Consider the following 72089-nt stretch of genomic DNA (forward strand, 5'->3'; position numbering starts at 1 on the left):
GATTGCCACTTAGCCTTTTAACCTTTTGCTCAACCTTGATACGAAAAAAGAAGGCGGTCCCGACAATATTCCTATTGAGTTTTTAAAAGGATATGCTGAATGGATGAATATTGACTCATCCATTCACCATACCTTTTAAAAACTATATGTAATATTGTAAAGGTTTGTCCTACGACTGATCGACGTTCTTTCGTTTTCTGATTCGCTCGAGAGCCCGCTTCCTTGCTTTTCTTCTTCTTGTCTTGCTTACTGCTACACTCGCCCTCCCCGTCCCCTTGTGAACTGACGGTATTGTCACGGGTCGATCTCTTGTGTCTAAAATTCCGATGAACGAGGAATGTATACTGTGCTTAAGGTGGCTACGATGCACCGGGAATGTGGCCTTTGTAAGGTTAGAACTGCGACTGCACTCTTGTACACAAAATGTCACAGGACCCAGTTGCTGAAGAACTTTACAAGACCCTATAAAGCGTGGTAAAAACTTCTCTGCGCGACCTTTCTTTCTAAGCGGTCGGCGCACCAAAACCCAGTCTCCAGACTGTATACGAGTTGGTGGTGAGGCTGGGACAGTGCGTTCTTGAGTTCGATGCTGAGCCCGCAACAATACGTCTCGGGCTTGCCTTCTCGCGTCTCGCAAACGGTGCTCAGAGCTGCTCGAGAATTCTTCGGCTCTCAGTCGCCAAGCAGCATTGGAACCAGCTTCGCCTGGAAGAACTGGCGTGCGTCCGTACAGAATTTTAAAAGGAGTGAACGCGGTCGTTGACTGCTCCGCAGTGTTCATGGCAAAGGCAGCGTAAGGCACAAGTTGGTCCCAATTATTGTGTTGGTTGTTGACGTAGCTTGCAAGTATGCCGCTGATAGTACGGTTGGCACTTTCAACGAGACCATTTGTTTGCAGATGATACGGAGCTGCCCGAGCGTGATGGATACCGTGCAGTTCTGTTTCCTTCAAAAATTGACGAGAAAGGAAACACGAGGCGCGGTCGCTTACGAGGAACCGAGGGACTCCGTGTCGAAGAATAACTTGTCGCAGGAATGGAACAACATGGTCGACCGCGGTATTTGGAACTGGTCGTAACTCTACCCATTTCCTAAGGTAGTCAATGGCGACCAGAACGTATTTGTTGCCATCTGGCGTACAAGGAAATGGGCCGAGGTGGTCAATGCCAATAATCTCGAATGGTGTTTCGGAAAGTGGGACAGGCTGGACGCCACAGTTGATGTTGGGGTTCGTAGTTTTTTTGAGACTGACATTTGACGCAGGACGAGGTGTACTCGGCGACGTCCGTCCGACCTCCTGGCCACCAGTAACGCGCTAAGATCTTCTCAGCAGTTTTATCTCTTCCAAGGTGTCCTGCAGTCAGGTCGTCCTGACAGAGATGAAGTACAGCGGGACGTAATTTCACGGGTAGAAAGGGCACCCAACCTTGAGATCCACGATGGCAGAGTAGGTACGATAGGCACGGCGTAGTCGTCGCTCTGGTGTATGCGATGGAGGAGACTTAAGTCGCGACACAATGCCTTAAACTTCTGAGACCTTCTTTGGCTTTCGGTAAGGTTAAACACAGGAGTGAAAAAATTGAACATCTTCTTTGTTTAACTCTTCGGCCGGGGCTACTGGGTTACGAGAGAGGAAATCGGCATCTGTGCGGTCCTTCCCGCTGCGGTAACGGATTTCGAACTGATATTCTTCAAGTAGTAGAGCCCAGCGAGCGAGTTTAGGAGTAAGGTCACGTTTCGTTTGAAGCCACAGTAACGCTGAATTGTCTGTAATGGCCGTGAAATGATAATCATATAAATAAAGCCGAAAGTATTGGACAGCCCAGATGAGAGCAAAGCATTCCAGTTCTGACGAATGATACCGTTGTTCCGTATCTGTTAGACAACGACTGGCGTGCGCGATGACTCGCTGAGTTGTTGTCGAGGGGTGCTCTTGAAGTAGCACAGCTCCCAGACCATTTCCGCTTGCGTCGGTATGCAGGAAAGATGGTAATTCCGGATCAAAATGGGCCAAGATTGGTGCCTAAAGAAGACTTTCTTTAAGATCGTTGAAAGCTCGTTCCTCGCTTATGGTCCATTGCCAAGGGCTATTTTTACGAAGAAGACGTGTAAGGGGTATTGCGCGACTGGCGAATTCTGGAATGAACCGCCGAAAGTAAGACGCAAAGCCGAGGAGGCTTTTTACTTCGGAGAGGCGGGTCGGCGTTGGGTACTTTGATACCACTTCTAGCTGCGCGGGGTCGGGTTTGATGCCGTCTTTGCTGATTACGTGACCAAGGCAAACAACCTCTTCAGATCCAAAAAAAAAAAAAAAAACACTTTTGAGGTTTGATCCGCAAGTTCGCTTGATGGAGTGCGTCGAGAACAAAATCAAGCCTCCGGTTGTGTTCTTCGAACGTTCTACCATAGACAATAATGTCGTCAAGGTAAATTAGTGCCATGGTCCATTTGAGGTGACCCAAAACCTTATCCATAAGCCGTTGGAATGTAGCCGGAGCGTTACAAAGGCCGAATGGCGATCGTGTGAATTGAAAAAGTCCAGCGGAACTTACAAATACAGATTTTTTAGCATCCTCTGGGTTCAATGGAACTTGCCAGAACCCGGATAACAGGTCAAGAGTCGTAAAGTATCTGGCGCCTTGTAATCTGTCGAGCGAATCATCAAGACGGGGTAAAGGGTAGACGTCTTGTTTTGTGATGCTGTTGAACCTTCTATAATCAACACAAAAACAGATAGATCCATCTTTTCTTCGCACCAGGACAACCGGTGACGACCACGGGCTGTTGAATGGTGTGACAACCCCTTGAGTAAGCATATCAGCGACTTGTGTTCGAATACCTTCGTATTCGACGGGAGCCAGTCGGCGTAAGGGCTGGTGAATAGGAGCATGCTCACCTGTGTCAATCTTGTGTTCCCCAATATGCGTGCATCCCAGTTCGTCGGGAGTAAGGGCCACACATGTGCGGTAAGTCGTAATGAGTCTCTTGAGTAGCTCAACCTGATGTTTGTCGAGGGATGACCCAAAATTAAACACCTCCCAAGGTCACTCTGATTTGAAGCTTGTGCTGGTGGTCGTGCTTGATCGACCGTTGCTGTCAAAAACTCTGCCGAATGAAAGAGAAGCGACTCGCCGACGCGGTGTCCTTGTTTGAGCTTGGTAGGGGTACGCCCGAGGTTCAACATCAGGATGCTGAAACAACCATCAGTACACGTAGTCCGAGGTGCTGCTACTTCGCAATCAGGCCTCGAAATCCGCGATGCCTCATAGACAATGTCCCGTTAAGATGAGCTGAGTTTGCTTTCACGTTGACCCATATGGCTGTGTCTGGCTGTATCACCGTCGTAGCAGCAATGCGTACGTCCCAAGTCTTTTTTTCAAGGCCCGAAGTAGATTGTTGAAAGACATGCGGTATGCGTTTTATTCTTTCTACCGCACAAGACGCACATGACCCCCAAACGTTCATGGAGTTGCGACAAAACCGCCTAAGCAGAGAATAAAAAAAGAATGCCCAAAGGCTTATGAAATAATTCCAAAACAAACGAAATGGCGCAAAGCTATGACAGGCACCATGCGCATGCGGTTCCCAAGCCGTAAGTGGGCTCTCCTGAATACCGGCAGAATCGTTTAAAGAAAACAAGCCGGCTTTAGCACACCCATCGTACCCAAGAATCACGGGACCGACACAATTTGGGATTACGACAAACTCTTCAACGGAAGTGCGACCGAATACTGTGATGCTTAATCGAACTTTTCCCGCAGTTGGTATGGTAGTACCAAGGGCCGTGAATAGTGCTGGGCAGTCAGAAGAAAACTCAACGTTTGAAAGAAGTAAAGACTTATGGACAGCATTGACAGCTGCCCCAGTGTCAAAAAGTGCGTCCACAATCACCAAGTGTTCGACCAGTACAGGATGCAAAGGAACTGATGTTAGCTGGCTTGCAACTGATACAAGGGGTCTTTCAGCATTTACATCCGGCCCTGCCCCCGGGGGATCGGGCGTGCCGTTTCCCGACGAGGTAGAGGAAGTAGCGCATTTGAATGCACAATGGCCGCGAAGTCCGCATCGGTAGCACGACCCATTGGCATTTCTTCGTGAATGGGCAGACGCAGCATGCGGGCGTGTCCCTTGTGGGATTGACGATGCTTGTACTTGGACTCCATGGGGAGTTGACGGCTGCGTGCAATTGGTGGCCCACCGAGCAGCGCTCATTTTCATGGCGTGTCCGAGAGCTGCGCGTATTGTGTCCGGTCTTGCCAGGCCAACAAACTTTTGAACCTCAGGGTCACTTATAGCATCCACGAACGCGGCCGTGCCGACACGATTTAAGGTATCGGGCTTTGCTCCCGGAAATGATTTGTAGGTTAGGCGTTCTACACTTGACGCAAGTTGCGTTAAACTTGTAGGTGGTCATCACCAAAACGATCACGTAGGGTTGCGACTAATGCTGTGTACGTGAGCCGGGTGCCTTGAAATGCATGGAGTACGTTGAGTGCGGAACCATCAAGTTGGGTGATGACAGCGAGTGCCTTGTCATCTTCGGTCCAATGGTTTGCATCGGCAATTATGTCGACCTGCTGTAGGTAAAGATCCAAGTGGGTTTCCCCATCGAAAGGCTTCAACTTGAAACGGTGCTGTGCAGATGGGGCACTGACAGTCTGGTTTGGGGAAGGAGTCTGCTCAATAGCGGCGACTGTTGGTTGTGGCGGTTGCCTAAGTGCTTCCAGAGCAGCTACTCTTTGACAGATGTCTGCAATCAAATCGTCTGACCGTTGCTGCGTAGCGGCCATGATTGCTTGCGTTTGTCGCTCCAGTAATCTTTCCAGAACCCCGAGTGTCACCACTGTCGTCTGAGTATCTATTGGTGCCACATTCAACTGCGAACCGGTGTCATCTCGTAGCTGGCTCGAGGGAGACGGCTCACCGGAAAGTCCCCCTGTTTACGGCAGAAGTCCTTGACGTGTTTCAGTCGGCATCCCACCGCTGCGACCAATTTGTAACGGTTTGTTCTGCGACCGATCGACGTTCTTTCTTTTTTTGACTCGCTCGAGAGCCCGCTTCCCTTATCCTCTTCTTTTCTTGCTTACTGCTACAATATTTACTAAATTCTGTATCATCTCAAGGTACCTATCGAATAAAAAAATCCAAAAGATTTTCGCATTCATAAGTCGGGAAACATCAATAATCCCTCGAACTTCAGGCCCATCTCTCTCACATGTACCTACTGCAAACTAGTTGAACACAATATACTAAAACACAAAATAGAATTTCTTGAGGAGCGGCACATCTTATCTCCCCAGCAACATGGTTTCACAAGCGGCTTCTCTACGGTAACCCAACTAGTTGAAAATCTTATGACCGATCTTTCAGTGCCAACAATCGCAAGCAAGTGAACCTACCACTACTCGATCTCCCTAAAGATTTAGACCGCGTCTCGCAGAGAAAATAATTATGACACCAGAACACCTGATCGTCGAGTGGCCCATAGTTAATTGTATGAAAAAATATTAACTTTCTGACTGTTCCCAGTTTAAACAGTATGAGCAGGACGCATCCGAATACAGTCAGAGCCACTTCCGGGGTCCCGCAGGCTCTGTTATTGCGCCAGCCCTCTCCCTACTTTTTATAAACGACATAACTAATAATATGGATGTTGTTAATATTGAATTTTTGGCAGATGACTGCTTCATCTATCAAGAAATAAATTCCCACGAGAAACATATAGCCCAAATACTTCACTCCAGAGAATAAATGACTGGTGCACTGACTGGCAAATAATTTTTAATGTCCATATTGTTATTTTTCTTTTTTGCATGTTTATGTCACAACACAAAAAAACACATTTGAATTTTTTTACGGCTTCCATGGTGTAACACTTTCAAGGGTCAGTCAATGGAATTATTTAGGCTTAATGATCACCTCACACCTAAAGCATAATTCATGTTAAATATGTAACTTCAGAAGCTTTAGAAAAAATAATGTACTTAAAGAAAGCATTTAAACTAGCAACCACAGCCACACAATTTTAGCTTACAAAACTCTTGTTCGGACTACACTCGGACATGCTAACATAGTTTGGTTCACTTACACCAAAAAACTCAAGCTAAACTTGAAAATATACAGCGTAAACCCATAATATTCATCTTCAAAAGATACAGGCGCACGGACCCTCCTACCGAACTTCTAAGAAATTTTGGTCTATTAGCCCTTGCTGACAGAGTTAAACAACTTATACTTAAGTTACTCTAACACCTATTACATTGATTATTTTAAAATTGACAGGTTTAGGTATGTATCATCTTCTGATACTAGTCCGACTATGCATAAACATAGCAAAACATTGGCCAAATATTCTTTTACAAATGACAGTTTCAGGTACTCTTTCTTCCCATAGGCCAGCAGAAAACGCAACCAACTCGACCGTACTATTTATTTATTTATTTATTTACAAATACCCTCATGGCCCCGAGGGGCAATACAGATGGGAGTGGTGAATTAGTGCGAGGCGAAACTGGTGTTATCTGTGATGTTGAGGATGTTATCGGGAAGATCATTCCAGTCCACAATAGTTTTGGGTATAAGAGAATACTGGTGGGCTGTAGGTTTCGCCTTGGTTCCTGCAATCTTGCATGAGTGGTCCAGTCTTGAAGAAACATAGTTCGGTGAGCTACGGAGAGACTGATTTAAAGAGGGAGAGTAATACATTTTATGCAAGAGGCAGTGCTGGTAAATTTAGCGACGCAGAAATGGGTCAGGAAAGGTTAATTGAGATTTCATTTCAGTGACACTGGAAAAACGGGAATAATCGAAAAGAATGAAACGAGCTGGACGGTTTTGGACTGCTTCTTTTGCATTGATGAGAAATGAATCGTGGGGATGCCAGATAGATAAAGAGTATTCTTATTTAGGGCGAACAAGAGTAATATAGAGAAGTTGTTTGAAGGTAGAAGGAGCATACTTGAAAATTACGCCGAATATAACCAAGAGAGCGATTAGCTGGGGATATGTTCTTATCGACATGAATATTGCAGGGCAGATTATTAGTTAAATGAACACTTCGATATTTATAAACGGTAGCGGTCTAAAGAGCGGTGTAATTCAGTGTTAATGTTGTTACGTGGGGAGAGGACGAGAGCGTGAGACATATGAACATGCATTTATTAATATTTAGAGACATTTGCCCAGTACCGCACAAGTCGGTAGCAGCACCACCGTCACTTTATTCCTAAAACAGCTAGATACCCTCTTACATGGCGATCAATAATTTAGCGTGTCTTGGTTGTGCGAATTTTGTTATCCTCGTGTGTTTGTGAAAACTGCTTTATTTTTAGTATGCTTTAATTTGCCTGTCTAATTAGTGCTACACATAAGCATATTTATGGTGATGATCTACTCATAAAGGTCTGCTCAAGATTCATGTGCTGTTTTGTATATGTGTCTGTTTAATCCGGTTAAACTTTCTGGGAATGAGATAAAAAACAAATCTTATACCACTGGGAATTTTTTATTGTTTTTTTGCCCACACAGAAAGTAAATCCGTACAGTGGAATAAATATAGAGCTAACTATTTTATGATACGTTAAAAAAGAAACTAAACAAAGTTCAGCTTTAGTGCGAAATTGGTGGAAAGTTTTCGCATATGTTGCATGAAGCCGTCCGCCATAAAGTGCGCTTCGCCGAGATAGCGACTCACAGAACGTCATTGGACATGGCACGTGTGCACTGCAGGTAAGGTTGACGTTCGCTTCTGCGTAGCAGATTTTTAATTTCAATCGCAACGATCTTAGCCATGCAGTTTGATGAACCGAGAGTGCAAAACACTCTCCGGAGGTACATTTAAAAGTTTGACTGGTAACAAAATCAGAGTCACTAGATCCATATAACTGGTTATAAAATTCCATTCAGACATGCATTTTTTAATTTTTTTTACGTCTAGACTTTATCTTTCCATCATGATTATGTCGTAAAACTGTCAGAACTATCGGTCCTCTATAACCAAACCTTCAAATGCTAAAGCTACGGTGTTGCACAACCTCATCAACGAAGCGTCTAAATCTGCCGTAGTCTAAAGATGCAGTCGGCGGACACTGTGTAAGGCGGGTCTCTCGCTTTTGAATGGTGGTCCTTCACCATTGCTCATAAAAACTATCCAGAGATATGTACGAAGTACACGTATGTATAACACCAAGGTGCTTCGAATGTGCATGAATATGCTCTGTAGCAAACATTCGTGTCTTTTGTATATAGCGTGTGAGGAGTCTGACTGCGGCTCTAAAACAACAGACACACTTTTAATGTCGACCACAGTCATCGATGGTGCTTTGTCTTTGAGAGACGACCTATGGTTTCGCGAGAAGAAACAAGATTGATTCCACGATAGTTTGTGAGCTTATAGACTTGGGCGGCGTTGTATGAACATCAATCGTCAACTTAACAACAAAAGAAAGGTTATTTCGAGTTTTACATTACACAATGTTGAACAAAGTCTTTAGGAAGCCGCACTGAACTCCGCGACACTTTTCTGTTCTCTCGAATCTTTTGTTCTTCAGCATGCACCACTTGGATCTTTGGATTTACAGTTTCACGTTCACCAACAAATTGTGGATAATGCGTTTTTTTTTGTTTTCTTTTTTTGCTTTAGTGTGTTAAAACCACATATCTTCGGTATGGAGCCTGATCTTCGCCCCGGGGCTTTATTTTCGCCATAAAGCCCTATCTTCGCTATAGGGGCTTTATCATAGTTATAATGATATATATTCGATATGAATTATTCTCTTGTATTCGGTATCAAGCTATACTTCTTTGCTAGAAACCCATTTCGTTGTTATAACGTCACATATCTTATCTCTCACGGCAGAGCCGGACGGATGGACAAGGTCTAGGTTTGTCCATCCGTCCCGCGTCCGGCGTCCCTGCTCAGATCGATTGCACTGCCTCCGAAATTGGCCCCCTTAATAAAAAAAAACGTACGCTTGCACGGGGGTTTGAACTCAGGAACGCTTGCTTACGAGGCAGGCGTCTTAACTACTTCGCTACACTCCAACGTTGCATGTAGCCGTTCAACGTCTATACAGCAGGGGGCGCTGCGGTCAAATGCGTATATGATCCCGTTAGACGTTGCATGCATTGGCTTAACGTCTATAGACGAGAGGGCGCTGCGGTCAAATGCTGAAATGCGTATATAACCACGTTCCATACCACACATTCTCTTTCCGACATGGACCGTTGACTTAAGCGGTGGAGATCCGTTCCCACGGCTTCTAGCGGATCCAAGCTGATCCGCTAGAAGGACCACTGGATCTGCATTTCACCGACCATAAAGCAAAAATAATGAAGTCGAAACGCAACCCGGAACTCAGTACTACCTATGAGAAATAAAAGAAATCAGCACCATCAGCATTACCTATGAACAGTAAACCAGTATCATCAGCACCACCAGAGCTTCGCGCCAATCAACAGCATTCACCACGTGGAGATGCGGCCTCTTGTTTTAACGTACCGTCGCATGATTTAGAAAAGTTACACAGAGCAGATGTCAAAGTTTTTGAAATTGCCATTGCATGATTCAGAAAAGTTATCAGTCTGTCGTAAAGCAGAGTCAGTAAGCACATGGAGATGAATACCCAAGGCAGTATGCCATAGAAACTCTTAACTTGGCACAAGTTTTGACACTCTAGACGCAAACAACTTCGGCCTCTATTACGGGTTCTCTCCGAAGCATTAGTTAGTACCAGATTACTTTTTTTGTACGTGTGTGTTTCTATGGGTTTTCTTGGGCTCGCCAGATGATTGCCGAAGTGCCAGACGTTGGTCAAAGACGTGTGAATCGAAGAAATAAAAGTGAAACCTACATACGGCACTTCTTTGTGACCTGAACAGTCACAAAGAGCCTGCCACTGGCATTCGTTTGGTAATTTAGGCCCAAAGATGCGAGATGATTGCTACACTATCAGCAGTGAAGCGTGGCCCTTGTTGTGCAAATTCGGGCCAACATACCCAGGCTCTGGTCAAAGAAAATCAAGTGTGACTTCACCTTGACTCTTTGTTGGGCGAATTCGGGCCACAATACCCAGGCTCTGGACAAAGAAGATCAAGGTTGGCTCCACCTTTAGTTCCCTGACTAAAAGAACACATTTGGGGCAAAGTAGTGCGCCACCTGTCTGTCGTCTGCTATTGTAACGTGCCCCATTCCCTACTTCTGCTGCAGGTGGCTGCTGGCAACGGTCATGTGCTTCGCCGCTACGTCCAACATGGCGGCCTCTCTAGAATTCAGCGTGGCCGAAATAGACGCAGCCACTGAACGCGCCAGGGAGTCCCTTCTCGTGAAGAGGAACGCCGATATCCAGATGTCACACTCAAAGCGGGACGCAGGAGGTGCGTTATTTCTATTATAATTTGTTTTTTTTTACAAATAATGTGTTTTATGAGCCGTATTTTATGCGAAAACCGTCCCAAAGAGCCGTCATAAGAACCTTCATGAAGGACTCAGACACCACGTGACATCATAATGGAACGTGGTGACATCATGAAGTCACGGGGCACCTGGACGTGACGAACTCAAGTGGCACTCCCTGATGACAAGTGACGTCATGATAACATCTGACAATACGACGCCATGTCACGTCACAGTCACGTGACCTCATGAGGGCACGTGACGTCGTCAACACAGACAGCGTGTGCCCAGCTCATTCACAACCCCATTCTCTGCTCCCCGGTCATGGCCAGACTGATACCGGTAGTGTAATTTTTTTTGGGGCTTCCCGCCGTGGTTTTCTACAGTTATTAACTTTGTCACTGTCTCTGACAACATAAAAAAACAGAGAAACAAGTTCTGGACCTCTCCTTGTTTCTGCGCAGAAAGTAAGATGGCAGCATTAGGCAATAAGAACGCCCAAGAACAGATACTCTTGCATTCAGCGTGCTTGCGTTTCCTAAGCTGTCACAGCTTAGGAAACGTAAGCACTATACGGTGTGCAAGATAGTCTGTTCCTTACGCACCTCGTACGTTTGCTTAACCCCACTCCCCCCCTCCTCCCCGCCCTCCCCCCATTCCTCCCCCCATTCCCCCCCCACAACCAAACGTGCTTTTGTTTCCTCCTGACCTCAAGCAATGACGGCTCGCGCTTGGCTGTTGGGTCATCCCGCGTTCCGTGCACATTCCATACGTTACCCGTTGATTGGCAAACTCCTCCTTGCGTTCCGATGCGCCAAGAACGCATTTTGGAACACTTGCCCGCCTAAAAAAAGCTGATGATATGGACAATTACAAGCGTGGCGCCTCACTGGTGCACCATGCGTGCAAGCATCTGCAGCGTGCGCGTGAACGTAGCGTTTGGCCAGTTTCCCATTGTCCGCACTTGCCCGGCAGAGCAGAGACATGGCGGTGGCCAGATACCCTGCTTGCAATCGTCTATAGGGGGTATTCACTGGACGCCATATTTGAGGGCGATGTTCAGAGCGCATGTTCAGAATGAGTTTGCTGTGTGAAATTTTGACCTTGGAAAGTACAATTTTTTTTTTCTCGCAACTTTAACGAACTGTATAGTTTGCCTTTTACTGCACCTTATTTACTGCTTCTGTGTTAAAACTCTGCAAATTTGAAACCGGGTTTGCGTTTTCATTCTTCTTATTTAAGTGTATGAGTTTAAACGTTATTATATGTGTGTGAGTTAAAATGCTATTTATATGTGTACGAGCTTTGAGTCTTGTTGTTTATATGTATAAGAGGTTTTGAGCACATGTAGCTAAGCATTTGTAGCTTACTATGTGTCCGCTAATATCTGATTGTTGTTGTTCATGCTTTTGATCTTGAAAACTGAGACTCCCGCTGTTGTGGTGGACTTTTGGGCGCTGTAGCTAATAAACAAAAATAAATGAAGGAAAAATAAATAAAAGCAAAGAGGGTCATTTTCTCGCCAAGCAATCCGAGCTTAAAATTTACTATTTAGGACTTGATCAAAAAGGTGTATCTGCTATTGGTGATCTGAAAAGCACCTTTGATATAAATTTTCGCTCTAATACCTTGTCTTAATTCTTTTGCGCTGCCTTGGTTTTCGCGGTTAACAAACATTTTGTTTATGCAGTAATAACAAGGTTTTTAAATGAACGCCATTGTTAAGAAGCAAAACTGTGTGTCGAAGTGCCTATATATATATATAGCTTCAGTCCTGAAGTTTGAAGCGTTTTAGGCAGGGCCGTAACCTAAAAATAGCATGTGAAGATAATATTTGCCTTTTATCTCCGAATAACGTTACAAAAACAATTTAAAAAGTGGTTCGATTTAGTAACACTTTAGAAAAAGTGTCATTTAAAAACATTTGATCAAGAATATGTTATATCTCTCCATACGAAAATCACTTTAATGTACCTCGCACTTAGGTCTTACACCATATTCGAGCAAAGTTATAAACAGGCAATAATTTTAACGATGAATTAATTTATTTTTAGACTGTCTCGAATCATGGAAGCGAGCTCCTGCAACAATTCTGTATCAAGCATTTTGTATCATGATCCTCGTTTTTGACGAACAATATATAAGAGCCCCCCTCAGAGGGGGGCTCTTATATATTGTTCGTCAAAAACGATTGATTGGCTCTGATTGGCTCTGACTGAAGGACCTGGAGGTCCTTCAATCAGAGCCAATCAGAGCTCGGTGTTCTGACGTCACCTTAACCTCTGCAAACGAAGCAGGCCAACTTGCACTCTGCATGGCTTCATAAAGACAAGGCCTGCGCATGACGTCATCATTTTGTGTATCCTCGAGCCACTGACGAAGCCCGGCAATATACTAAGTGTTTTTTTACTGTCTCTAGTTCTGCGAAAGCTGAACAGATATATGAGACACCAGACGGCACTGAATTTATTTTAACAGGGGTGTTTAGCAAGTGCTTGTTCACACGACCGGGAACCCGGCTTCGACCGAATGCCCTGCTAGCGATCGAGACGAGTTTAATGTCCCGCATAGCCACATTCCACTACGAGGGGTAGCGTTGTCCCAGAGCGCGATGTAGTCTGCTACTTGCCCTTCGCAGATGTCGACATCTGTCGTTTCATGCGCTGTTCATTGCTCTCCGAACCATATATTCTAGATTTTGTACCGGAACGCAGGTGTTCTGCTGGATAAAAGCAATTGCTACGAAATATATAAACTACATATGTGTTTCTTTTTTTTTTTTTTGTAGCGGTGAAAAGGGTTTTTTTAATTTATCAGTGGCCATGATGGACGTTTCAATGATACCCACTTAAGTGAAAATTAGTTTACGGCGGCACCGAAAAAAATGCAGTTGCTGACTTCGATAGCAACTCGTTATTTCAATGGGCGCAGACTTGTATACGTTATAAAACAAATTTGGAATTAGTCTTATCATTAATAAACCAAGAATTCTATAAATTACAGCTCGAATTGCCATAACACATTTTGGAGCAAGGGAACTTTACAGTAAAACGAAATTACTTTGACACGTTACCGGAGCCACTTTAAACCATTTTTTCCACGCAGTGGTAACACAGGTGCAAATGAGATTTAACAAAAAAGACAGCACAGTAATTTTTTTTGTACCAAGCAAACTCGTACAACGTATGTTACGTTTTTAGGTCGGTAAATCCAGGCGCAATTGTTTTGTCTCGAAGTTATGTTCTGATTTCCACCAAAAATGCCGTCAGTGGTCGCTACGGTCATGTGACATCATACTCCAACCTATTCCTTAAATATCGATGAACTAAAAATATTGTGAAGAAAACGATGTGGCGAAACGACCCGACGATGAAGAAAAAGATGATGTCGGCGGTGCACGCTCTGAAGGAGTAACCCTCATATCTTATTCCCTTCACTGTATAGTAAATATTTTCAGTATTACTGTAACATTTTGGTGGAGGTAGACACCATCCCCGTACCTCTCCGCTGTCCACGCTGGACCTCCGGAGCTGCCAGCTTCCTCCCCCGGAAGCCGAGATCTCTCCTGAGAGTCACCCGCCCGATCGAGCAGCTCCCCGACCACCGGACATCACTACCGACACCTTGTCGACTGCGGACGGTGAACTCCCACAAGACCCTCCCCAGCAAGCTCACATTTCTCTTGGAACGCCGGTCAAACCGCTCAAGCCGCTCCCTTGGTCCTCTGTAAACCGCGTGACCCAGGAAGCTTCACTTGATCCGGTGAACAGGATGATGAAAAATGACTTCTGCTCTACGAGCGAATCAGCCACCATAACCGACGAGATCCAACTATTATGCTTGCCAGCGTTGTCTTTTACCTCAATGACACTGCCGCAGGTGATTTGTCGCACATGAAGAAACAATCTCATCATGGTACGTGTGCAAAGAGAAGGGCGGCTTGTCGCTTTGGTTCGCCAGGCACTGAGCAACGTCTGGAATCAGTTCCGGTGCGCTTTGACACAAAAAGTAGCGCAAATGACGTTGTTAACGCGTGGCTCTCCGGCATCAAACGAGGGTTGTGCTCCCGGCGGGCCTCGCGCGTTTGGTTTTGGTGGTCATAGATTTCCAGAACAAAATGTCGCAATGAATAACTCCAACCGCTTGTTCGATCCAGGATTTTCAAGGACTGGTCTGGCCTCCAACATTGATTGCTTCCATATCCTCAATATTAGCATATGCCCTGAAAAGTCTAATTAAAAGTAATTATTCAATTTTTGTTTTTGGTTATCTTTTATATTCATTTTCTCCTGAACATAATATATGCCTGGCCGTATAACTCACTTGTAGATACCGCATTTCTGTAACGTTTTTTAAAAAATTGTATTCGATAAAAAAAAAAAAACACTTTGTATGGCCATCGAGGACACCACCCTCTGTTATAGACTAAAATCATCACCATCACCAAAGGATAGTAAAAATATTACCCCCTGATTCGTTGGTGCCGTCTTAAACGTCCAGAATTTGAAGCAATCAATTCGTTGCTTTTGAGCCAAGTTTAATCAACACAGCAATTTAGGTTGCGATGCCTGAATATCTTGTCGGCGATCCCGGAAGTTCTCGAAAAAAAGAAATCCCCCTTCTGATATGAAACAAATCATCGAGGTAGTGAAGACTGTATCAGGTAAAGGTTTGCAGAGTTGCGTGAATCCACATATATTGACACTTGTTTGTATATAGCACTACAGGTTTCATAAAAGGCATGTCCGCCCGTACGCAAGTACCCATATGGCCATCAAGATGATGATGGATATGAGAGGACGATGATGGTGGGGCGCATTATCTTCACAGCTCATCAGTTTCTGGCCTCCTGAAGGACGGCGTACCGATTCTAATACTGGCTAAATTGAGCTTGTAAAGAAAACGCATTCCATGCGCGATTGGTTCTGGTGTGGGGATCGGTGGCCGAGTGGTCTAGCGCACAGCTGGAAGCACGTGGAGCGAAAGCTTGTGCAGCAGAACCCAGGGAGCCTCGTTTCAATCCCTACCCGTGCCCATTACGATCAGAATGAGCATCGTAGAGGCGTCCGGTTGTGTATCACCACTGCGTGGTGCGCGTTAACGACCTCAGTCTAGCTGTTGTACTGCACCGTTAATTCGGCCATCTACAGCTTGGAGACAAGTCGCCCGTTAAGGCAGACTAATTTCTAGGCTGTATAAACATACACACACCCAAAATTTTCTTATATTTTTTTTGTTATAATGCCGCAGCTGCTAGTCAACCGGCTGGGTGCCCCTTCGCCTCGCAACGTCATCTGCACAGTCGCAGAGCGACCAAGGAAGCTGCCGAGAACGCAGCAGTGGCGACACTTTTCGAAGAGACCACCAGGGAGCTCCTTCGTAGGTAAATAATAAAAATCCACTTCTCAAAATGCACCTTGATGGGTTTATAACACCAAAACATAAACATGCTCAAATAGTTTATAAACCAACTTGATCTGTTTGCTTGCTTTGCATCAAATTGGACACCGCAAAAACATGCGCTCCTACAATACAACACAGCCGCTTCAAAATCTTCATCACATATTCTATAAAATTATGAGGTAGATCGCATTACCTCCGCTCTAACAACAGCCCTCCTACATGTAAGCGAATGTTTTGCCTGCTGCGAAATAATCTTTTTTTTTTTTTTTTTACAGATGTTATGTTGCAACAATCTATATAGTTTAACCACGTGTAGAAAAGGATTTCACATGAAGGGTACCCTGGAGGACACCGTTCCTCTGCGTTTCTATCCATGCCGCACAATAGTCACCGACAGGGTGAGAACAAACAGAAAGGGTTTCAACTGTCCCACCTCCAGCGCGTGGTTCTCACCTTTCATAACCCTTCGGCTTCTCATGAGTTTCGAGTGTGCACCCGCAGGCGAAGCTTAACAAAGGCAACAACCGCGCCCTGGAGGACTTGAGTTCGAAAGAGTCGACCAGATGTTCTCATTCCGTCAGCGACTTGAGTTGGTCACCAACCCTCTCCTCTCCCCCTTCTCTTTCACCCCGAACTAGCAAAGCACCCATTCAGTCGGGGTCACTCTGCTCATACATAATATAATGGCGAATTCCACTCATCTTTTTGGAGCGCGCCGGGATCGACTTTTCTGGAGCGAGCCTATTTCACTGGGCGATTGGGATCGAGACCGACCTGTTTCACTTGTCGTTTTAGATTAGCTTCCGCTCCAGATCTCGATCTGGGGAACTATGTTGCGCTTTTTGCACTCCCAGGAGACTAGGGAGAAGGAAGTGACGTCAAGAACGCAGCAAATGCAGATTGGATGTTGATTTTGTTTTCTTCTGTCAACATCCAATCTGCGTTTGCTCTAGTCGTTGACGTCACTTCCTTCTTCCAAGTCTCCTGGGAGTGCAAAAAGCGCAACATAGCACTCCTGGATCCGAGAAAAGTCGCTCCCACGATTTCGGCGGATTCAACCGGAAGTCAGCCGGGCCAGCCGCTGGCGCACACACGTGACTTCCTTTCTCGTGGGGAATCTCGCCTGATCTCTCCCATCTCGCCTCAGAAAAAGAAGAAGCACGTCGCGGGCTCGGCTCCTAGATTGTCTCGACCCCAGAAGAATTCGTCATGGCCGCTTACTTACCCCTTGGCTCGACAGCCGGTTCGTTTTCAGGGAAGGAGAAGAGAAGGTATGTGCCGGCGCTACGGGCGTTCCGGCAATCTTTGCATGAAGCGCCTGAGCAATTCCTGCCGCTCGTGCGTCGAATACGTGTTAGCGCCGCGATTGCAAAAACGTCTCCGAAACGACCGCGGCGGCCGCGGAAAGGGAATTCCCGGGCAGTTGAATGACGGGAAGGTATCTGCCGATCCCGGAGCAGTGTTCATGTTCCGCAGGGGGTCCGTAGGCGGCGCGACCCCGTTCGGATCGTGTGCTCCATTCTGGATCTGGTCAACTGATCCCGGCGCGCTCCAAAACGGCCAGTGGAATTCGCCATAAGAAACAGTCTGCAAACACGAGTACCCGCAATATCCGTGGTTCTAATGCCGCGCGTTCAAGTTTCTCTTTGAACTCATTGCCCTGCGGCATTCGAAACACCAATCTCGCGGTGACTCGGTTTCTAATCTGTTTGCAGACTAGACTGTCTTTTGTATGATGTGTAAGTAGCGTGACAGCGGGTTTGTGGCGCTTGAAAACAACTTATATTTAAACACACCTTTCAAATATTCATTTCGAATATTCTTTTCTTTCATGCTTCGACGACAGCGTGCAGAATGCCGGATTTGAGGCGAGAGCAGACGATGTCGATTTCCAGGCCATTAGCGTGGACGGGACTGCCTTGGCCGCCACGTGTCCGCAACCTAACGTCACGTGCGACCCAAACCAATGGTACAGGCAACCCGACGGGACCTGTAACAACCTGAAGAACCCTGAATGGGGCAGCGCTGGATCCTGCATGCAGAGACTTCTCCCTCCCGCCTACCAGGACGGTAAAAGATATTTCGCAGCTTTTTTGAATTCGGTCCAATGCATTCCACTTCGGAGTACGTATAGCGAAAGTTCGCGCTGCAGACCCAGAAGTTCTGGGTACAATCACCACCCTTGACTGTTTAGACCTGGATGAGCCCCGTACCGGGGTGTTGTCGTGTATGACCAGTGCGTGATGCGCGTTAAAGACCCCAAGCTAATAGATGTACAGCACTGGCTAATACCCGTGCCACACGGGCAACTCGAATGTCATTTACAACGAATGTCATTTGAGCGTATGGCCAATCAGCCCGCGACACTCCGGGCGTAGCGCATTGCACGCGCAAGCTCATTCGCCGATCACACAAATGTCATTCGTTGTAAATGGCATTCGAGTTGCCCGTGTGGCACGGGTATAAGTTTCTCCTCTGCGGTGAACTCGTCCACGGGGCTGGTTGATTTCCCGCCGTCTAAACAAAGACAAGACATGGTTGGCTAATGATTTCCTTTTCTTGCTAGATTACTTTATTTGACGGAATCTAAGACAAATAAATGTTTCACTCTGATTCTGCTTTTAGAGGTACACACCCAATATACTCCTCATTGCCACAAGCGGCCATTTAGCTGGAATTACAAGGAATAAAAAAACCACCTTCTATAAGCGCAAATGGTAGTTTAAGAGTGCAGGAAAGTATGGGACAGGGGGGGGGGGGGGGGCGATACCCGTCCCATACGGGTATCGCCCGTATGAGACGGGATAATGCTTATTTTTTAGGAGACATCGACGGGCGATACTTAACAGCCGATCACTCCAACCTCCACCTGTTTTAGCATACTTTCGTCATTAACCTGTTCATCGAAATGCAACGGGTTGTTTGATGAACCGTGCAGGTTCCTATTATTTCTGCCGCTCCTAGTACTACTACTATTACTCACGCTATTTGTGTACATATTTGTGTACATATTATTCTGTTTTGTGCACTCCTAACTGCTTTATTCTCGTTTTTTCACGTCCACACTGCCTTATTTTTGCGAATTTTTATACTGACTCTGTTCTTGGTCGTTTCACAATTGTGTAAATATTTACTACATTTGCATTTGTGTATATATTAGTCATTCTGTCTTGTGCACTCCGAACTGCTTTATGATCGTTTTCTTTCCCGTTCTCTGCTTTATTTGTGCTAATTTTTCACTGACTTTGTTCTTGGACATTCCGCCTCTGTTTCTGTTTTTCTTTTTTTGGGGCGGCGTCACACAAGCAACTGTTGGCTTTGAGTGCCCCCGCACTCCTGTATGAATTTATGAATGTTCCTGAATACAAATTTATTATCGTTATTATTAATATTATATATTTTAACCGTTATTCCTTTCCTGGTATTGCTTTCAGTGCAGAACTGAGGAATCGTTAAACGAACAAAATAATTAATTAGTTCTCTTGAAACCAGGTATCAGCGCGCCCAGAGTTGCCGTAAGCGGAGGACCACTTCCCAATGCGAGACTCATCTCTTCCACGGTCCACTCGGACATGAACAACCCGGCAATAAACTACACGCACATGGTGATGCAGATAGGACAATTTATCGACCATGACTTTGCTCTGGCTCCTCTTATGCCGGACCCGGGAGAAATCGTCAACCTTGGAAGTAAGTTGTCTGACGGATTATAGAGTTGAATAAACACAAAATCTAATTATACATTGGGGTTCAAGTCTCTGCAGAATGTTTAATGATGCTGGGTGGTGCCGTGTACGTGTGCGTTATTCAAGAACGCGATCGATAAAAGTTTGCATTATGCCTTTGTCGAAAAAGCAGCACGACGGTCAGAATAAATTTATAACTGTTCTGATTGCTAAATTTCTTCGAAATCTGATCCGTGGAGAGCTGAAGTAAGTTACAAACCAAGGTTGAGCACCCGAAGACAGATCGTCCGGCATCTTCTTGTGATATCATGCTTTATTATATTAAAGTGATAGGGCGCATAAAAGAAGAGGGAGTAAGTTGCTAAACTTTTCATTGCATTGCCCCGTGCGTAGGTTTCCCTTGTGCCTAAACACATGGTTGCGCTTAGAGCGCTTTTTTTCTCCATTAAACCACCTATGAACCTTGAGACATCACAATTGCACTCTACGCCGCACTCTTAACATATGGCTACATTTCGCCTCTCCGTAAGTGCGGACTCAGCCGACACTCGGAGCTTATGGGACCAAGCAATCAGCGACAACAGCGCAAGTCAGCGGTCCTTCCCTAGAGTATGATTGTCTCAGGGATGATAGAAGGCATACACAAACGTATAGCTCCAATGAAACGAAGTATAGCTGCAAATGCCATATATAAAAATTACAGGTACTAGACTCTAAATGTGCCATTGGCTGTTTAGCGCCCAAAAAATATCTAAAATTGTGTACAGATGCAACAGGGTGCTGTTAGTGATGTAGTTAAAGAAAAAACACACACATTTATTGCAGATCCGAACAACGTCATCGACTGCTGCTCGCCGAGTACCAGAAATATGTCGGAATGCTTTTCCATCGACATTCCTTCTGGCGACCCCTTCTTTGCCCTTTTCAACCAGACGTGCATCAACATGCCACGGTCGGCGCCCTGCAGTCGCTGCAACCTCGGCAAGTTTTAGTAGGGTCTCATCAGGCTTTCTTAACTTTACCATGACCGATTTCAAACCTGACAGTCCCACCTCCTTATTCACCTGTTGAAAATGCTCGCAAGGGTAATGCAGTAGGACAGGTACTGTCAATAACAGCTTGAGACACGCGGTGCGTAGCGAGTCGCTAGCCTATAATGATAGCTCGTCAGTCAGTGAAATCACGTCAATATCCGATAAGAACGCCAATGTACCAATCACGAAGCAAACTTCCTTATTTTCAGCACTGTCGCCAACTCTCATAACCTGAATAGAAGTTAAATCATTTGAGATATGCGGTGACCTTAATTCGCCTTCATGTTTTCATCACCTTCCTTCCACGCGTGACGTCACGTTTCACGCAAGCGTTGTGGGTTGTTTGAAATTCCCGTGCGAGGTCATGTGACTGTGACGTGATAAGCCTATCGCCCAATCACGATTTTCCAGTCTCACGCCACCGACAGCGACTAAGGCTTTTCCAAGACACGAGCTCTTTCAAGCTCTCGTTTTAGCATAATCTCAGGGTTAGCTCAAAGTTAATGTACAGTTGGGGTAAGGACTCTTCAAAACACGCTCAGGTTGCCATCGGCTACTATTTATTTTTCTGCAGAGCTTCCAATTCGGTATTGTTTTGGTGAAGAATTAGTCCTTCAAATTCTCGTTGATTCCGTTTTATTCTAATTTAGCTTGAATGGCTGCTTCTGAGAGGCCTAGGTAAGCGGGCACTCCCGTAGCCATATAGGTGGCTTTTAAGCACTTCGCTATTTGGTATATACAGTAAATTTAAGGGCCTTTCTTTTCGGCGGTCAAAATAAAGCGGAGGAATCGGTTGTGCGAGCATTTTCTATGCTGATCTAGTTCTGAAATACTTTGATAATACAAAGCGTCTGGCCGCTATTTCATTCATTTCAAAATTTCTCATGTTCGAAAAAAACATATAAAGGAGGGATACTCTACAATTGGCCGTAGGAGCAATTTTTAAGCATTTGTTTGTTTGATTATAGGTCGAAGCGAATTTAAGGTTACGATTAAGAAACCAGAGATTCCTTTTGGCTGTGAGGTAAAGACTGTCAATAGGTATGGTCCAGTTTAAATGGGGTGGTGTTGTGGTACACCCAGGTAGTTAAGTTGACGAATCGTCTTCATGGCAAGAAATATCCGAGTAAAAGAAGAAGTTGGCAAACAACTGAGCATTAACGTTATGCCCTATTATCTCCAGTGTTTCGCTTGTGTATTTCACAAAAATAAATCTGACCACAAGACATACCTTTGGGGAACACCCACATATGCGCTTATGATGTTTGAAACTGATATATTTACGTATACGTCTACAACGTTTGTTGCATTTATCCAAATTACGACTTCTTATGCACTCAGAAATAGTATACGAAAAAGATTTATTGTATTAAATTAAAATCAATACATTTGAATTACTCCCTTTTTATTAATGGGCGTTGAAGGCAGGGAAAATAACCCCTCCTTAAGAAGCCATAAAAGGGTCGTTATTGTTGTTGGTGCTTGGAATCATCTGAAAGAAACCTTCACGCTTCCTTCACGTTCAGGATATAGGGATCAGCAAGATATATTGACCTCGTACCTGGACACTTCTCAGGTCTATGGCAGCAGTGCAGCGGACACCCAGAGGCTACGTTCACTAAGTAGAGGCAAGCACGGTTTTCCCAATAATGCTATCTTTGAGTTGTTGTGGGAAAGCAGAGTACAAAAGTCCTGGCGTGAGCGGGAAATCCAAGCGATATGGCTGAATATCTTTTCCCTTTAAGTGTCTACTAACGTTAATTTGGGAACGACCTACAGCAGCCTTGAGTCAGTTGACCCCTTTCATGGCTACATCAAGCAGCATCCCTGTCCTTGATAAACACTGGCAAAACACTCGTTTTTGCCGCGAGCACAGCCGAGTTCATGTCGAAGGCTAACTCAGCAACAATGTCCAATACGTGGTCGGAGTACGCATTTAAACAACGGCGTACTCGAATATTTGGAGCAGCTGCTATTAGGCATGGCGTACACTTAAAAAAAATTACTTTTAATTTGCGGATTTTTATTTTCCGACGACGATGAACTAGTTTTTGAAGAATTTTTTAGAAAGGAAGGGCGTTGCGTGCGGTATTGCCTTTACTTGTAAGCGTACATACATCAAGATTACTTATGACGATCAACGTAAAAATCTCGCATAGTTTCTAATGCATTTTCTGCTCAATGCTGGATTCCCGACTTTATCCAGGATATCTGAAGAGTCAAAGGGCGTCAGGACTAGAACTGCTACCCCGAAGTTTCCACCCAACCATGGATCGCTGCAGTGATCCCAGCAAAAATCAGTACTGCTTCAGGGCAGGTAAGCTCGCCAAGAAAAACACCTCCGATACATATAAATATATATATATATATATATATATCATTAACCCAGTAGTGCATCTTCCGTGTAAGACCAGGTTGGTCAAGTTAATTAAACCAGACTAGTCCATGTTCAAATAGAATCATACGTGAAACTTCAGAATAGCAGCAAAGGGTAAGAGTTCATAAATTGAGTTTGGTGGCTCTTTGTCTCGAAAGCTATAATTTTGTGCGCACACTTGTGTGGCGACTAAAGGCCCTGTCACACTGGGGCAACGTGATGGCATCAGCAACACAACACGTTGTTCAACACTCGGGCAACTTGTTGATCGCTCCACGTGTTGTCCTGCCACATTGTAGCAACAGCAACACAGCATGGACAACAACCAAAATGTTGCTTTGGTATGACAGCATTCGGCAACGAAAACCGCAGCAACTTGTGTTGGACAACGTGTGTTGCCCTGACTCTGGCTGAGCGAATTTCGGTCCGGCAACACTGCAGCACACATAGCTCTAATGGCAGAGCTAGTTCCCTCTCAATAACGTATAAATAAAATAAAGGCTTGGGAAACGGTATTTAACAATAATAAAGGCTGGCGTGCAGTTAAAATAATTCGATGAATGTTTTTGCTGCGTAATTACGGAAAGCGATTGTCGAAATGGTTACAGCTACGGTCGTGAATGTTCAGAGTGCTGTTGAAATTAGAACCGCTTAGTGACCAGCTTAAGCTACTGCTTGTGAAATAAAATGGCATGCATACTCACTCGCTGATGAAGTATAATAAAAATAATCAAGGAAAGCAAACATTAAAAAATCGACGCATTAAAACGACCACTCTTGCCATGATTGTTGATGCTTAAAACTTTGAAACAGTCACTACTAAACACTTGATTTGTTCCCAAAATACCCAGGACGTTTTGGGGGAATGAAGCGATCACATAGCAGACGGTAGGCAAACAGACACCGTTGAAGAATATTTATTCCACCGATTGTTATGAAGGGCGATCGTGTCGGTGTCGCAGTTTTTAAGCACTGTCAGTTCAGCTCAACACCACGCTACGAATACGCCTTGGCGGACTGCCGGTTCTAACTCAATTTTACAGTAGAAATATGAATTACATTAAATAAAGAACCGGACAGAAACACTTCATGCGGTGGTGTAAATCACGATCATATTTCAGCGATCTCACTTTCCTTGGTTAAGGCTTTCTGCACTGTCGACGAATGAAGAGCATTTTGATAAAATAAAGGCTGGAAAACCCTCCCCGTGTCAAGTTTTTCTAATCACAGTCTCTGGTTGATGTCGTCCTCTGGTAAATACTGACCCTTCGAACGCACCAGCCCTTTGTGGAGTCCCATTTCCACTGACGCCGCACCGGACGCAAATGAAGGTAAACAATCAAGATGGCGGAGTGTTCCCCGTGTCGTCCCCGCCGTCAGCGCTGTGTGACAGAGTGGTCGGAAAACACATCGGCCAACACGGTTGCCGGGTGGCAGTGACATGTTGGCCGAGTGTTGTTGTTGCCGCGATGTGAGAGGGTTACCGACAGCACAAGTTCCTCGTGTTGCCGGATAGAGTTGTCCAACTGCTGCCTCAGTGTGACAGGAACTTTATTCAATGTGGAAGCAGCCATGATTTGGACACAGCATGACATTATGTTGTAATCCTCGGGCAAGCGGCAGAAGTGACGTCACCTTGACGTCTCGATGGTTGATATGTTCAGCAAATTCACTGTATAAAGTATTGTTCAATAAAACCTAATTATTTTGATTTCTGTAATCCCGTGCGTTCCAGGAGACGAGAGGGTCAACGAACATCCTGGACTAACTTCCATCCATACTCTCTTCCTTCGGGAACACAACCGACTCGCCCGTCCAATCGGTTATTTCCACCCATTTTACAGCGATGAAAGGATCTTTCAAACGACCAAGTAAGACGTTTATAACCACTTCACCCCACATCATCAAGCGTCGTAAGGTATTCGAACGACGTGGCACTGAGCCTGGCCTTCCGCACCATCTCGTACGCCAAGCTCCGTGCTTCATCACAAATCTTTTTGAGGGCGAGGCTTTTTTATTGATTAGCCAAACTCCTTTACGCATAGCAGATTGAAATATATCCTTTTTTTATTATCATTCGGAGCCGTCAACGCCCAGGTATATTCATCAAAGTAAAAATTAATCTGGCTTTGCGCTACTATTGACGACATGTGAGTACGAGGGTCGCTCTGGTTGGCTTTCCCCGGATGGAAAAATGCTCGCTATGACGAGCATTTTTCCATCTGCTTTTATCGATTACGGAAATATCAGACTGTCAACTTTGACGGTGCCGGTTTAAGCACGCGAAGACTACGAGCTTTTATCCGTGCTTTTGGTACACACCATTCCGCGTGACGTGTGAAACTCGTGATAGGTAGCCTGGATCACAACTCTTGACGCCAGGACGAGGCAAATCTCGGTCGTGACGTCGAGGATAGGAACAGGTCTTGACGCCAAGGTAGGGAACAGTAAAAGGGTGTCACTGAAACATCTGGGTGCTGCTATTGTATGTTTTAGGGGCGAAGCTTCCTTAGGGTCTAGCCGTGTCCGGCGTCCACGCTCACATCGATTACCATCCCATCTCTCTTCTTAAAAAAAGAATAAATGTTTTCGCAGTCGAGAGGATTCGAACCTGTGCGGGGAGACCCCAAAGGATTTCCAGTCCATCGCCTTAACCACTCGGCCACGACTGCGGGACGAGTATGGGGCTCTGAGATGTGGTAGTAACTCAAGAGCTGGGGATGTATTGAATGAAACCTTGCATGTAGCGGCTCAACGTATAGACAGGAGAGGGCGCTGCGGTCAAATGCGTATATAAACGCGTGAAACTTTGGTTGCATTGGCTCAATGTTTATAGAGGAGAGGGCGCTGCGGTCAAATGCTCAAATACGTATATAACCAAGTTCCATACCACACATTCTCTTTCTGACATGGACCGTTGACTTAAGCGGTGGAGATGCGTTTCCACGACTTCTAGCGGATCCAAGCTGATCTGCTACACTCTAAAAAAGAAGGTGTACACGCGGGTACTCCCCTTGTCCCATATATAACTTTCCAAAACTACATTTCGTCGTTCTGTCCACTGACGATACTGGCTGGCGATACGAATTTTTACAAGCGGCTTGATAGTCAACCGATAGAACTTATTAAAGTAGCTAATGTGCTCATTAAAGGCTACATTAAGACAATCGAGGTTTTTTCGGCCCGGCTACAAAAACTCATTACTTTTTTTGTTTTTTGTTTTTGATACGCACATTAGCTATTTAGTATCTTATATCCAACAGCTATCGAGCCGCTCGTAAAGGTTGGTATCGCCAGCTCGACGTCAGTGGACAGAACGACGAAATGTAGTTTTGGGGAGTAACGTATGGGGACAAGGGGAGTACCCGCGTACACCCCCTTTTTCTTAGAGAGTAGAAGAACCACTTTCTCTGCATTTCACCGACCACAAGGCAGTAATAATGAAGTCAAAACGCAACCCGGAAGTCAGCACTACCTATGAGCAATAAAAATAATCAGCACCATCAGCACTCCCTATGAACAAAATGGTTATCATCAGCACCACCAGACCTTGGCCCCAATCAACATTATTCACCACGTGGAAATTCGGTCATTTTTCACACTCATAAAAGTACGAGATGGAAAAATCGCTGCGAGGGTGTACGTCTATTGCGATGTGCATAAGCTCGTTGCGCCTCTCTCCACTCCCACTCTGCAGTTTTATAACTTCCTAGTTGCCTCTAGGTTTTGCAGAATGTGTCGGAGGCCACGCGCTTCGCTGTTTGCATTTCATTCGTACCAGATAGTACATATATAAGTACGGTCGTTGGACCTTTCAGTTAACCACTGCATGTACCAAATAGAATAATAATTAAAAAAAAAACAGATGCAAGCGCAAACAAACCTTCTGCTTAGGCATAACTGTGTCTACGAGGCCGGTCTCCTCACAGCAGTCAACGGACGAAAGATACTAAATAAAGATATTAAAAAAAAAACATTCGCGAAACATAAAAGCAAAAACATCGACACTGCTGCAAAAGAGAAAGGTGACCAAAGAGGCTGAAATTATTCCAGCTCTCCTACAGCAGTTTCCATGAAATACTTACGAAGCAACATCGAAAAAACACGCGAAAAATTTAACATCCTTAATATTAATAAATAAAGACACAAAGAATATTTGATATAGATATATAACAAAACTTCTAGCCAGGCATATACTTTTTTTTTTCGGACATGGCACAATTAGTTGGCGTTAGGAATTCCCAGTAATACCATCTTTTCTCGGTGCGTGCCCATTTTTCAACGTCCAGGAGGATCGTGGAGGCGACCTTTCAGCACATCGTGTATTCCGAGTGGTTGCCCGTGATCATGGGACCCGCCGAAATGGCACGCTACCAACTCGTTCTCCTCAGTACAGGCTTCACCAGGTACAACGACAGCGTGGACGCCACGATGATAAACGAGTTTGCGGCGGCAGGGTTTCGTCTAGGTCACACGCTCATCGACGGCTCTTTCAATTTGTACGTTGGAGAACTTGTTTTGAACATTAAGGTGTAACATTTTTGGTAGTAGAGAAGTCCCTTGCTGAGGAGTGTTCTTCGCGTGCTTGACTTATCACAAGTAGTGCAGTTTTTTCTTGTTTTTTTTTTGTTTTGTTTTTTTGGAGGGGGTGGCCAAATTATTTGTTTTTTGGCGATTTTCGTCCCTGAAAGTAAAAGTATATAACCAAACTAGAAACTTTTTGACCAGAGTCTCGGTATATTTTGGCCCTTAATTGCCAAAGTGTTCCCGGCGCTGACGACCAGTCACAATATTGGCAGTCATACAAAAAGGCCGTCTGGGGACACTGTCTGAGACTTTTATCTTTTTTGGATGACGGCCTTCTCACGCTGTTGGTCATATAAACTGTCCGCAGATCATGTTCGAAGCATGGCTAAGTTTGAAAGGAACGTGCTTTGAACATGAATCCGGCGTGTCTACATGTCTTCGGCCAACGCGGTGTCTTCTCTATGATATATGCTCAGTCTGCCTGCGGCTGTAAGCTTCACTGCCTGAATGTTCGGTTCTCAGCTAGAAAATGTCCGAATAAGCCTTTTATTTCCGATTGTTTGTTATGCACACGGTAATTTTGGGTCTAAATGGCCGAACAAGTGCCAGAATTATTCTTATATGCTGGTTCCTTGGCTGATACCTGGCATCTGTGGTTCAGTTTTGGCACTTTGGCAATGATGTGACGGCCCAGATAAAAAAAAAGTACTTTAACGTTAACTATATTCAATGCTATATTGAAATAAGTGTACAGTGGCTTAACACAAGAACAAAAAAATATATAACAACAACAGAGACGTTTCGCCACCTATCCGGGTGGCATCATCAGTATGAACTGGACCGGTGGTGGGGAGTCAAAAACCAGTCGACTTTAATCTAACAAGTCCCCGTAAACGTCCGGTAGGGGGCCCCGGCTTGTGTGGCACGCCTTAGGGTATCGGCGGATAAACCATGATTCCACGAACTTCCTCGGGCCCCAACGCGGCTCACGAGCCCAGGTCGCCGCATTGTCCAAGTCGAACGTATGGCCCGTCGTCCAGCTGTGGTTGACAAGCTCAGACTTGTTTCTTGTGGCGTGCGTGGCCTTCATCACATCTCTTCTGTGCTCCTTAAAGGCCAACGTACAACACGGCTTTCTGCAGGGAAGACAATCCTCTTAGTGCTCCCCTCTCCTAAGCTGCGAGGGGAGCCAAGTTGGGCCAAGGTAAAAAGTGGAGAGGATATAGGAAAGGGGGAGGCGGTAGAAAGTGGGAAGCGCGAAGTGTACGTCGTCCTTTAAGCCGAGTGCTCCTCCGTTTGCCGATTTCTTCGATGTACGTGGCGTCGCAGTCGACACAGTTCACCTTGTACACCACACCTGTCTTGGCGTTGGCGGGGGTAATATCTGTCGGCTTAGCAAACGCGTTCGCCAAAGTGTACGCAGGCTTAAACACAGTCCGGATGCCCAAAGGGGTCAAAGCTCTTCTAATCGAGTCCGAGGTTCCCCGGGCAGAAGGAATACACACTACCAGCTTCCTTTTGCTTCCAGTGATTACTCTGCCCCGCTGCATGAGCTTACGCGTGTTACTTATGAAGGATCCTGGATAATTGCGCCTGCCCAAGGAAGTGGAGATCCTTGTCAGAGCTTGGGACCGGAGGTCATCGTTCGAAGACAACCCATCGCAACGCGACAACAGTGTCCTTACCACGGTGCGCTTGTGTTCCGCCGGGTGATGAGAATCAAGACACAAAACATTTCCGCTGTCACACGGTTTACGGTACACTTCAGTCTCATCGGCACCACCACCCACCCGGTGCACCAATACGTCCAAAAACGGCAGCACACCGTCCCTCTCAGTTTCACACGTGAACTGAATAGCCGTATGAATACTATTCAGCGCCAAGTGAAAGGCATGCAAGTTCACCTTTTTCAGGATTACGAAAGTGTCATCAACATAACGGCAGTACATTTTCAAGGGCAAAGACAATGAGGAAGTTCGTGGAATCATGGTTTATCCGCTGGGACCCTAAGGCGTGCAACACAAACCGGTGCCCCCTACCGGACGTTTACGGGGACTTGTTAGATTAGAGTCGACTGGTTTTTGACTCTCCACACCACCGGGCCAGTTCATACTGAGGATGCCACCGGATAGGTGGCGAAACGTGTGTGTTGTTGTTGTTATGTATCCTTTGTTGTTGTGTTAAGCCAGCGTAAACTTATTTCAACTTGACTACCCCTTTCTTTTGGAACATATTTGCATATATTGCAATGCAGAAACCCATTAATAGGCACATGGAAATGGCAAACTTAAAGCGCTGACCAAGCTAGACACAACAATGACGTAAAACGACTCATCATGGCCATATCGCGTACGCCTGTCCGCTTTGGTCCGTTTTTTTTTTTTTTTTTTTTTTTATTATTTTTTTTTTTTTTGCCGCAGGCAAGGTTTTTTTTGTTTCCTGCTCTTTGCGGAAGCCTGGAGCGTGCTCATCACTTGGGTCCGGACAGCAACTCACATTCTCTGTTGGCTTCCAGTGGAAAACTCCGCTGTTTATGAAGTCTGAGCTTGTAAAAAACGGGAAAGGGGAGAATAGAAAGGCGAGGAGGCGAAGCCTCTTATCCAAGCTGTATGTTGGGCTAGTTGGTATTGGTCTTGGGTTGCCAAAGGCATGGTAGCGCTTTTTTGGACGAGGACAAAAGAAAGAAAGACAAGACAGACACGAGCGCTGACTGCAACTATTTAATCAACATGGAAATGAGGCATATATACACGCTTCGATCCTATCAATCAACCAACCCCAGGCCTAGCCGCCACCTGCATGAACTGCACTTCCTTATCGAAAAGGTCGATAGATGCATCGCTGACACACCCCAGCCCTGCCCTTTTTATTTCGTCTGCTTCGATAATCTCCCTAACAGTTCTATTTTTATGTTTAGCGAGTACGGAACATGAGTCAAACAAATTTTTGCATCCGCAATCCGGAGGCAAATTTGAACGGTCGGACCTCTTATCCGGAGGCAAATTTGAACGGTCGGACCTCTTCGGCCTTCCTCCCGTGAGGACGGAGGCCACGGACCACGGCATAACAATTGGGCCGGGGCACCACCGGCAGGTGGCATGTAAAGTCTGACGAGTATCGATGTCATAGAAAAGCAGAGGAGGTTAGAAGGAAACCGGACGGACGGACGGCAACCTTCACTCCATGTGGCAGTGAAATGTCGCTTCACGCCATCTGAAGTGGCCTGTTTTGAGGAGCGCTACAGGCAGCTAAAGGCCTGCCCGAACAGTACACTTCAAAGGGCGTAAAAAGACACTTCACCGCCAAATAAAGTGAAAGTTTTGGTCCGGCATTCCGCTTTCCCTCTCGCCTCCTCGGCGTTTTTGTGACGTCGGTGCCCGTCAAACTTGACGTCACGCGCGACCTGCCAATGGTGTGCTAGTCCATCTGTTCTGTCGCGGACGCAGGCAGCCGTTTCCACGGGAAGGTCCAAGAGGTCCGGATGTTTGGGTCCGGTTGGCGCGAAGAATCTTTGCCTCCTAACTCTTGCATCCTTCCCTTTCCCGTTTCGGGAGGCTCAGACTTGAACTGCAGCAGAGGCCTTGACTAACAGCCAACAAGAGCGTGTAAGGGACTGTTCTAACCTGATGGGTACGCTAAAGGCTCGTTCACACTCTTGCAACCGAGTACGACCGAGAGAGACAAGACCGGTTTTCAATCCTCTTGCGATGTCTTAGGACCCGGCGCGCTGCTGCGGAACTGGTCCTAAGACGTCGTAAGAGGATTAAAAATGGTCTTGTCTCTCTTGATCGTACTCGGTTCCAAGAGTGTGAACGAGCCTTAACTGCTTCCGTCAGAAACAGAAAAGGAAAAAAGCTTTCCTTCTGGAAAAGAAGAAAAAGACAGGTCAAAAGCGGAATGACGTACGCTACCTTGAGGAGTTGTGTCGCGTCACGCCATTTGAAGTGTCCAAGTTGGATAGACCTTTAGGCGTTTCTTCGGTGTGTTGTTTGGGAAGTATTTACTTCATTCAGAGAAGCCTATACCGTTTTAATTGGGGATTATGGGAGAACGATAACATATTTTCCCGTAGAAAATTATTCCAAGGTAAATTGAGATAGGAATATTTAACATAAATATTAAATTCTGCAACGGCAAGGTGCAGAGTTGCGAGCACACATTTTGTTGACAAGCTACAATTTGTTCTGAAAAAATAGCCAACTCACTATGTTTCACTCATGTATATTCTCTTTGTGTCTATATTGAATCAATTAATGTTTTTTTTTTTCCTTTTCACGTGATTTTATTAAACATAGGTGGTACAAAAACGACACCTCTACTTTAATTTTCACTGTGAACTTCTTCGAGGCTAGGTCTTGTTGGGTTGTACAACCACCCCAAGCCTCCAGGATTCATACCTATGTGGTGCAAAATTGCAACCCAGCTTAATGTACGCGCTCGGAGAGGAGGAAATTGATTAAACTTTAGTTGCGGTCAAACACCTATTCTAGCGAATCGTTCATCAGTATATATAGAACTCTATATCTTCAGAGAAATTATTACCTATATATTTTTATTCCAGGCCTAACTTCTTTGGCGACGGTAATGCCACGTTGGACCTCAAAGAAAACTTCTTCTTTCCCTTCGAGCTTTACAACCAACAACTCGACCCCCTTTTGCGTGGCCTCGTTCAGCAGCCAGCGCAGACTTTCGATAAGTAAGATTCAAGTAAATCAGTTCTCAAGTCTTCGGCACCTCTCAGTTTACCTATTAATCCAGGTATATTTGTCTGGAACCCAATAGACCTTTGGCGTAATTACCCAAGAATCAAGGGGCATGTTACGAGTGTAGTTACACGCGATGCACATGCTCCCGTCTGCCGTCGGAGTAAACACCATAACAAAGCGTTGACAAACGTGCGTGAAAGATGCCATTTGTTTTATGTATTTTTTCTTAGAACAGTTACTGGCTGCATACGGCAGCACATGCAGCGTGTGTAGCTACACACGTATCATGCTCCTTGGTGCTCGGGTAATTTAGCAAGAGGTCTACAGACTTATTGCTATATTACTCAAGCATCAAGGAGAATTCAGGGGTTGGTGTTCCACGCACCACACGCGCACGCCTTCCCCGTATAACAGATTCGAAGAAAATAACCAAAAGAAAGAGTTGACGAATGCGTGTGCAAGATGCCATTTGTTTTAGATATTTTCCTTGAAACAGTTACTGCTGCATACAATAGCACGTGCAGCGTGTGTGGGTGTATCTCAAAACATCCCATTCGCATTTGAACCTTGTACATTTCGACCCATTCTCATTTGGTCCTTCTCGTTTGAACCTTCTCATTTGATCTGAATCGTGTTTTTCGCAACTGGACCCATTCTCATTTCGCCCGTTCGCGCTACAACCGAATGGCACTCGTTCGGCATGCTTCTAACGTCGTTATGCCTTCGCGGCTTTGTTGATGAGCCCTACCTTGCTTCGGCCCCCAACATACCATCAGATATATGATGTGTAGAGGTACGCACTGAGAATCCTACATTGACGCCTGCTTCGCTTCCTCTAAGCAAACGAGAGAAAAAAGCGATAAACATTTAATTTGGAAACTTTGTTTGAACAGAAATAGCATACATAATAGCAGTGGTTCTTAACCATTGATGTTTCGCAGACGCCTTGTAGAAAGGCGGAGATGATGGAGGACCCCGTTAGGGGTGAGGGGCATAGAAAGGTATAGATTATCATGATAATGATTTAATAAAGGGATATAAGTAATTGCTGAAGTAAAATAGACTTATCTCATTGACATACACACGAGAGTACTCTCCCGAAAATTGGAACGTTTCTTCTCAACGTGAAGAAAGACAACTAATATTGTCGTGCCTGACTGATGAGACAGGGCTTCGCGGACCCCTAGGATGTCTTCGCAGACATCCTAGGGGTCCGCGATGCAGTGGTCCTCTTTTAAGAACCACTGCATTATAGAAGTAGTGGCATTGTCCCAAAACGAGAGACCTTAAACAACGCGACATTTCGGAATATGATCTGGCTGCGATAAATAGTTGGTCTGTTTTATTGGAAGCTAGTAGCTTTTCACGACGACCTCGACGCACTGCTAAGATCCTTAGCAGAGAGAGTATGCCTGTAGTGTGGCACATACACACACACACACACAAAACACAAAGTATATCAATGTTTTAATATTACATTAAAAAAAAAACGAGTTTGGTACAGAAAGAGTCAAGTGCGACGGGTCAAAGCAAGTCGGGATCTCTCTCTTTTAACTGAATTCAAAAGGTTTCGAAACAAACTGAACACCGATCTGAAGAGCGCGAAGTGCGATTATTATCAAGATAAGTTTCTGCATCATCACAATGATAGTCGAAAAGTATGGGACACCGTAAATGATTTAACCAATAGAAGGTCAACACGATATAGCTTGAAGGAAATATTAATAGACAATAGAAATGTATCTGGAAAAGAACTAGCAGACGAAATGAATCGGCATTTTATTGACGTAGGCACGTACATGGGGAATAGTGTCAGCACAGATAACAGTGTGTCCACGATGAATCAGATGCAGTCTATCATGCTAATTCCAACCACGTCAAATGAAGTGCAAAGAATAATTGGAAACTTAAAAAATGATGTGGCCGCTGGAGATGATGGAATAAAATCTTTACCTATAAAACAGACCGCGGGCATTATAAGTCCCATTTTGTCCCATATAATAAATATGATGCTAGAGTCTGGTGATTTTCCCGAAGAATTAAAAATAGCCAAGGTAATTCCTGTGTATAAGGGAGGAGGAGAGGAAAATATTAATAATTATAGGCCGATCTCGGTTCTTCCAGTATTTTCAAAGATTTTTGAGCGCATTATCAATGACAGGCTTACGAGTTTTTTTCAGAAGCACCAAGCAATAACGCAGGCTCAATACGGTTTTCAGAAAAATAGGTCTGCGGAACAAGCACTAATTGATATAAAGGATTAAATTGTTGAAAATATTGAAAACAAATTATTGACTCTTGGAGTTTTTTTGGACCTACAAAAAGCGTTTGATACCGTGCAGCACAACATTCTATTGAAAAAACTTGAAATCTACGCTGTACGAGGAGTTGCACTAAGACTAATAAAAATGTATCTTTCAGATCGTTATCAATATGTATCTATAAATGACCATTCATCTAATAAATTGAAAATACGACATGGTGTTCCTCAAGGCTCTATTTTAGGCCCTCTGTTATTTCTCGTGTACATTAATGACATTACGACAATACCAGGTTCCCCTGAACTAATAATGTATGCCGACGACACAAATATATTCTTTGCTGGTGCGACGAAAAGGTGCGTCGAGAAGTTGGCTAATGAATGTCTTTCAAAATTATCAATATGGTTGCAAATAAATCGTCTACAATTAAATACAAAAAAAACTAAGTATATCATTTTTAAACCAGCAAATAAGCAAGACTATAGTTCCATTAAAGTAATATACGAAGGCACAACATTGGAGCAGGTAGCAGAACAAAAATTTTTGGGCGTCTGGTTTGCTGAGGATCTATCATGGAATTGCCATGTAAACAAACTAAAGTCTGATTTATCCCGGGTAACAGGATGCATTTATAGAATACAAAATCTGATACCGACCTGGTTAGAACACACATTGTATTATTCCTTATTCTACTCCAAAATTTGTTATGGTATTCTGGTCTGGGGAACGACGACGGCGGCGAATTATAATAAAATTATCCTTTTGCAAAAAAAAATCTTACGAATGTGTGAAAATTATAAAGGGGATGCCAGAAATTTAAGAACACAACCACTCTTCATCAAATATAATATTCTTAAGGCAGATCAAATATATTACTTCAAACTTTTACTGTGGATACATAAAAATCGACTTTACACCACACCAGTGAACAGCCTTAGTGCATATCCGATCAGAAATCCGAAGCGAAGGATGCCGGCCATAAGAACCAACTATGGTCAACAAACTTTCATTTTTTAAACAACTAAAACTCTAAATAGAAGGGACTTCAACATTAACTTTAACAACACGTTACCTGGTTTTAAAAGGGATTGTAGAAGTTTCCTGGTTGGCAGTGAAATCGCATTCTCATTTGGATAGTGTATTTCACCAAGAATACAATCACTAGATATAGCTAATTTCAAAGCTTTGTTTTCATTGTATTCCTTCATGAGAACTTGCTTGTGATGCTGATATGTCGGAGGAGCACAAGATTGCATTCTAGTTTTTTGTTGTTACTGTTTGTTGTTACTGTTTTTGGTTTCTTACGACCAACACTCGTTTATAGAGTTTTTTTTAGCAAATGAATATAGTGTCTATTCTTCTTGTTTCTTTGAGTTGTTTCTCTTGTTTTATTTTACCTGTATGATGTTTTGTAGAATCTGTTAATATGTAACTACTTTGAGCTGCTGGACTTTAGGGGGCAGAGGCTTTGTCAGGCATCACGCCTTTATCTCTGCCCCCTACGCGGCAAACCCGCAAAACAAATAAAAAAAAAATATATATATTTTTGAGAATGACTGTTTTGAAAAGGGCCAGGTGAAAAGGGCGAAACGAGAACGGGTCCAAATGAGGAGGGTTGGAATGCGAAAGACGAAACGGGAAAGGGCCAAATACGACGAATAAAAGCGAGAAGATCTTTTTGAGAATGGTTGTTTTGAGAAGGGCCAACTGAGAAGGTCGAAACGAGAACGGGCTCAAATGATAACCACCCGCGTGTGTAGCTATACTTGCAGCCTGCTCTTTGGTGCTCGGGTAATTTAACAAAATGTCTAGTTTCCTATTGCTATATTACCGAAGCATCAAAAAGAATGCAGGAATTGGTGTTCCACGAGCCGCACGTGCTGGCGTCAACAGTGGTAACTTTTCTAGAGCAAATACCTGAAACCAATGGCATCTTGCACGCGCGTTCGTCAACTCTTTCTTTTGGTTATTTACTTCGAATCTTTTATACGGGGAAGGCGTGCGCGTGTGGAGCGTGGAACACCGATCCCTAAATTCTCCTTGATGCTTGGGTAATATAGCAAAAGGTCTATTTAGGAATAGGTTTATTCGCTGATGTTATGGGCAAGCCAAGTGCTCACAGAACGTAGGTTGAAATGCGCTCAACTATTTGTACTAAAAGTGGAACACATTTTCCTGAACATACATATGCTGCCTATAGTACGAATTTGTAAACTGTTGCAGTCACCTCGGGTGTCCCTCAGTGCTCAGTGCTTGGCCCATTACTCTTTCTTATTTACATTAATGACTTGGTGCAGAACTTGTCTTCTTCTATTTGCCATTTTGCTGACGATTGCGTAATATACGGGAAGATGACCGACATATCTGACACTATTCTTCTACAATCTGACCTTAATCGTATATCACAGTAGTGTAACCAGTGGCTAATGGAACTAAACACTGACAAATGCATATCGATGAGAGTGTCATATGCTCAATCGGTGTGTCATACTTATGATCTTAACAGCAATCCCCTCACTTCAGTGTCGGTTTACAAATATATTGGTGTTCATATAACTTCTAACCTTTCTTGAAAGATTCATATTGAATACATAATCAACAGTGCTAACCATATGTTAGGATACTTCCAAATAAATTTCTCGCTCTACCTTCATTAAAACTAACCATGTACAAAACCCTAATCTGTCCAAACTTAAATTATGCTGCTTCTGTGTCGGACCCCGCTCACTCGTCACTAATTATTCTTATTAAATCCATTCAAAACCGCTCAGCTCGTTTTATATTGACAAACTATCATCGCACTGCCAGCGTTACTACAATGAAAAGTACTCTACCGTCTGCCGTTACTAATTCACCGCAAAAAAAAACAACACTCGTTTGTGTCTTTTTTATAAAATATTTCATCAAAATGTTAACCACTGTCATAAACTAATTACTCCATCAATCTACATATCTCCTTGCATTGACTATAGTCATAAGGTTTCTATTCCAAACTTCAGAACTTCATTATTTAAATATTTTTTACGCCACAAACATCTATAGACTGGAACCATTTTCCCTTAGAAAACATGATTGCGCTTTGAAAACAGGGACATAGGAAGAACAGACACAACGGAGCGCTAACTTTCAACTGATTTAATTCAAGAGCCTCAGCGTACAAACACGCTGCATCACCGCACCACATCTCAACCAATCCGTGGCCCCGCCACGCACCGCAAGTACGCTAACTCTTTATCCGCCAAGTCAATTGACGCCACACTGACACAGCACGTGTCGGAACTATTTATAGCATCAGCCTCCATAATATCTCTAACAGTCTTAACCTTGGGCCTAGCGAGAACAGTAGGAGAAGCAAATAATGGTTTGCACCCGCAGTCAAGACAGTGACACGACAGATGGCCCATCCCGAACCCCCTTCACTATCTGGTAGTGTTCCCCTAGCCGTACATTTAAACATCTGCCTGTCGTGTCACTGTCTTGACTGCGGGTGCAAACCATTATTTTCTTCTTCTACTGTTCTCGCTAGGCACTAAGTTAAGACTGTTAGAGAGATTATGGAGGCTGACGCTATAAATAGTTTCGGCACGTGTTGTGTCAGTGTGGCGTCAATTGACTTGGTGGATAAGGGGTTAGCGTACTTGCGGTCCGTGGCGGGGCCACGGATTGGTTGAGATGTGGTGCGGTGACGCAGTGTGTTTCTACGCTGAGGCTCTTGAATTAAATCAGTTGAAAGTTAGCGTTCTGTGGTGTCTGTTCTTCCTATGTCCCTGTCTTCAAAGCGCAATCATGTTTTCTAACGTACCATATCAACTTACCCAACAATCAGCACTTGTCGACCATTTTCCCGCCTGGATTGCTGACAGCATTGATATTGTTTTTTTCTAATGCTATTACTAATATGTGCACTTTATAGTCAATATTTCACAGTTCTCTCTCCTCTCCAGTGTACTTTCTCTACACTACCCGAAACGGCTGTCTTAACGATTTCTAAACAAATGCAAGATATCGCTTCTTACATTACGGCATTTCGTGCATTAAAGAACTTTGGAGATAAAAGTTGCAGCAAACGTTTGTTGTTTCTGCAAAGAACTAGGGCACATATGGAAGCATAAGAGTATCGATGTATGAGTGAGCGAGCGCACACCAGCAAGGAGCACGCTCGGCGAAAGCTCTCCATGCAAAATCCAGGGATCCTGGGCTCAATCCTGACCCCTGCCCGTTTAGGGTGACCACCCGTACCACGACTCGCGGGACCGTCCCGCATTGAGGGCTCGTGTCCCGCGTACCGCGAGAAATTCCAAAATCATCAAAATGTCCCGCATTTCACACTGTCGTAAAATTCACTCCTGAACTCATGGTGCTGCCGAACAACGGGGCACGGGAAAGCGCGGAGGTCGCATGGTAATCGTGTGAATCGCAATGATACGCCATTTCCTATCCAAGCATTGCGGGAAGCGACCTTCCTCCTTGCTGCAGATTCGACGCGCATGCGCCGTTGTGCCTGTCCCTTTGGTGGCAAAATATCGTAAGAAAAATTGCTCGCCAAAAGTTTGAATATGAAATATTGTAATAATTTTCAAATTGCTGTGTCAATGCAAAAGAGTTGCTGTGATTTTTTTTTTTTTTTTAGTGAAGGCAGTCACATTTGCAACGGTCGAAAAATAACATAATGATAAAACATTGCGTATGACCATGTTGATAAAAGTAAGCGTTGGCAGGAAACAATAATTTGAAAAAGATTTGCTGTTTCTTATTTCCATTTCATGCATTGAGTTCTGATATCATCGATTTTATGTTTTCAACTTGGACAGATTTAATAACATCTTTTGCATTAAAACAGATATATCACTGGGAGTGGAAATTATTCCAGCTTAACTGCTGAAATACAATCAGAAGGTGTATCAACAGTGCAGGATAATAAATGTGTTAACAGAGCCTAGGTTCGTTGTGTGTGTGTGTGTTAATATTTCCTCTAACTCCCCCCCCCCCCCCCCCCCCTTCACCCCCTTTGCCCCGAGTGTCCCGCATTTCGCTAGGAGGAAGGTGGTCACCCTATGCCCGTTTCGATCTGGATGAGCATCATACCGGCGTGCGGTCATGTATCACTACTGCGTGGTGCACGTTAAAGACCCCACGCCAGCGGTTGCACTGCACTGGCTAAATTTCTCATCTATCCAGCCAAGGCACCAGACGCCCATTGGGGCAAACTAACTTCCGGTTGTAGGAACATAGGCACAAAATAATTTATGGAAGCGTCTCTCAGAAACAACAATGCAAGATTGCTGGTACTCTACCAATGAAAAAAAAGTAGTTCCGACAGCTGAAAATACAATAGAATATATACAATGCAATTTTAATTAAATTATGTTTTCTTTGTATTTACATGTTAGTTTTCATAAACGTCAAGAGGGCTTTTGAATGGGACAATGCAGTAGCGGTACCGGGGGAAAAAAAGTAATATAACTAGACTGGGAGAAAACTTTTCTTGGCAACGCAGTCGAGTGTACGGGCACACGAGCCCTTTCCCATTTTGAGCACCGATTAAAGCTATACAAGTGGCGCTCTCCTACTTTCAAGAGAAATTCTAAGAAAGCATGTCCCCGAGTGCAGAACACACTTCGGACGCCAAACAAATAAAACGAAAGGGAGAATGATTCCCCGAGACTAACTGTTTCCGCGCGTTTCTCTCACGCCCGACCATTGAAGGTTTGTGACAGATGCCGTGACGAACCACCTGTACCGGCTGCGCAACGACTCGTTCGGTCTGGACTTGATAGCCCTCAATATCCAAAGAGCCCGGGAACACGGAGTGCGTGCCTACGTGGACTACGTCCACCTCTGCACGGGCGTCAACATCACGTCCTTCGACGATCTGCTCCAAAACATTCCCAGCAGCATTGTGGATCAGTACAGGGCCCTCTACGCGTGAGTAGACATCAAGGGGTTCTCCTGTACGGCATTTGAGATAGGCTGAATGAACTATCGCGTTTTCAGCCTCCTCTGTTTTCGGACGACGCTACACTCTTTCACCTTACTTTCACAACTCCGGCCAAAACTCAAAATGAATTAAATTACTGGTACCGCTTTAGTGACACAAAATACGACCCCATCCAAAATTTCCCGTCCGTGGGCCGCCACATTCTCAACTAATACCGATAATAAAAATGCAACCCGCCGCGAGCCGCTGTTCCTTAGCGGGCGGCCAGCGGGTTGCCGATCGCTAAAGCAACATTGGGCCGTGATATCAACATCGTTCTTTTTTTCCTCCGTTCCGGACGGGCGCACGGCGCAGCCGTCGCGCGCGCTTCTTTGTGCCGCTACCACCGCTACTTCGGCTTGTGATTGCGTGTTTAGCCGTTGCTTTTACCTGTAGCCCGTGTAGCTTCGGTATAGCCTTTTGTTTATTTTCTTGTGAGGACTCCAAGACTCGTTTTAGCGAGCAACTCGGTGCGCCCAAGACTGCCCAGCTGTCCTTCGAAAGATGCCGAGTACAACTTGTAGCGCTGTGGGCTGCTCAAACAACCCGCTGCGCAACCCGGAGCTGCTTTTTCACAAGTTTCCAACGGTTCGGAAATTGGAGAAGGTGTGGGTGAACGTTGTTCGACGAGTGGACTTTGGAAAGCGTTGGACGCCGACCCCCAGATCGAAGCTCTGCTCCGATCATTTTTCGCCGGAGAGTTACGAACGAAACCTACGGGTGTTGGTTGCTTGTGGCTTGTCAGCGAAGGGGTCGAGGCTTAGAAAGGATGCCGTGCCGTCGCTCTTTGCCCACCGCACATGTACAGAAAAGGTAAACATGATAAAAGTATCCTGATCAATAAATAAAACAGTCATTGTCAAGTGCAGTGTTGAAGATTGAGCATTCACGCTCCATTGAATGTCTGTTGAATGGGGAATGGTGGGCATGTAGAGCACAACCACTAGCTCCAATCACTGAAGTTTATAATGAGAAGGAAAACAATGTTCTGCTTTGCGTCACTGCTTGTTTACTACGCAATCTCGTGCGTAGTATTCAGGTCCGTAACGACTACTAGCGAAAAGCCGGCGCGTGAAGCTCATGCTATATAAACATTCGCCTCCCAATCGTTCGAACCCGTTACGCAGCAGTATTAATTAACATTGCGGTTGTGAATACCACAAGGGACTTTAAAGAAATCGCGAAAGTTCGGATTTGTAAGTTACAACTCTCAAATTTACCCGAGTTCGGCTGGAGGTAAATATAATATTTAAAAATGCAAAAAAAAAAGAAAAAAAAACTTGCCTTAGTCAAAAGTTACGAACGAAAACTTAAAATCCTATGTATTCCAATAGTGTAATGCTCTCACGAGGGCCTTTAAGGGTATATGAATAAATGAACAAAAAAATTATTGTGGGTGGGGGTGGGAATGCGGAAGGGAAATAAAGTGTTCTCACCTTGCTAACTTTCTCTGTTTTCCTTTATCACCCACAAAAAATTTTGCTGGCTTTGAGAAGAAAATGATTGCCCCAAAAATTTATTTTTCTTTTTTTTTTAGTGCGGCAAGTTTTTTTTTTGTTTTTTTTTTTTTGTTTTTGTTTTTTTTTACAAAGATTTACTACCTGGACGAACTTGTCTGGTGAATTAGTGTCGTAGCTTACAAATCTGGCTTTTACGCGCCTGAGGAAAACAGAACAAAAAAACAGACGTCAACAGCTTATTACAAGTCTGTTCGGGCGTCGCGGCCCGCGCTGGAGAGCCTCAAAGCTTCGTGTTTGGGACTGACCCGCAGTGCGAAAGCGGGAGGGCCCCCAGTACTGTACGTCACTGGCAGCGCGGCGTAGAGCAACGCCGCTCCATCCACGGAGCCCCGATGACAATTTATGCCTAGCGACGAGTGCGAGAGACCGCACGCACGCCGACAGCTGCCGAGTACGGCACCGAACTAGTTCACTCGTTTTCCAGTCGTTAGCTTTTGGGTATACAAGCAACGAGGACGGCACGGCATAGCGCACGCGCGGCGGCGGCCGCCGTGTACGGCACGGAACGAGTTGGCGGGTTTTCCAGTCGCTAGCTTTTGGGTATACACACTAACTCTTGCTTCATATGCTGGATAACTATCACGTACACAGAATTAAAGCGAAATCACCTTACCTTCTATCTTTAAACGGCTAGCGCAACAGAGGTAGGTACCGCTTGGCCTGCGTACTCGTTGAACGAGAACGATCTTGACGTCACGTCCACATAGCGGCTGATTTCCAGTGTTGCCAGAACCTCGAGCGGCTAGTTTCGGTTTTGTCGGCCGCGCCCCAAACAAAACTTTGAGACGTCGATATCTTTAAAACTACGCGCAATAACGAGAAAAAAATACACCTTGCAATTGAGGGGCGCTGACTGCACTAAAAACAGCCATAATCCCAAAATCGAAAGTATGGACCGGAGCTGCCCTTTAAAGGAGCTGTACAACAATTTTAGGGCTTTGCTTAAATTATTGTGGAAGTTGCTGCCTGACACTTCTGAAGTGAACTACAGAAAACAGATTTTCCCTGGATACCCGAGTTTTTATTTTAAAGAAAACAAAAAAGATCCAGGTTTTTGTCACCTCTCAACTCGTACGTCGTCTTCCGGGTCACGTGCGCAGTGACGTTGCTGGGGTAGGCGCGGGGATCCGGAAAAGTTCTCTCATTAAAGCCATCAGCGAGCAGCGTGAACTCATCCGCTCGCGACGGCGTGACCATGTGCTGGCGGGCGCTGCGCGAACAATACGGTGAAAGGAGGAAAGTCTCATCCGGTCCCGGTCATACCCGTCCTTGCCCGTCCGGCGCTGTCCCCCTCCCCCTCCGACTTCTGGCGGCTGTTCGCGGTTTTGTGGACCTAGGATAGATGGCGCCACTAAAACTTCGCATAATAAAAGTTTTGCCGATGATACCAGGGTTTTGACGGATTTATATATATGTTTGAACGACAAGATTTATAGAAAAGTTACCTTTTATCGAGCATGGTATTCGCACCACTTGATATCTTTCTACAAGATTCCCCATTGACGTCACGCCGCGTGTTTCTCATGGCCGCCGCTCGCGGCTGCAGGTCGGGAAATATTCTAAGTTCTGCCTCGCTATTACGCGGCGGAATCCCAACATTTCGATGGAAGGAGGTGTGTTTTCTGACATTGTGACAAGGTGAACAATATCAAAAGCAGAAGATGCCAATTCTTTCAACGTTAAAATCGTTGCACAGCTCCTTTAAAGTCGTTGTCCCGTAGCTGACACATGGTAAAATTGCAGTCCGCAGATACTGTCTGAGACAGTATCTGGGGGGGGGGGGGGGGGGGGGTAGAGCAGCCATCATGCTGACACATCGTACAAAAAACTCTTCCTTGCACCACGGTCCGGTCATGACATGACCATAAGTTTGTCATCATGTCTGTAGCGCAAACCAAGTGTTTTGTACGATGTGTCAGCATGATGGCTGCACTACCCCCCCCCCCCCCCCCCCCCCCCCCCCCCCTATCACACAAAAGTTATCATACTGTCATCATTGTTCACCATGAACAAGGTTTGGAGGCGCTTGCAGCTGCTTGCTGACGTTCGGCGCTATCGACTCCTCGTCGCATCAGTAATGTTGCAAAAGCGGGCCTTAATCGAGAAGTTCAACCCACTTTCGAATGAAGGCACACTACAGAACACATTGGAACACTGGCGCCGTCCGTCGGGTAGCCGTGGAACAATTCCGTCCGCGTATGAGTAAACTGAACGTCTTACACTATTCGCGAGATCGTATATCTGCGCAGTATTTGTAAGAAATTTTCATGTTCTAGAATTATTTCGAGCACATGGTGAATGGATGATTGTTAAAATATACGAGCACATGGGAAGTGTTCTAGAGCTGCTTAATAGACGGTGCTAATGTGTTCACTCGTCGTAAAAGGTCGCACGCAGTTGGAACGCAGTCGTAGACAGTACAATGCGAATGTGTGAACCAGTGTTTACTACGGACGACAGTAGACGGTACGATTCGTCGAAACCAGATTCGTACCACGTGAAGGTCGCGTGATACTTACAATGCACTGGATAAGCTGGAAGCGCTTGTGGCGTCTGCTGTAGACCATCGTAACGTCAAACAAAGCATAGCTGCATCCATAATATGCGGACCGCAAGTTCGACCGCTTAAATGCTTAACGAGCGCGTTGGTAATGGCAGCAACAGCAGGAAAGCATAAATACAATGGACGCGAATCAGAGACGACCACACTCTTTCAGGCGCGTCTGTGTTTCTCGTCCGTTGTGTGTTATTCTTTCCTGCTGTTGTTCGTCTGCTTCTTTTGCAAGCGTTGCGGAAACGTCCGAACGCCGAGCCATGATTGACTCTGAGAGAAGAATAGTGGGTAGAACTTGAAGAAAACTGCCCTGATGTCTCCCCACTCTCCTTCAATCAGAGCCAATCAAAGCTGGGCTTCCTGAAGTCACCAGAACCCCGGCAAAAGAAGCAGACGAACTTACCCTCGGCAAAGCATCTGTGTCTTTTTTTCTAAACTGCCTTTTGATTAATTTTCAGCGACGTTCGGGACATCGATCTTTTTTCGGCGGGCATCTCGGAGAGGTCCGTACCCGGCGGCGTTGTCGGTCCGACATTTGCCTGCATCCTCGGCCACATGTTCCAGAGACTCAGATTCGGAGACCGCTTTTGGTTTGAGCACGAAGGACAGGCTGGATCGTTTACTTCTGGTAACTATTCATTTTTTTGTGTTGTTTTATTAGCGCCGGAATTTTTTTACCAGCGCCCTCTTATGGATCCCCTGCGCGACGTCGCTAGCAGAATTTGCATAGCCATTACGTCACGAGTTGTAATATACCTATTACTAAATTACCCAAGCTTCAAGAAGCCTGCAAGAAACATAGTTACACGCGCTGCGCTTGCTCGCCTTATCTGTATTAAACACTTAAATAACTTTATTGCCCGTATGTAACGCAAATGTTAAAGTAGCTTCAAGCGCGTCGCTCCTCGATTTCGGTACGTTTGAATTATAAAGCTGCTGTATCTTGTTCGGAGATGTTAAAAGTGAATCATCGATACAGCTCTTCGTCGATGACAGCCGCCGAGTCCGCGTGCTCAATGCACCGGGGCTCCTGCTTTGACCATGGTGTAAACAATGGCGTTCCCAATACAAATTGCAGTCGTTCTCGCTCTTTCCACTTTCTTCATACCCGCATGTCCTCGCACACACACATCTGGCGCTGTCTATAATCTCTAAAAAAAATCTCTAAAGAACAAATTAGAATGAGTTTTAAGAGCATTCGACATTCCTCCAACATGGCCGGAGTAGTATTCAACGTAAAACCAGCCTTTAGCTACAAACACGTAATTTTTAGGAGACCTATTACATAATTTGACTTTCGAGTACCGTCTTTTTCGGTGTATAGTGCCAGAACTATACACGTTTAACGCTTGGATATTTTACGTTGTGCGGAATATCTCTAGGTGCAAACTATGCAAGGATATTTTTTTTATATCGTTCTTGGTCATGAGACGTGACAGATTATGTGAATGACAAAGTAACTTAATGAAGGTGGATGTATGAAACAAGATTATTTGTGAGGTTATGAAGGAGTCATTTGTCAAGGTGTGCTGTGTATGATAATGTTTTGCATGGTGGCCTAAGCACAAGGCGCGGAATATTCACTTGGCGCCGGCTATAGGAATATAAATTACGGGAAGTTTCCTTACGTTTCTTTGTTTCCCCCCCCCCTCTTTGCAGCTCAGCTCAAGGAGATTCGTAAAACGTCGATGGCAAAGCTCATTTGCGACAACGGCGACCATATAAACTTCATGCAACGAAACGTTTTTCGTCCCGCCGGACCAGGGTGAGTTACGAACACGGTGGAAAACGAAAGTGCCTTAACGAAGCCGCCACGCCATAGAGAGCAACCGCGGCTAACGTTCGCCCCCATTCCCGACAAAGGCCGCGAGATGAGGCTGCGTGTCTAATGGTACGTTTACACTTGCGGATCCGCCAGCGGATCCGCCCAGCTTTTGCCGCTGGGGCGAAACGCTGGGCGGAAAACGCGGCGGAGAGGCGTAAAGGTCCGGGATCTATTTCTGTCGCCGAACGAGGCGTTTCGCTGACCGGATGTGACATTTTTGCGCAGCGCGACGCTGCCTACGTCACGAGTACGCGTTCTTCAGGGAGCAGCCACGTCCGGGAGAGAGAACCGAGATGGGAAGTCTCGCGCCTTCTCGACACATTCGATGGGATGTTACGAGAACAGCTGCCGCAGCCGGCGTCACCGCCGCCGCTCGAAGGAAATAGATGTAAACGCAACCCGCTCGTCGCCGCCGCCGCCGAGAGTGGATCCGCTCCCGCGGGAACGGATTTCTTTTCAGGTGTAAACGTACCATAAGGGCCCCTCCATGGACATGGGGAGCCAACGGTTGTCATTTGAGTGATTTGCCTTCTTTCGCGCACCCGGTTACATGGCCGAGCGGCGCGCCCCCGGGCTTACGCTAAGTCCCATAAGCCATAGTGCCTCCCTCCGGAAGACGCGCGAAGTTCGAGCTAACATTTGCTGCCTTGGCTGACCTTGATTAGACACCTCTTTCTTCGTGCACCGTGGTTTCAAAAAAAAAAAAAAAAAACATCAAGTAAGATATCACACAAAAATTGAGATCGCCAGCGACAAACGGCCATGTAGGCTATGATCGAACTAGAAGAGGGGTGAGATAGTTTTTGGTGTTTTGTTTTTGTCTAAAGGCCTGAACGCCCTTTTTTGGTAAACAGCTAAAACAAAAAGCAATACACTATAGTCTCATTTACAAAATACATTTACATTACATTCACCTAATATTCTGATATAAGCACAAAAAATTTCAGCCGCCGTTTCATTTTACTTAATTTAGTCATTCATACTGCCACCTTCAATTTGTTTTACCCGTACTGTACACCAAATCACATTCACACGAGCATAAAACTAGCGAGAAAGATTGTGTTTCAAAGAAAACCAATACCTCTACAAAAAGAAAACTTAGATCAACAACTCCGTTACTCAACTAACCTTAGTCACGACTAGAGAGCCAAAGGTTTGCTCCCTTCGCACTATCCTAAAGGCTCGCTTCTTTACATTGCAGAAACCCGAGTACGTCCTGCCTGTTCCTTCCGACCCTCGACATAGTACGCTTTCTATGAGAACTCTGCACGATAAACAGGCGCTTGAGGAAACACCTGTGACACTTTAAAGCATATATGAAGATGTCGTATTGCTGCTTTGGGCGCTAGCTTATACATACTTTTGCTTACATTCAAATAAATATTTTGTGGATTGGCGGGCTGGTTTTATTTAAAACGAACACTCACCAATCGACATTTTTGCTTGGCCAACATTTTAGGACCTCGGCCTGTCTAAAAATTAAAAAGAGCGCGTGGACCATCGTGTGACGTAACGCAAATAGACAGCGTCCACTGGTGCCTACACGTCGACGAAGTTTTCTCTCACGGGCGCGTTTACACCGTATAGTTGCTCCGGCGTATACATCGGCCGCCCCATCCTTGCGCGATAGGCGTAAAGCGGAATCAAATGCTCGTTAATGAGATCCAATTGAGGCAGACCCTCTGGCATGGGCGGGTATATACGTACCTGCAACGCGTGGCGAGATTTGGGGTCTTGCGAGCAAGAACACTGCGAGAACGAACACCTTGATGGCAGTCAGCCGGGGAGCGACGACTCAAGAACCTCGCGGCAGGCCGCCGGAAAAAACGTCTCAAACCACAACCTATCATACATAGATGAGTTCCTTTTCAACAGCACTGAAAGATCGTTGTTGTTGAAATGTTTTATTTGTTTTATTTACGTACAAATAAAATGACCCGCCCTGTCGCTTGACTGTAGACGAAGACTTCACTAAGACGGTGGCGTGGACATAAAGATTGGAGAAAAAGGACAGTGAGAACGATACAGAAATGAAACGAAAGTATATGTACCAGGGAAGGCCCCAAGCATCCAGACAAAATACATTTCCGGTGGTCCGGTGTCTGTGCGAGGTGAGGGCTTGGGCAGACTGCGTAACTCGTAGGCCGGTAGTTCGGTGGAAGTCAAGTTGGGTGTACGGTTCTGTGTCGAGTGCATAGAGTGCACTCTTAGTAAAAAGGGTATGGATAGTCCTTTCTTAGGGGAAGAACGGTCTTGTAATCTATCTTCCTTTAGAAAGGGAGAAACTTTCGTCCCTGAAGCAGGAGAGCAAAGTTCCTCCGTCGCTTGCATCTCAATATGACGGCCCCGAATCGAGGAAATCGAGCCCAATAAGGCTTGACGAGGACGCTACGTCTCTTGTACGGGACGACAGGAGCAGCAAATAAAAGCGTAACACGAGTTTTCCGCGAACTGTGTTTATTTCCGAAGCCAGATTCCCCCCACAGGTAAAGAAACTTTGGTTTCGAAAGCAGTTACTCAGTCTTCTCGTCGACAGCACTGCGATGTTAAACGGAGACAACCGATACCCAGTTACTTCGCGCACTTTGCGTCTTACCTTTGGTGTTTCTCGAGTCCCAATTCCTTCGTCAACCGCACATCACGGAGAAGGGCAAACTCAATCCGCGAAACCAAATGCCGCTCTCGAAAGAACAAACTCGAAGCCGCTGTTTATCGCGTAGCGTGAAAGAAGGTTAAATGCTAGCCACCAGATGGCGGGGTCAAGCAGAGCGAGAGAGATTTGGAAAGGGGTCATGGTCCCTGGCTTGACTTTTGGAATCGCAGTGCTATGCATGAAATCCGAAGTGCATGCAAGACTAGAAATAAAACAGCGCGGAGTAGGTAGGCTGGCTTTGGGGGTACACTGCAAAACGCCAAACCAGGGAGTACAAGGAGACATGGGATGGGCGTCTTTTGAGAGCAGGGAAGCGGTGAGCAAGATAGAATTTGAGGATCGGTTCAGGCAAATGGATGGGGGCCAATGGGCACGAAAGGTTCTCAGTTATTTATACACGAGGAGCATAAACACAAAGTGGAGACCGCGCACTAGGAAATTAAGAGGAAAGTTTTTAGGGTATAGTAGAGATACGGAAGAGCAGGTCTCAGTTAAGAAGAAAGTTAAGGCCACAGAAAGAGATCGGTGGCTAGACAGAATGCAGACAAAGACGGCTCTGGAAAGCTATAGATTAATCAAAACAGTTATTGCCAAAGAAAGCATTTATGCCAATTCTAGGGTAAGCTCATTGTTGTTTGAGGCGAGGACGGGTGTTCTGCGACCCAGAACATTCAGAGCGAGGTACCAGGAAATGGATACAGTGTACACTGCTTGTGGAGAGGAGGGCGAGACGGCTGAGCACTTGATAATCTACTGTGAAGGGCTCCACCCTATGCCTACCGAAGACAACATGGATTTAATAAAGTCATTGGGTTTTAGAGATAGTGAAGGAAGAGCGGATTTCAAGACTGTAGAGATCCAAGCAAAGATTAAGTGAATGGTGGCAGACAGCGAGGGAAAACTAGGTATTTTCTTATTAACTGATGGCAAGGGGGTTTTATAGCCCCACTTTCTTTGCAGTGCGGAGTGAATACAGATTTAACAGCTTAAATGATAAAACAAAATATCTAGGTGGCATAAGCTACCGCCCGAGCCAAAGGGCTCAGCCTCATTCATCCATCCATCCATTCATTGCAAGTAGCTATAGGCTAGGTGGCGCTATACTCCGTTTCAAACATCGCGTGCAATGCTGGGAAAGCTACTGAAGTAGTGCGCATCAAAAAACACAAAAAAAAAATGTGTTACTCCGCGAGATTTCGTGGACGAGCGGTACAAGGCGCTGCTCTGGCGATGCCGACGTCTCGGTGGCGGTGGTTCGAATCCACTTAGGGCGCAAAGGTTTCTTTTTTTTTTTTTTTCCTTGATCTATTTTTTGTGCAAGATTGTGAGTATTGCAGAAGTGCATATTTCAATTCCTCTATTCTTGAGTTTTATTTATAAGGCAGACTAGGGGCTGGTGTTCCGCTTGAACTTGCGCCGGCCTCGTCAAAACGGAAGAACGGTCGAGATGCAGGGCGTCTCTATTTAAAGCCGTTTATTTACATGGTAGCGTGAAAATCAGAGAGTACCTTGAGAGTGTGGTGGACGGTCCTTTATATAACGAACACTGTGGTTAGGGGACCGCACTGCCATTGGTCAGACGGCTTGGCATTCCCTCACGTGATGTGACTTCATGGAAGTTTCCTTCAGAGTCAGAATACTTGCCGGTGTATGGAAGAAGTCATCCAGACGGCAGTATCTCGGTGCTCTGGTGCCGGCGCCCCCATGAACCGGGAGTGATTCACAATAGACGCGTACACAACACACGGCACTCGAGATCAGGATCGAGTGTTGTTTCCTTTTCGAGGAAAGCAGGGGCCTTGGAATACAGGCACGGGCATGTGCGTCGTTTACTTAGCCGACCAAGGTTAAGGTGCCTCAGGCAGACGGAGTCGACCAAGGTTACGGTCCCGCAGGCAGAAGAACCCAGACGCTTCGGAATGCAATCGATGCAATCACGGGCACCGCCTGCTGTAAGGTCCCGCAAGCAGACGGAGCCGTAGGCACGATTCATCACCGACACAGTTCCTTCTTGAGGCTTGTTTCACTTTGAAGCCATAAGGCAGATTTCAACACCAGAAATAACAGGTGGCAGTTCACAACACTGTCCGCGTGCTCGGAACTTTCACGTTGCGAGGTCTTCGCTTCGGGGACGCCACCTTGCCAGACACTCCGGTGTCGTTACTGACCGTCTCCAGGATTTCACGGACCGACGTCTCCGGGAAACACGTTCTTGAACTCGCATACACGTTGGCGATCACCTGCTTGCACTTTTGCGAGATCTTCACACAACGAATCTTCGAAAATATCCGAGCAGGAAAAGAAAGCTTCCCGCGTAAGACGCCATCTTCACGAAACCGGCGAGGCAGGGGCTGAGGGCAGCCGCACAACCCGAAAACCCGAAGCGAGTGCGAGTGCCGCACGAACGAAAACGGAAAATAATTTGGAGTAGTTTACATTATCTTTTCCTTTTTATTGAAAAAGAATCGGTGTTCCCTCGAAATCATAACGCCACTATTAGTTACTAGCTACAAAGATGTACACTTTTCGACTTTTTTTTTTTTTTTTCAGAGGCCGCATTATTCTGTGGAGCGAACGTAGTCACGGTCGGCTGTGCAAACCGGCGCGCTAGCTTTGACTACGTTGCACGCTATGTTTGAAACGGAGTATAGGTACCGCCAATTCATGTTCTACAAGAAAATAATTCGATTTCCTCAGGCCACTATTTTGCTTGGGGATCCTACTATACACACATTACGCTTATTAGAGGCATCAGGTGAACATACATTGAGCACATACACGGCACAAATATCAATACAGTGGAACACCACTCTAACTCGAACACTACACCCGTGCTCTGCGTTTCCGTCTTTTATATTGGTCGTTTTGAACGGACGGAATTTCTCGGTGACTGAATAAGCAATAAAAATTATTTCCAGCATGTTGATTTTTTTCCTGCAATGTCATACCTCTGAAAGTATTTTGAATGGCTCAGGGAGTGAATCTTTTATTAAAAAGCAAAGGCTCGATCATGCCGTAATTATTTGAAAGCCAATAAATCAAGCCGCTCCAATGCGGTTCGAAGCCATGAGTTTGTTTCCCCGCACGGCACGTCGTAGCCTGTAGTTCTGCTGTAGTGTTTGTTTTTCTATTTGTGCTGTTCGCGCAAAGCTGCAATTGCCGTCTAGAATTAATCTCTGTAGAACGGATATTCACACAGCTGGAAGTGATGCTTCACGGGCTGAGAAATCGCTTTTCGATCAACTTGAATGCAGTCAAAGCCGCGGCTTGCGGCAGGTGTTAAGTGTACGGAGGGTACGGAGCTACGCCGTGGCGAGCCCAAAAACTTCTAGCGCTCATCCCAGCGCGCCCCTTGAGGGGCAGTTTCTCAGGAACCGTAGTATATTTAAACAGCAAAATAGAGGGTAGCTTTTTTTTTTCGATGTTACCTACTATTGTTTTTTAATGCTAAAATTCCTCACTGTAAATATACGTACTTTCCGTCACGATTTCGCACTGTTGTTCTTGCCCCAGAGCGCAATCGCTCTCGGGGACGAGACAACCAACAGTCACATTGGCCACTGTACAATAGGAGCTTATACTGTTCAGACCAGAGTTCCAACATGACTATCCGCACGTTGATCGATTGCACGTAATCCCTCAAGTGGTATTAAACTTTTTAATGTAAAGTGGAATGTCAACTTGTGACACCCCGCCCCCTCCGATCATGGCCCGACCAGCGGCATCAATGCCCGAAAGATTACGATCTCATCTCGTTGTTACACCACTTATACGCGAACACACGGTCACATCGGCGATAATTCCAGTTTTCTGTTCACAGCCCACAACACTGCCATCACGACGTTGCAGCTATATTGCTGACACGCAAAAACACAGAACCACGTTGAACGCCGGTTGCACTCGGCATCGGAAAACAGAACCGAACTCAGCACGGAAGGCACCCAGGCAGCCGGCAGCAAAACCTGCCTGTTTTGGACGCAGTTCCTGCGGTTTCCATAACGTCGAAAACGTCGACACAGTTTCGCGTGGTTTACCTGTTCCGTGCCGAGCCTAGCCGAGCTGGCCCAGCCGCCCAGCCGCTGAGAATGCGCACTGCGCAGCGATCGCGACGGCGCGACCCGCCGAGACCGACGGATGACAGTTCGTCAAGTTCGTCGCGCTCTTTGCTCGTGGGCTCCAAATGAAACTAACGCACTTTCAATCGCCTCGAAAGGTACGTATAGTACGTATACACGACTTTATTACTTGCAGCATTGAGTGCTTTGGTATACACAAATCAAAGTAAGCACCGAAGGACAGAAAGTAGACATGAAGTTTTGAAATCGCAGCTTATTGGAACGCTCGTGTCCCCTCTTGAAAGCCTAGTTGTGCTCTGTTGCAGGCGTCATTTCGACTGCGTGTACTCCGATGAAACGTCAGTCAGTGTTCACGCTCGGCTAGCTTCGCTATCTTGTTATCTCATGTGCGAAGTAGACGTAGAAACGAGCGCCGCGTCTCTTTCGGAGATTCAGCCTCCAGCGCCCTTGCTTCGAGCGTGCTTGCCGCCGCAAACCGTTCGACGCAATGGATTCGCGGGCTCGTTCGAAGAGGCGTTGTTTGAAGGTGGCAAGTCGCCGAAGTGTTACCGGAGCATCTCTTTACGAAATTCGCGATCGACGCTCTCCTGTGAGCTCGTACTTTTTTCTTCTCGGATAGACCATGAGTGCCGACCACTGATCTGTGGTGCCGAGTAACGCCGAACGAAGTTGGGAAACGCTAGCTAGCGAGTCAGATTTTCGTGACGCCACCCAACTTGCCCAGCTATCGGCTGCGCAAAACAAATAATCTCAACAAAAAAAAAGAACCGCGGTTTTTATCTTTTCGTTGGCCATGTTTCACCTCAATCAACGCAAAGTGAATCGCGGCTGTACGTCGGTTGACTCATTACCTGCCTAGATTGTAGATTGTCTCACTACAATGGAGCCTGTTGGGTGTGATCTTATTCTGATATCATTATGTCTTGCTTTTTTTATCTTGCAGCACACTTCTAGACGACCTTCTACACATTGCACTCCTTGTCGAAATGTCGCTGGTGTTTGAGACTAATTAGAAGTCATTGTTTACTCATCGTTGGTGCACATATTTCATGTTCAACATGAGGTATTTGAAGGAAGCACCCTGAAACCCTGAAATTTGCTCAGAGGTGCCTCAACATACTGTATTAAAGTGCCGTTTTGTGTGTCGTAGTTTTGTACAAAACCAAATTGCACTTTGTTTGTAATATACCCTAAAACTGTTCACTACAATTAAAGTTGCAATGAAACATTGGCCACGAGAGACGACTCGGCCAACGTGGCCGAAGAATTCCTAGCGTAATTTTCTCCATGGGTCATTTGGGATGTTGACAAATTTTCTTGTGAATAATGAGTTTTATGCACATATGTTTCTTCTACTTTTCGTGCACATACTTCAGTTAGATAAACCCCAGCAAAGGCAGCAAGACAGTCTCATGGGGTCACACCAAGGATAACGGCATTCCTGCTCGAGTCCCGAGTCTTGTCACCAAACTTCACTGAACATAAAGGTACATTCTCCTTCCTTAACTTTTCCCTCCGAAACGTGTTTTTTTGTAGTTGTTCTTCTTGTTGTTGTTTTTTTGTAAAAAGGGTAGTACAGCGTTTAAACACCCGAACGTTCATAAGTGGTCTCGGTATCAGACAATAGCGTGTCTTAGGCCCGCTTCAGACGGGGCAACTTTTCCAGCAATTTCGGGGTTGCTGGCAGGTTGTTCCCCAACTTTCCCTAGATCGACACGATTTGCTGAGATCTGGCCCGGCTCGAAACGGAGGAGCAATTTGGACAACGACAACTTGGAGACGTTTGAAGTGGCAGCAGCCAATTATGAATGTGATATTTTTCACGTGACACCCCTGTGGTGGTGATGATTACAACTGAGAACTTCGTTCTAATTTGAAAGGATCGTTTTTCGAAATAAACTGTTTCAAAAAGATGAGTTAGTATTCTCAGCACAGTTTAACGATATAAAAACATCTTGTATTTTTTTTTTGGACATAACTGTGCATAGAAATAGTGCAAAAAAAATCAAATTGAATGATGATGATGGCAAGTCGTATAATTCGGTTGCTGCGTGTGAACACGGGCGGCCCGTGTTGCTGATGTTGCGACGTCAAGTTACTGGGTGAAATTTCCCCGTCTGAAGCAGGACCGCTTCAGACGGGGCAATTTCAGCCAGTAACTTGACGTCGCAATACCAGCAATACGGGCCGCCCGCGTTCACACGCAGCAACCGAATTGCTCCGACTTGCCATCATCATCATTCAATTTGATTTTTCTTGCACTATTTAGACGCAGAGCTGCGCGCTAAAAACGTGTTTTTATATCTTTGAATGGCGTTGGAGAATTCTAACTTATCTTTCTGAAAAGGTTTGTTTCCAAAAACGTTAGATTTCAAACCAGAACCAAGTGTTTAGCTGTCATCATCGCCGCCACAGGGGTGTCACGTGAAAATATCACGTCCCTGATTGGCTGCTGCTGCTTCAAACGTCTCCGAGTTGTTCGAGTCACTCGTCCGTTTCAAGCCGAACCCAATCTCAGCAATTCGTGTTGATCTAGGGACATCTAGGGTTCTTCCCTAGATTTCCCTGAAATACCGCGAGCAACCTGGAAATTGCTGAAAAAGTGGCCGCGCCTCAGGGATGGGCAGTATTTCAAATACAAGAATTTGAAATATATATTTCAAAAATTTTGTGTATTTTGCATTTGTATTTCATTACAAATTAGGTAATGTATTTGACGTGTGTAGTTAAATACTAAAACGTGAGTATTTTAAATACAATTGTAATTAAACACAATTGAGTATTTTAAATACAATTGTAATTAAATACAATTTTGTGGGCGAAAATATATCCCTCAAATTTATTGTCACCGTCCAGAGCAGAAAGAAAACTACATTCTGCACCGAATGCAGTGTCTCTCAATCAAGCACAAGCGTTTAGTGACTTTGTGATTACGGTGCTAGTCCAGGGCAAGAATAATGACGAAATCGACGTTCACAGGCAGGCGGCTAAATAAGTGCCTGTGACAACTTGTGATGCTTTCCAGCCTGATTTCCACCCATATTCTTGCCTGAAACATTCTAAATGCGCGGGTCGTCCAGATTTTCGTAGCTGGTGCGAGTGGCAACAGTAAAATATTCTGTAGGTAGTGCTGCGCGTCTTGGTCGTCTCGGTTCTTTGTTGGTCTATACCAAAATGTAATCGACAAAAAAAGCTGCTTGAAGCTCTGTACTTTTTTCACCTATTACGTCCGAGCTGATTACATTTTTAGCGATTATATTTCTATTACGTGACTAGAGCCTCGCACTCTAACTCCCGAGCGTGCGATGCAAAACTAAAATGAGATACCCAGAAACCCGCTGCAGGTGCCCTGAAGTCGCTGACGCAAATTTTGAGGAATGTATTTGGAAAAGTATTTGAAGGAAGCGAAATACATTTGGTTGTATTTGTATCTTGTACTTAAATGCTTTTTTGGAAATGTAACCAGATTTGTAATTAAATACATTTTGACAAAGTATTTTGTATTTGTATTTCGATACATATTTGCATGTATTTCGCCCATCCCTGCAGCGCCTGAAGCGGGCCTTAGGGGACTGAAATCAAAGGCAGTGGAGCTCTAGGTGCAAGCCCACCTGGAGACGTTTTCTTTTTTTCCTGTTTAGTACATATATATTTAAACTTTTTTTTTAAGTTTTAACGTATAGACACATAATTTACACACTAATTCACATTCAGAAGCGCTTTTATTGGCACTCTGTGGCTCCCTGGTGCTTGCAATAGCTTCTTGGTGGGCTATTGCAAGCTCTGCAAAGGGAGGGGCATCTTCCCACCCTTTGCAGGCTGTAAAGCTGTGGCTTGCACAGCTCTAGCAGGTCGCACCTAGCTCACTGGCTCAATCACAACGTATAGGTACTGCATGCGTCGCGCCACATTGTAAGGGCATATACGGTTGGGCCACAGTACTTCCCGTGGTGGGCGACCTCGAGAGAAAGGCGTACTCTACGGCGCGAGGTTCGGAACGCGCGTTTTCTTCAGGAGCGTGCGTTTCGACCCGGGATAACGCAGTGGCTCTGGCCGGCACCGTTTACACAACGTGTTTACATCGGTAGAGTCTTTCTCGTCTGTTTGTGGGGTGTCACGGCAGAACGGCAACATCAGACCGCGTCTGGCAGAATGAATGACGGGATCACTCACTAAGTCGGTGCTATCAACACCGGGGTCGGTTGTCTGCTTTGCCTTGCGAGAAATGACTTTGCTTGCATCCGAACTACTCCAACCTTTGGCCGTGAGATGTATGCAGACCGCGGGTTCTCACGCGCGAATATAAGCAATTTCCCCGTGGCGAGAAAGTGAGCCGATTGGTTGTGGCCTTTTGGCCAGTTGGAAACGCCTGTTTGACGACGCGTCGAGGATTCGCCAGTCCACTAAAAGGGGATAGACCAAAGAGTGACTTGGAAGGGAAACACTGCAAGTGAGTTTAGTTGGTTCTGGAGCTCGAGAGCTAACACTTCGGAATCGAGTCAGGTCATGGGATTCCGAGGGACATTTGCCCCGTAATCGGGACGTAATCCCACGAGTCAGCCAACTCCCGTGCTTCGATAGGCTAGTACCCGAGCACCTCCTTCCCAACCCCCACAGGGGAAGTTATCATCTCGCAGTATTGTTTCTCTTTGTATTTTCATTCGCTACAAAAGTGTTAAATTGTTTATTGAAAAGTAATTCCCAAGTTCAACTGAATTAGTCGTCGACGGCCAGAGAAATAACTTCGTCTCCGGCAAGACCCGCCCAGCTTCCCACAACTAAGTCCGTCACCCCATCCGGACCTGGCAACCCGGACGGCGCAAGGTGACCGAGCGAGAGAACCCGTACTTTGGAGATGAAAAACTTTGACTGCATAAAAAAGGAGCTTAAAAGAACCCCTCATATGTTTTTCACGAAGAACCTGTTTAAAGGGTGCTTAAAAGGACTTTCTAGGGTGCAAGATATGGACAAGCCGAAGAACCCCTACGAGTTGTTTTTACCACCAGATGTTTGTTAAAGTGTAGAACACCAAAGAACGAATCAGGAAGCAAGAACCGTGAACAGAATGTTTTATGATCACGAGTCTCGCCCTAGGCGCCTCTGACGCAGTTTCTTTCAATACCCATGGCAAGTAACGGTGGCACTTCTTTTAGAGAATCTCGGTCAAACTGTCTCAGCGATCGAATTAATCTGTTGTGTTTATCACAGATCGTCGTGTGGACGCAAACGGACCGACAGACGACATTGGCTGCATTCCTAAAGTGTGGGGCTGAACACTTATTCAATTAATATATCTTACCAAGAATATGATTTAAGAGACAGTAGCGGCGGCCAATACACACTGGGCATCTAAGTTTCCGTGGATCACAATCCAAAGTCTCGTCTGGCTTCGCAACATTCTAGAACCCGCAAGTAATGTCAATAATAAAATTGTACAAAGGAACGTGAGGCTCCAAAGCAACTGTTAATAAGGCCTGAAGTTGGAACTAGTCAGCCTATACCTACTGACGGTAAGAAAAGCTGGACTGATCAGAGGCATCTCGCTTAAGATGCTTATTTCGAAACTTTATGTTCTGGAAGTTTGTAAGTCAGAACACACCATAGCTCTAAAATCAGAAACAAGCTGGCTGGGTTCTAACTCGGCGCCTTATTATGGGGGCCTTGTGCGCTGTCAGGTTTGCCACAAAGTAGGTAATATTGTGCAAGGTTGTACAATGATTTCGTTTTCCTTCTTCACAACGATTCAATTTTCATGGACCATGCTTTTGGTGACCACACCTAACATCAATGCCGTATAGTGCCGGCTGGATTGGGCCCCTTGCGCGTTTGGTCGGTGTTTGCATGTCAACCAGTTTTGCTTGCTTGATGGCGGCAGTAGAAAAATCCGTGCACAGGTGTCCTTTGACGTTCACCCCGAAGTACAGAACCAAACGAGTCCCACATCTGAAACTCTCGCTGCCATCTGTGCGACGAGCGTTTTTTATTGTGTGTCTTATTTTAACTTTTTCGCTTGTGAGTTCATTCATCGAGCGAATGCACAGCGATTGTACAGCAGCTTAAAACAGGATGTAGGGGATTTGTATATATTTTAAAGAGTTTTATACTATTTAGTTGCCTTATGAATACATTTGGATGAATATTTTCTTTCTTTGACCGAAACATGTACAAATTGTTGATCCGGTAAACCCAAGACGGCAGTTGTTCTATAGTATATTTTTCATTTTTGGAAATTATGTAGTGATTATCCACAAGATGGGTAATAGACATAAAGCCAAATTAATCGCAAAGCAGACAATTCGAGGTCCGGTGCCTGGGGTTTCTCCACGAATCCGAGGAAGTAGAATCGACAGTACATATGTATACGTGACTGAAAGACGTTTGCAGGTTAAAAAAAAAAAACGAACTGATCTTTATCACCACAATCAAAAGGAATTAAAAAGAAGGAGCGTCCGAAGACCGTCCTGTTGCCGCTGCGTGCCCTGCCAGTCTCGCACTGTTCGGGCAGAGCTTGTGCTTCTGTGACCGGTGCACGCCACACCGCGCATGTAACAGGGTGATGCATCTATGTTACGTGTCTTTGTGCGCCAGACATGCCTGTGGTCATCGCTGGACGGCTACAGATATATGGGCCCTTCTTTTATTTGAAAACAAATCCAGCCTCTTTTAACGCCCGGTTTAGTTACAAACGTTAAGAAAGGTATAAAGACTAGAGAAACATTCTACTCTTTATTTGTTTTATGTATGTTGTTTTGACATACCTGTTGCAAAATTTACTGAACAGTGCCTTCGAAAATCAAACTCCTAAATAGCTTCTTTTTTTTTTTTTTTTTTTTTTTTTTTTTTTGCTGGGATTTGGGGAGGCTTCGTATTTTACTTGGGAGGATCATTTAAACGCGAACAACCACGCCGGATGCGGTTTCTAAATTATCTTTAAAACGAAGTATGTAATAGTCCGCTCTTCGACTTGAAAAAACGTACCTTTGAAAGAAATGAATGCATAAGAGGCAAGTTGTTTGAGAGGCATGGAAATATATAATGAAGGGGGGGGCAATACGGGACCGATATGTCAGAATATATATTCGAATTATTATCTACGTTTTTCAGTGATTATTTTGAAAACTATAACATCTGCTCATACTGCGATTCATGCTCATATTGCAGAAATGTTACGAACTATGTTTAGGAGCGGGAAATTGCTTTAATAATTGTGACTTTTTTATAACAATGTCGCAAAATTGCAACTTCGATCAATTTTTCCCGAATTCAGATGATTTTAAAAACGGAGCAGTAAACCTGATGACGCGAAACAACTATAGTACTCACTGCTTGCGATATTAATTTTCGCCGTTTTTTTTGTTGATGTTGTTTTTCTTTCAAAGTTTAAGAAACACGCGGGCGCGGCGAGTTCACAGAATTTCATTATCGGTTCTTAGCCAATAAGATTGCGGCATGAGCCCGCTAAGCCCGCCGCGGTGAACCAATCACAGAGCAAGGAGCGTGGACATCACGAGCCACGCCTGGTACTTCTTAAAGGGAGACTGACATCGTATTTATGCTCCCCAAGGTTTTTTTTTCTGCATGACATGTGAGCGCCCAACTATACTTCATCTCATCCTGCGATGGACTAAAGGCCAAAGCCACGGGCCGCCAGGTCCAATCACGTTCCAAGCTAAACTATGACACACTTAGCATTGGTTAGCTTTGGACGAATAGTGCTCCGTATCAAAAAACGCTGCGTCATTTTTATAGCCTCGACACTGCAAAGAGCCAGTACGCCGTGGCTTTCTTTGCAATGTAAAATCGTTGAGTCACTCATTGCTTGATCCGAGCCACTGTCCGCCCGTTCCCATCAGTGATCCGAGACGCGGGCACCGATACGTGCATCGAAGCGAAATACCACGCAATGTCTAAGGGGCTCGTGATTGGATTTGGCGGTTCGTAGCTTCTGCCTTTAGTCCATCGTAGGGTGAGACGAAGTATACTCAGAAGACATTTCGCGGCTCGTGATTGGTTTTCTTTTCGCCCGAAAACCACCGATCGAGAACCGGCCGGTTTGAGTCACGCTCACTCTCTTCTCGGTGGCCACGAGCCGTTTTCTATGGTTTAGACACAACCACCAAATGTAATTAAAGGGGTTGGATATCGAAGGCAGACACACAATATTAAGAATAGAAAAGAAATATGATACCCAATTTTCGTGGCCTCTAGAAAGCTGCAAATACGTTGATTGCAGAGAAAAAAGCTGCACAGTCACGTGACCTCCGCCAACCCTCTCCTCCGCTATACTTCTTCCTCCCTAGTCCGGTTTCGGTTTCGGTTTCAAGCAGTTGCGTTGTTCTTTTTTTCTTTTTTTTTACTTTATTAAATATATATGTGACGCCATAGCAAAATATTAACAGGGCAGTCTTCTGACACCATAATAAATCGCCTGGCGAAAAATAAAAAATAAAATTTCGGGCTTGTCAGTGTCCCTTTAAGATGTCGGTGGCAATCGGTGGTATATCTAGTGAAACCGAAATACCCTCGGCCTCGAGTATCGGCAACCACTCCCCCGAGTATATTGTGGGCGCCGCCATTTTGGTGCTCTGTGTGAAGCGCGAGCTAATGACAATATATACCCTTTTCAAAAGTGTGCGCGTCATTTCCTGTTTGCCATTATTTGGGCGCGCTCATTCCGACAATACATTGGACGGGAGGGATGTCTCAGCAATCGGCGAAGACCCGGGTCCAATCACACGCTGATCGTGACCAAGAAATAGCGACCGCCATTGTTGATCGATAAACTTCTGAAACGAGGCTAATTTTACGACTCGAAATTGCGACTTCTCGAGTTTAGACAGACAAGGTGTCACGAAGCCCGCGTGTGGCATGGGTTTGGTCTATCGCGGACGGTTTGTGAACAATCCTAAGGGACAAAAAAAAAAAATAGTTTTCCGTTATTTTAGATAAGGGTTCCGAGGACTGGCAACAGTGATTTTAGGCACTAAGATGACTGAAATATCATTACTTTGAAGCGTGGCTTGTTTGGAGGTAATTATGAGTGCGATTTTATAAATGTATATAACTAAGCTCTAGTGTGAAGTAGGCTTCTGTTATTGACATATATACGAGAAAACTCACCCGAAATGTAAAAAGTTTGCTCTAAATTTGAAGCAAAAAATTATTGTCGGGAGGCTCGGCTTTGCGAACCCCTAGGTTGTTTTCGCGGACCCTGATTTGAAAACCACTGGTCTAATTATATGCAATTTGCAGGTAACTGCTCATTTCTATCTTTAAACAGAAAATTTGAAAATATTTTACATTGCTGAATGTCAGCCCATATATTTAACATTCACGAATACTTCTTGACTCTAATGAATGGTATGATATTGGCAGGTTTTAAATACGCGAGCTCATTCAGTAATATACACGATGATTGTATAACCATGTGATGGAGATTATCAAGTAAACAATCTTGTTTAATTTTTGTCAATTATCAAGTAAACAATGCAGTCGACTTAAGGTTCATACAAATTGGGGAGTTTGTATCGGAAAATTATTTGACTTTCGCATGAATTATAATTGGTTATATCCCAGGCGATCTAAACGTTGCACAGGGGAATTGTTTTTAATTAAAAGAGATTTCTACAAAACAAAGTGGCGGAGATGTTCTCTTTCTTAATATGTGTATTTATGGGGTCTCGGCGTTCACTGCACAAAAAACTTAAACGGAACATGCAAGCTGTGTGTTTCCTCATGGCGCCCGTATCTTGGAGGAAGTTGAATAAATGCTCCTTGATGTAGTACTTCGGGATGGTTTGAATGTGACTTCAAGAGAGAATTCTCGGCTGCCACCAGGATAGCGCTCCCATGAAAGAAAAAAGTACCATTCACGTGCTTTCCCTTAAAAAAGAAAATTATTGAAACAAGTTTCGATTGAAATTGTAAAGGATTCATTGAATACACTACGTTGAGTCTCAATTGAATGAAACCAAAAAGAGTTTTTATTTTGAGTTCCTATAGAACCGTCACAGGATACTGTCCACCGAGTTTTAATTAAACTTTTAGGAATTTCATTTGAACTGAAGTTTTGGCAGTAGTGTTTCAATAGAATATTTGAAATTTATTTTAAATTAAATTTTTGCAATTGAGTTTCAATAGAATATTTAAAACTTCGTTTCAACATCAGTTTTTGCAACTGCGTTTTGAAAAACAATTCTCCAACTTGTTGGAAATTTTTACCTTACAATTCCTTAAAGCATGGAACATGGAGGAAACGAAGCACGTGAGGGAAACGAACACAAACATCGTAAAGCGCTTACAACACACTAATCACACTCCCCTTCACTGCACTACCGCCTTATATACTCTACATATAAAGTATTCATTTGGCCGGTGGCCACCTCAGCATTTATTGAAGTTGCGAGTACGCTATTTCCTCCTCGGAAGTCCGATAAATTATAAACAGTGTTTGGACGTCATCTGACTCTATTCCTTACTAAAAATCTATGGTACATGCAAGAATCGTTGGGTGCTGTCGCTTAAAAAAACAAGAGCAATTTCTAGCCGGTATGCTATCGCTTTTCTGCATAGGAGCACTCAGAACAAGACGAGGTACGGTAGTTGTTCGCTTCAAATATATTTTAGTCCTTCTTTTTTTACGAAGTGACCAGTATAATGGCTCAATGAATTCACCATATAGTTACTGAGTGAGTAAAAACGGCATGGCGTTTCTTTCAAACACCCGGCCTTGAGCACGCGCTCCCTGCCTTCCACCATGCTTTGACAGCTCGCGCGCGTTTGATGTGCTCGAGATATTGAACCCTTTTCGAGGGGGAGACGTAAGATTGAGAGCAGACAAGTAAAGCTCCTCCCTGTTGTTCTCCGCTTGGCAGTGACCTTAGAGTTATTGCAATGCACGCTATGCTCTCAAAGGTGTCAACAGTTTTGTATTCCATTTGTCGCGCAAATGAATCTGAGTAAATGCGTTTATTCATAAAGACATAACTGTACTCATGGTTATTTGCAGTGGTACTCTTGCTAAGTACCTCAACAGCAAATGGTGCAAACCAGCTGATGTCAACAACTTAATGGCAAAAACTCGTTTAAATCTCTAATGAGGAGACACAGAAATGGTTTGTCAAGTAATAAAACTCAAGCACATGGGCAGTGACTAAGCCGAAAATAATGAACAGCAAACCTCATTTATATATCTAATGAATAAACTTGAAATAATCAACTTTGAACTCTTAATATTGAAACTTATTTCCAAATGTAATAAAAAAGTTTTAATATAATCAATATTAATTTCTTGATGATAAAACTCGTTTGCATATCTAATGAGTAAATTTCAATGATTAGACATTGGGCTCACAATGAACAAACTCAATGAAATTATTATTAACTAAATTTAAATAAATGAAAACTGAGTTCTAGATGAGCAAATACAATCCCATCCTTAAAGAGGAAATTTAAATATATATATATATATATATATATACATATATATTGCATCCTTAATAAATTAGTTTAATTGCATTCTTAATGAGTAAATTCGATAGAATCTGTATTGACTTTTCATGACCAAACGCATGTGTATTCCTAATGAGTAAATTCGATAGAAATGATATTGAATTTCTTATAACCAAACTCAATTGCATTCCTAATAAGTAAATTCAATAGAATCAATATTAAGTTTCTTATGGTCAAACTCATTAGATGCTGAGTTTGTGTTGAGTTTAAATTGACTTTATAGGAATGCATTAGAAACTCAATTGAAACTCATTGATTATTTTTGTAAGAATCGTTTCAGTTTGGTGAGCAGTGTACATGTGATGGAAAAAAAAGGATCATGATCAATTGGCCAATGAACTAAAATATGTTCAGTTTTGAGTTCGTTGTTTCATTTCTCCTAGAGCATTATCGAAGGCAACTACTATCATATGGTAGACCACTTAAAACGAAATTGCAATTTCGCATTAATTGGGGGGAAGGGGGTTTGATTTCGAAAACCGTTCTGAAAAAGAGCGCCGGAAGTTCATCCCTCAATGAAGCTTAGAGGAGGGGCGTACGGTCGTTTCAGTCACGTCGTCACTACCTCGGCATCCACAGGGACGTACTTTATTCTTTTTTCTTTATTCAAGGATTACCCCCCAGTGCCCGAGGGCGTTACAGTAGGGTAATTACAGCGCTGGAAAAAAAAAATCTTCATTTTCAGTGCACACTTGACGCTCCGACAGCCCATTCCGCTGTTGTATCGTTTTAACAAAAAAAAAAAAGTAAAAAAAAGAAAACGAGTTGGCGTATACGTTCATCCTGGCGTGGTACTATCTAATTTTGAAAGCATGATCGTTCCGTTTAGAAAAATATAATGGTTCTTTTAAATGAGTTTCACCGTTAATTTCAGTTTTATTTTTAGATGTCGAAAACAGAAACTTTAAATGCAGTCTTTTTACGGCGGGTTGAGAGAGGTTCCCAATTCAGTTCAGTCTTCATTTAAGTACAGCTCTCTCTCCGCCCGTACCGTCCCAGAACGAACCTAGCAGCTCTATTTCTTTTTTTTTTTAAAGTTCGTCTATTAAGATTTTTTTTTTTTGTTCCGGGTTCCAGAGGGCGCAGGCATATTCTAAAATCGGCCTGACACAAGTTAAACACGGGGTTAACTTTAGGTTAGGGAGTGAATATTTTAGGATTCGTTGAATAAAGTTTTATGCAATGCCAGCCTTTACAATCACGCCATCCAGATGTGAATTCCACGAACGGTCAGTTGATATCGTGACACCTAAGTATTTATACTTAGAGTCCTTGTTTACTATATTGTTATTTAAATAATACTGTGTTTTAGTTTTCTTCTGTTTAGTAAAGACATAAATGCACACCCTTTTTGGGATCTAACGTCTTTTTCCATGTAGAGAACCACGTAGTAATGCATTCCAAATCTGTTTGTAAGTGGGTGGCATTATCTTTGCTACTAATTTTTTTTTTGTGCATCACGCAATCGTCGGCAAACAACCCAACACAATATGAAATTCCAAAAGATATATCATTGGTAACTTTCAGCATTCACTAATAAACACTGACAACGCTCTGGGAAATAATTTTAGATCCATCTTAGTGCCGTCAAGTCAATATTAAACATCTTAAGTTTATTGAGCAGAAGTGAATGCGAAACGGTATTGAAAAGGCCTTGCGAAAATCTAGGAATATACAATCCCTTTGGCCTCCCTCATCCACATCAGATGACAAGTGATGATAAAATTCCACATGTTGCATGGTGCAAGATAAGCCTTTACTGAAACCGTGCTGTTACTTAGGTAATGTTTTTTTTTTGTCATATCATTTATCATTTCAGCGTATAGAATATGTTCTATGACCTTCCATGACATGTAGGTTAATAAAATAGGCCTGTAGTTTTCGACATCTTTCCTAGAACCGCCTTCGTGAATAGGAATTCTGCGAGGCGCTCTTTTAGTTGTTAGGCAAGAAACCCCCAGATGGAGATTTCGCAGAAATCAAATAAAGATAGAGCGAAATCAAATGAGCACAGCGCTTAAGCACACGAGGAGATATGCCATCGGGGCCATTTGCCTTAGTCGCGTCGATACTCTTTAGTAGCACTTCAATACCAGTCACGCTTAGTTCGACTAACTGCACTATTGGCACAGAGCTTACGGGTGATAAACAATTGAAGTTTTATTTGGGTGAGAAAAAAGATTGAGAATAATTATTTAGGCACGAAGCTTTTTCTGCATTATCTATAATTACCTGCCGGTCAGGCACGTAGCCAGGATGTCGTTTCGGGGGGGGGGGGGCTCGCTTAGACAAAATGCTGTATGAGAGGGAGGGGGGAGAGGAGGTCCCAGCAAAATGGAAGATTTTGGGGGGTGGAGCGGGTCTCATGGGCCCCCCCTTCCCTGGCTCCCTGGCTACGTGCCGTCTGCCGGTTATAGGTATCAATCAATCAATCAATCAAATCTTTATTCAACATCGCACAGATGTTGGGGGCGCAGACAAAAAGCTTGACTAAAGGTCTGCGCCCCCTACAAAAACTTAGCATTGCAACAGGGGCGCGTCATAACAAAATTAGATAATCAGATTGCAGATCGAAACACTGTATGAGCGGTATAGCAACAGAAAAAAGATAACATACTGTGACTTGCAAATGCTAACCAACATGTAATGTCGTTTATTCCTGCAAAAACTGGTGCCGCAGCTCTGTAAGTATTGCCAAAACCTTTTGGCATCCGCATTCCTTTTCATCCCATCGTTTAGTCTACAAAAATCATTTTCCTTAGAACTTTTTCTGTTCAACTTTTATTCCCTAGGTATACCTCAGCCAGAGCTGGCAGTTATGCAATTACTGTAATGAAATTACAGTAATTTTATTACTTGTTTCAGTAATTAGTAATGTAATTCATTACTTTTTGTAGCAGGTAATTTAGTAATGTAATGAATTACTCCAGCGACGGTAATTGTAATTAAATTACCTAATTACTTTTTCGCACCAGGCATATTTTTTGTGTCCACAATACACAAGAGCGCTTTTCTTTTTATTTTACTTTTTCTTTTTCCTCTACACCTTTCCAGAAACGCTCTTCGGCCGCCGCTATGTTGCTGATGCTAATGCGGCTGGTACGACTCTCGCGCCCGCTATCAGCTAGACATTCTCTGCCACTCTCTTGAACTGTGAAAACCCGCTCAGCGCGATTCTCTACCTATGTTTTGCGGTTTTGCATTCGACGTTTTCTGGCTCCTCTTGAAAGTTTCCGCTTACTTTTTCTGATGCATACTGCGTACCCTCTCTGTGTTATCTTCCAGTGTGAGAAATAGGGCTGGTAAGTGCCTTACATTCCGAGCTTTTCTGCTCGACATTCTCGGGAAACGAAGGAGGGGAAGTAGGTCGAGCTAAGGCCCTCGACGCGATTTTGCGAACAATGACAATTGTCCCCCCCCCCCCCCCCCAAAGATAATCCGCGTAGGGTCTTCAGTCATCTCCAAAAATAGTTGTCCGGGTTGGGGTGGGAAGCGGATCAGTCGCGTGCGTTCCTCTGTCCATCGGTAAACATGCAACAGAGAGTTCTAGCTGTGTGCCATGAACTGTATAAATAATGTAAATAATGTTATCTGTAAAGGGAAGTTATCAATAGCTCCTTTATATTTAAAATTATACAAAAGTAATGCGAAAGTAATGTCATTACTTTTAAAAGTAATTTGTAATGGTAATTAATAACTTTCTGGCTGTGGTAATTTGTAATGTAATTTAATTACATTTCAGCAATTTTCAGCAAAGTAATTAGTAATGTAATTTAATTACAAAATATGAGTAATTTGGCCAGCTCTGACCTCAGCAAGCTCCTCTAAGTGATTGTTAGTTTTGATTTTCGTTTTAATCTAACAAATGCTCGCCTACGTTTTTTTAATTATTCCAAGGACACGTGAAATCACCCATGTTTTTTTTTTTTTTTTAAGAATTGTTTAATCTATTCTTGGGATATACTTATTCGTTAGTTCAAGTAACTTCTTTTAAAACACCGACCATAATGCGTGTATATCATAATCATCAGACAGGCACTCAGAAACAGGCGAGTGGTCAAGAATTTCTCTGGAAATACTACAGTAATCACATTTCTTAAAGAAAACGACTCTTCTTGATGCACACGACTTCGACCGATGATTTTCAGTTTTGTGCGTGCAACAACCGCGACGTGATCACTAATACCCGGAATGACATCTACCGAATCACGTCTGCCTAGATAGCGCCGACTGGATTAAAACTACTTACGCAAAGTCGACCTAATCACTTTAAACCCCTCTAGTGTGAAGTGCAATCAAGCGTCAAGTAGGAAGATTAATAAAGTGAGTTTTATCTTACTTCTATATCGTGGGAATGGACCCTTTCGCATTTGCGACATTACCAGTTTAAAATAAAAAACTAAAAACACGCCTAAATAAATTTACATGCACACCTCTTGTAATATCATAAGTTATGGATCAACTTGCTCAGCTTCAACCAGTAACACGGACCTTTTTTAAGTCCCTATGTTAGGTCCCTATGAAACATCATTGATGACGCCCATTTCTTTGGCATAAAGAGTGTGATCGCATCTGTGCCCCCGCCGAACGCTCACGCAGCACTCGTTTTGGATTCGAACTGAAACAAATTTACGCCGAACGCTGAACCACCTCTCGTGTCTAATACATGCTCAGAGTACGCGCAGAAAGAATTGGCGAGCTCGAATAATTTGCGCTCCTAAATGGCGCGCAATTTTAAAAAGGATTTAATTAACTTGGTAAAATGTGCTACCCGTGACTACAGACCAAACAAAGGTCTAAAATAATAATTTTATTTCGAGCACACACCCAAGTTGTTCGTTCACCCCAGCGCGACGACGACGTTTTACAAGGGACTACGTTATACCGGTCGTAATATACATGTACGTGGCACGTAGTACAGCGAGTACGTAGTACAAGGAGTACGTAGTGCCGGTCTTAATAGTGGTCAGGGGAAGGCTTTAACCTTGAATTTCGTAGTTTGGTTATTTTTTCTTCCTGTTATTTCAGTAAGGCATTGTGTATAAATCAGCGTACGTCCAAGCGGTTCTACAAACTCCAATGGCTGATGTCGATGTCTGGAATTTCGGAGCAGTTCACCTTCGGGTTTCTGAAAGAGAAAACAGCGACAAAACAAAACAAAAAGTCACCGAGATTCCTGTTTGTGTAACCAGACTTCGGCAGTATCCCAATACTTGTACTGCGATACTGTGCTTCGTGGTTGTTTGTTTTTTTTTTGTATTTTTTAATCGTAACTCGATACATTTGTAAGTATCTGTAACGATGGCCTAGATGCTTTTTTTTTTTGAAAAGTAACTAAAAAGTACCTGCTAAGTTACAGAAACTTTCGCGAAAAAATGGCCATATTTTTTTTTAACGTTACAGCGGGTTCCACCTAGGTTTTTCATTTTTCGTCGGGGAAAAGTGCCGGCGCAAAATGCAGACGTTCTTCTACTTCCATTTATTTATTTTTTTTTTATTGCGCGAAAAAGCATGCATATTTAGCATTTGCTTTATTTCGGGTTTACTACAGTTGATCGAATGCCAATTCATCGAAGCACGTTTTAGAGAACGGGCTTGTTTTATCGAAGCACGGGTTATAGAAAGCAGAGACACAGTTTAGAGAAACGCCGTTTATCGAAAAGGGAACGATATTTGGAAAAGGCTTTCCTACTTCACGCGTGCATCACTGGTGCGCGTGTTAACCCAAGCCCCGTGCTGCGCTACCGCCGCTTCGCGGCGGCAGTTTACGGCCGCTCATTAAAAAAATGTTAACTCACCTGATTTACCCGTTCATGCCGCATCGCGGCGGCCGAGTTCGCTAAAAGGAAGCTCATCGCCATTTTCTCTAAGCTGGATTTCTCTATAAATGGATTCGATAAACTGGGGTTTGTAAAACGGCGTTCGCTAAAATGAGCTTCTCTAAACCGCTTACTCCTCTTTATTTCAACCTTTTTCTGTGTGGATCTCTCGCCCCTGTATTCCCCCTTTCCGCCTTCATTGAACAGCTCCGCCTCTTCAACCAAGCGACAGAGCAACCTCGCGGAAACACGCAACGCATAGACGCCTAAAGGATCTGTTGTACTCCAACGTTGAGCGAAGCCAACGCAGCGTAGTGCAGAACACGCGGGATATCTGCGACCTATGAGTAAAGAGTTTTATTAGTGGCTTTTAGTACTAGGTATACGAGCAAACGCGAGCCCTCTCCGTTTGCGTTAGCGTTGACTCCGCGCACGCGCACACTGCGCGTGCGCGGTGCCCAAACCTCGGCCTTGGACAGGCGCATCGCGACTTCGGGCATGCGGAGAGTGGAACACGCAACGCAAACGCGCAGCACTTGTATTTGCTCGTATACGGAATACTAAAACTAACTAGTATTGTGTATACGAGCGAACGCAAGCCCTGTGCGTTCGCGTTAGCATTGCGTGTTTCACACTGCGCGCGCGCGGAGCCCAAACTGTGGCCTTGGATTGGCGCGTGGCGACTTCGTGCGTGCGCAGCATGGAGAACGCACCGCGAACGCACAGCGCTTGCGTTTGCTCGTATACGCAGAACTAAAACTCACTAGTTGTGTGCGCCGCACCACGTCGCTTTTGCTACGCTCGGCGAAAGGCTTAAAGCGAAAAATAGGGACTCTAACCAAAAATTTAATAAACATTTACCCGACGTTTCGGGATCAGTTCGGTCCCTTGTTCACGGGTTAATGACGAAAAGGAAATGACACGCGACGCCTAAATGCACATTCGGATGTAGGGGGCTTTGCTCACGTCACGCAGTCCCGAGACGTAGCTGCTGGGCAGGGAGCCCGAAGAACGATTCACGTTTCCCTTTGTGTGCTGGATAAACCAAGACTCAACGAAGAGCCGCTTTCGCCAATTTCTTTCCCAGGCCAGCACGGTGCCTCCCTCGGAGTCGACTGTGTGGCCGGCTGCTTCTGCATGCTCCGCGAGGGAGCTTGCCTCCACATCCTTCTTCCGGACATCATATTTGTGTCGCGGAAGCCTCCCTGCGAAGCTCTTACTTTCGCCAACGTATGAGGTCGGGCAATCTTTGCATCGTATGCAGTAGACCAAGCCTTGGGCCCGTTGTTTTTGTGCCGATTCTTCGGTAGGGGGAGGCGATGACCGATTGTCGACACGGGCTTATGAGTCACCGCAATCCCGCAGCGACCGAGGACGTCGGAAAGGGCCTCGCTGGTGCGGCTAATGTAGAGGACAGATACCCGATCGGAAGGGGTAATATCAAGGTAATAAATATAAATATTATTTATTGTGCGTTGTTATACCATCCCTGTAATCTTTGTGAGATTCTTATCCCTGGCTAAACCAGTCGCGCACACACACAAAAAGTGCCGGATTATGGTGCATTCACTGTGTATGATGGGTTTGGCATGCGATAGCGAACGCAAACAAAGTAGACGATTTTGGCACCGTTTCATTGGCTTCATCTCGCCGTACTGTCGGCCGCGGTTGGACTTATTGTGAAATGTAGCAGAGTGACATTGCTGTATTAGCTGATAAAAGAAGTTGAATAACTAATCACAAAAAAAAAACTATGGCAGAGATTGT

General features: G+C 44.6%; 2 protein-coding genes and 1 non-coding gene across 3 annotated transcripts in view; 1 reads left to right on the forward strand and 2 right to left on the reverse strand.

Annotated features, from left to right (window-relative positions):
- The first annotated feature begins 10250 nt into the window (after positions 1–10250).
- LOC8051868 (chorion peroxidase-like) lies at positions 10251–47522 on the forward strand. The gene is made up of 14 exons (XM_042287051.1): positions 10251–10374; positions 15644–15776; positions 17643–17866; positions 19289–19486; positions 20308–20463; positions 22043–22144; positions 22723–22833; positions 24629–24764; positions 27183–27392; positions 31982–32116; positions 40094–40312; positions 44897–45066; positions 46098–46203; positions 47465–47522. Exons 1-14 carry the CDS (start codon positions 10251–10253, stop codon positions 47520–47522), a joined length of 2082 nt encoding a protein of 693 aa, XP_042142985.1.
- Positions 25484–25565, reverse strand: Trnas-aga. The gene has a single exon. It is a non-coding gene; the product is annotated as a tRNA-Ser (tRNA).
- A 21776-nt stretch (positions 47523–69298) lies between the features above and the next one.
- The window catches only part of LOC8037474 (chorion peroxidase-like), a 15654-nt gene continuing 12863 nt past the window's right edge, over positions 69299–72089 (reverse strand). Inside the window, exon 7 of the mRNA XM_040217693.3 lies at positions 69299–69631. Within this exon, the coding sequence (XP_040073627.3) occupies positions 69571–69631 (61 nt within the window). The 3' untranslated portion in view covers positions 69299–69570. The remainder of the gene's footprint in view (positions 69632–72089) is intronic.

This window comes from Ixodes scapularis, unplaced genomic scaffold, assembly GCF_016920785.2.
Source record: "Ixodes scapularis isolate PalLabHiFi unplaced genomic scaffold, ASM1692078v2 PGA_scaffold8__174_contigs__length_109621045, whole genome shotgun sequence".
Lineage (NCBI taxonomy): Eukaryota > Metazoa > Arthropoda > Arachnida > Ixodida > Ixodidae > Ixodes > Ixodes scapularis.

Bases quoted from the DNA above. Each gene is read 5' to 3' on its own strand.
- LOC8051868 (XM_042287051.1), top strand. From the start codon at position 10,251: ATGGCGGCCTCTCTAGAATTCAGCGTGGCCGAAATAGACGCAGCCACT. The intron at 22,145-22,722 runs GCAAGCACGGTT...GACTTTATCCAG, and splicing joins GCTACGTTCACTAAGTAGAG to GATATCTGAAGAGTCAAAGG. The intron at 45,067-46,097 runs GTAACTATTCAT...CCCTCTTTGCAG, and splicing joins GGCTGGATCGTTTACTTCTG to CTCAGCTCAAGGAGATTCGT.